The 60,958-nt window shown below is 40.6% G+C and overlaps 4 protein-coding genes across 12 annotated transcripts in view; 2 read left to right on the top strand and 2 right to left on the bottom strand.

Annotated features, from left to right (window-relative positions):
• Positions 1 to 414: 414 nt before the first annotated feature.
• Positions 415 to 14,052, bottom strand: LOC106958002 (bifunctional glutamate/proline--tRNA ligase-like). 3 transcript variants are annotated; one of them, XM_015049646.1, is made up of 22 exons: positions 13,870 to 14,052; positions 12,582 to 12,666; positions 12,027 to 12,126; positions 11,791 to 11,947; positions 11,571 to 11,707; positions 10,972 to 11,066; positions 10,754 to 10,880; positions 10,433 to 10,625; positions 10,179 to 10,350; positions 9,264 to 9,497; positions 9,055 to 9,139; positions 8,205 to 8,264; positions 6,385 to 6,405; positions 4,920 to 5,030; positions 3,995 to 4,131; positions 3,701 to 3,908; positions 3,506 to 3,618; positions 3,302 to 3,419; positions 2,239 to 2,424; positions 1,967 to 2,152; positions 1,472 to 1,711; positions 415 to 684 (listed from the first exon to the last, which is right to left on the bottom strand). In XM_015049646.1, exons 1-22 carry the CDS (start codon positions 13,910 to 13,912, stop codon positions 430 to 432), a joined length of 3,063 nt encoding a protein of 1,020 aa, XP_014905132.1. In that variant the 5' UTR covers positions 13,913 to 14,052; the 3' UTR covers positions 415 to 429. The 3 variants fall into 3 exon arrangements, with proteins under 3 accessions (XP_014905132.1, XP_014905131.1, XP_014905129.1); XM_015049645.1 differs by lacking the exon at positions 1,472 to 1,711 and having other exon boundaries at positions 13,870 to 14,042; XM_015049643.1 differs by lacking the exon at positions 6,385 to 6,405 and having other exon boundaries at positions 13,870 to 14,041.
• Positions 14,053 to 14,734: 682 nt separating this feature from the next.
• Positions 14,735 to 22,871, top strand: tdp1 (tyrosyl-DNA phosphodiesterase 1). 2 transcript variants are annotated; one of them, XM_015049648.1, is made up of 17 exons: positions 14,735 to 14,865; positions 15,504 to 15,530; positions 15,660 to 16,262; positions 16,901 to 16,944; positions 17,081 to 17,136; positions 17,335 to 17,431; positions 17,505 to 17,539; positions 18,227 to 18,319; positions 18,408 to 18,578; positions 18,690 to 18,768; positions 18,928 to 19,104; positions 19,244 to 19,292; positions 19,900 to 19,966; positions 20,784 to 20,891; positions 21,023 to 21,125; positions 21,260 to 21,368; positions 22,491 to 22,871. In XM_015049648.1, the coding sequence occupies exons 3-17, from the start codon at positions 15,662 to 15,664 to the stop codon at positions 22,562 to 22,564; spliced, it is 1,863 nt and encodes a 620-aa protein (XP_014905134.1). In that variant the 5' UTR covers positions 14,735 to 14,865; positions 15,504 to 15,530; positions 15,660 to 15,661; the 3' UTR covers positions 22,565 to 22,871. The 2 variants fall into 2 exon arrangements, with proteins under 2 accessions (XP_014905134.1, XP_014905133.1); XM_015049647.1 differs by lacking the exon at positions 15,504 to 15,530.
• Positions 22,872 to 24,030: 1,159 nt separating this feature from the next.
• Positions 24,031 to 42,815, top strand: LOC106957994 (homeobox-containing protein 1-like). 3 transcript variants are annotated; one of them, XM_015049635.1, is made up of 10 exons: positions 24,031 to 24,201; positions 30,294 to 30,785; positions 31,759 to 31,844; positions 31,944 to 32,054; positions 32,134 to 32,290; positions 33,570 to 33,652; positions 33,775 to 33,870; positions 35,608 to 35,696; positions 35,791 to 35,874; positions 36,489 to 42,815. In XM_015049635.1, the coding sequence occupies exons 2-10, from the start codon at positions 30,295 to 30,297 to the stop codon at positions 36,792 to 36,794; spliced, it is 1,503 nt and encodes a 500-aa protein (XP_014905121.1). In that variant the 5' UTR covers positions 24,031 to 24,201; position 30,294; the 3' UTR covers positions 36,795 to 42,815. The 3 variants fall into 3 exon arrangements, with proteins under 3 accessions (XP_014905121.1, XP_014905120.1, XP_014905118.1); XM_015049634.1 differs by having other exon boundaries at positions 35,605 to 35,696; XM_015049632.1 differs by having other exon boundaries at positions 35,602 to 35,696.
• Positions 42,816 to 45,470: 2,655 nt separating this feature from the next.
• The window catches only part of kif13ba (kinesin family member 13Ba), a 51,410-nt gene continuing 35,922 nt past the window's right edge, over positions 45,471 to 60,958 (bottom strand). The window contains exons 19-39 of one of the 4 annotated variants that reach the window (XM_015049629.1): positions 60,835 to 60,958; positions 60,591 to 60,746; positions 59,783 to 59,932; positions 59,575 to 59,700; positions 59,306 to 59,479; positions 58,196 to 58,353; positions 57,398 to 57,530; positions 57,137 to 57,292; positions 56,931 to 57,030; positions 56,613 to 56,739; positions 55,861 to 55,916; positions 55,657 to 55,781; positions 55,300 to 55,575; positions 55,043 to 55,195; positions 54,869 to 54,946; positions 54,735 to 54,785; positions 53,914 to 54,064; positions 53,095 to 53,225; positions 52,919 to 52,981; positions 51,380 to 51,938; positions 45,471 to 50,581 (exon numbers count right to left, since the gene is read on the bottom strand). The exon at positions 60,835 to 60,958 is cut by the window's right edge and continues 39 nt beyond it. In XM_015049629.1, the coding sequence (XP_014905115.1) occupies positions 50,376 to 50,581; positions 51,380 to 51,938; positions 52,919 to 52,981; positions 53,095 to 53,225; positions 53,914 to 54,064; positions 54,735 to 54,785; positions 54,869 to 54,946; positions 55,043 to 55,195; positions 55,300 to 55,575; positions 55,657 to 55,781; positions 55,861 to 55,916; positions 56,613 to 56,739; positions 56,931 to 57,030; positions 57,137 to 57,292; positions 57,398 to 57,530; positions 58,196 to 58,353; positions 59,306 to 59,479; positions 59,575 to 59,700; positions 59,783 to 59,932; positions 60,591 to 60,746; positions 60,835 to 60,958 (3,253 nt within the window). In that variant the 3' untranslated portion in view covers positions 45,471 to 50,375. The remainder of the gene's footprint in view (positions 50,582 to 51,379; positions 51,939 to 52,918; positions 52,982 to 53,094; positions 53,226 to 53,913; positions 54,065 to 54,734; positions 54,786 to 54,868; positions 54,947 to 55,042; positions 55,196 to 55,299; positions 55,576 to 55,656; positions 55,782 to 55,860; positions 55,917 to 56,612; positions 56,740 to 56,930; positions 57,031 to 57,136; positions 57,293 to 57,397; positions 57,531 to 58,195; positions 58,354 to 59,305; positions 59,480 to 59,574; positions 59,701 to 59,782; positions 59,933 to 60,590; positions 60,747 to 60,834) is intronic. The other 3 variants (XM_015049628.1, XM_015049630.1, XM_015049631.1) reach the window with 3 other exon arrangements.

The raw sequence follows: 60,958 nt of genomic DNA, 5'->3' as shown, positions 1-60,958 counted from the left end.
CAGATGAATCCGTTGCTACAAATGATTAAGCATACACCAATGAAATGCTGCTATTGTATTTTATGCGATATAATTTTTATTTTATTTGTATCTTTTAATGCATTTCTAATATTCTGATAGACGTGAGAATTCTGCAGAATATCTCAGGGGTTTTTTTATCCAATTAATTGATTAATGGTCTTAATTAAGCATTAGTTGCAGCCCTAGACTCAGATAAAATAAGGCAAAAAAAAAAATAAAAAAAAAACTAAACATGCTGCAACTTTATATATGTGTTTCTCAACATTTTTAAAAGCATGCATCGTTTTCCTTCCCTTCTAGTTCCTCATCACTTCATCTTGGTCATTGCTTATCAAATAAAATCTTCACTGATTTAAGTTTGTGGATCCGACGTCAAAAAATGTAAAACAGTTCAAGCATTACTGTCGATTAAAGGAGGGTGAATCTTACTTTGGGGGCTTTTTCAGTCTTCAGCTTCCTGACCAGCTCTCCTTGTTCAGCTACCTTCCCATAGACGCCGGTGGCGGCGGCGGGAGAGGGGCTGGTGCTGTTCTGGGTCAGGGCAGCGGTCTTCTGGGCGGGGCTGGGGGCGGGACCTGCTCCTGGCTTGTAGTCCTGCCCTGTGGCCTGTTTGTACTCTTCTTTCAGGGCGAGCAGCTGCTTCACCGCTGCATCAATCTTGTCCTGCAGCAACGCCAACGAGCAAACTTCAGTTCCACATATTTCTCCGTCTCAAACTGAGTGCCTGGTTCAGGGACATTATTTGGAAACTGATCCTTCATGAGTTATTATCCATTACAATTGAGTTTCTGCAACCAATTCATATCAAATATTGTGATAAGGTACTTTATCAACAGGCATACATATGCACTGGAAGTAATTTACATATGTCGTCCAGCTAACTGGTGATAAATTTGCACTTAGATGCAAAAAGCTAGCTAGAAAGGCCATATCAGCTAGTTAGTGGCAGCTTTAACTGCCTCGAGTCACAGAACGCACTGAAGATGTTCGCACAGGACTCAAACCATCACCTGACAGCAAAGTCCTCCGAGAAAAAACTACTTACATGAGAATCTAAGATTAAATAGTCCTGTCACAACTAAAGTTAGGATCTGTCATTACCGTATTTAAGACCAACTTACATTTCCTTAATGACTTTAAGACACTTTAAGGATGCACCGACTCCCTGTGTTAAACATTTGTATCCATTGGAGCTGGGATTTTAAGATGAAGCAAAAACCTGAACATACTAAAAACAAAGCCGCTTCTCATGAGAAACTGTAATGATAGACATTTATTTTCTCATCCCATCTGAAAAGTTATAGGATCAACTTTTGACAGCATGAACACATGGATTGTTGATTCTGCCTGTAAAAAAGTTATGTTTGTTTTTGTTCCTATGGAAACGTCTCTTAAGCATGCTTTATCCATGTTATTTTGATACAGAATTCAGTACTGTCTCTCTGAATACCTTGGAGGCTTTTTCAGACTTCAGTTTCCTCACAACTTCCCCCTGAAGTGCGACACGCTCATACAGGCCAGTAGAAGAAGAGGAGGATGAAGAGGAGGAAGAAGAAGAGGAGGAGGAAGTCACAGTGGTGGTGGCAGAGGAAGTGGGTGCGCCTATCCCTGGTTTGTAATCCTGACCAGTGATCGCTTTGAACTCCGCCTTGAGAGCCAGGAGCTGCTTCACTGCAGCATCAATCTGGTCCTGGTACCATCAGTAAAGGGATTTAGAGTTATGGCTGTTCATGACTCAACTTCACTCTCATGCAAACGCGACAGAGAGATGAACGGAAGCAGAAGCAATGAGGAATGAGCAGAAAAAGATGAAACCGGTGACTGGACGGCTGAACATGCAACGAGGAAAACGTAGGACAAATCCGTCTGGATGGAATAAATGATCGGTGGTGGGAGCGGTGACCGACAGACAGATGATCGTGGATTAATAATTAACATTTCGTACCTTCGGTGCTTTCTCTGCTTTCAGTTTCCTCACCAGCTCCCCCTGTTGGGAAACACGGGTGTACGGACAGGCGGTGGCCTCTGATGCCGGCGCCGCTGGGGCAGATGCAGCGGGTGTGGCTGGAGCGGAGGTGGGCGGAGCCATGCCTGGCTTGTAGTCTACACCTGTCTGCTGTTTAAACTGAGCCTGCAACAGAGTTGGTTAAAAAGTTGAGATGTAGCCATTTTATCTGACTCCATCACTTCCAGTTCTTTCAGGGAAAGCAGGAATACCTTCAGAGAGAGGAGCTGCTGGACGGCCTTATCGACTTCCTCCTTGGAGGCTTTGGCAGCCTTTAGGTTGCGGACAGCTTCACCTTGAGCTACGACGCTTGAGAAAAGGTCAGTTGCTGAGGCTGAGGCGGAGGTCGGAGAAGGAGCAGAGACGGAGCTGGAAGGAGCTTTGGAAACCTTAGCAGGCTAAGAAACCAAGACAGAAAACAGGAAATTAATTCACCATACTTTTTTCAGAGAAATTATGAGGTTCTGTTTTTTGTATTTGTCCAAATTGGTCAGATGACATGTTTAAAAAAAAAAAAAAAAAGCCTAGCAGAGAAATTAGATTTTTCTGAATTCAAGAAGCCTGATGAATGAATGAATTTAAAAAAAAAATCAGTTTTCTGATTTCAGAGCTTCTGAGTGTCGCCAGTGGCATGAAGTGGAAGTGGGGCTACGTTTTCATCACTGACCGATATGAACAACAATACACAACACTTGTTTGTACACGCCATTTTATCTATATTTATTCATGTACGTCTTTCTGCTTCACTTCTTACTCATTTTAAAATAATATTTCCATTGCTGTTGCACATCTGTTTTTCTGCAGATGTGCAGAAAAACAAAAAGTGAGAAGTCTAATTTTTTTAAATGTTTAATACACATGTACATGTTCAATATGCCTATTTCTAAGTATTTCTTGGTAGAATCTTGTACAGTATACCATAACTGTTGTTACAGTAATCTTGTTCTTTTTTTTATTTTTTTATTTCTTTAGACACTAAGAATTTTTTCTGTGAATTTTTAGGAGACGTTACAGCTGAATTTCCTCTTTGCGGGACAATAAAGGCTGTTTGTTCTTTTCTATTCTACAGTTTCATTTCACAACCTTCACCCAGAGTGACATCAAAGACATGTGAATGACATCTGTAAGCTTCAGCCTTTCCTGCTTATCCAGCCTTGCAAGAACTGGTTGGTCCAGCTTAAAGTTCCTGCTAGTGCCTGGCGATGTTTTTTTCTTCCCTACACATCACGCAGAGTTTAAATGAAAACCTGAAGATTCTTCTCCTAAAACACTCACTGTGTTGCTGGAGGCCTGGCTCTTGCTTTTGTCCTTTGACCCGGCCGTCGGCATCTCCTTGGTGTGTCCATCAGGGATGTAGAAGAGAACACAGGGACTCTCCTTGCAGCTGTTGGGACTTTAAACAGAAACACAGTCATCTCCCCAAAAGAAGAGCAGGATGTCGTAGCAGTGTGGCAAAGCGACTCGGTAACGATCCTTCACCTGATTGGCTCGTACGGCTGATCGCAGATGTAGAAGCCCCGCCTCTGGAGCTGGATGATGTCTCCTTTCTTCAGGCTCTTCAGACACGGATCTCCCAGCATCTTCTCCTCCAGCTGAGAGAGAGAGAGGCAGTCAAGAAGAGGAACTTGCAGAAACGTAAACAGAAACGGGGAACTCCATACAGTGCACACCCACCTTGCTGTTTTTGTTGATGTACTCTTTGAAGTCGTCGTCTTTGGTGATGACGGCTTTAGTGATGAGAGGCTGGTAGTTGACGCAGATGACGGGCAGCAGAGGGGCGCTGCTCGTTTCAGCCAGCCAGGTGATCTTAGTTGTCTTCTTGTAGTCCTTGTTGTCCAGGTCCAGGCGAGCCTCAATGGACGCCACTTTACTGTCCGGCGCTCTGAGTGACGGAAGAGGTGATGAGGACAAGGACACACAGCTTTCGTGTACGGATACGCGGGGTTAATGTGAACCAGCCGGACGTACTTGTTGATCTTCGTGATGATGAGGTTGCCCCAGTTGATGAAAGTGACTGTCTCTCCTTCTGTCAAAGTCTCGGCGTCGGCTCCTTCAATCAGAACGCGAGGTCCGTACCAAACTTCCTTCAAGCCGACCTCTTCGTTCTGTAGGAGGGTTAATATTGAGCTCGGTGAGGTTTGCTGTAAGTCAGTGAACGCTTTAAATAGTCAAGTACTGAACTGAAACTAAGTGGCTAAACGTCCTGTCCAAAAAGGTTAAAAAAAAAAACCCCTAAAAACTACAAATTAGGACTGGGCGATATGGACATAGGATTTTATCAGAGTATTTTGTGATACTGATAAATATGATTATAGAAACTATCTATTGCTTATTTTTTTAGGTAACTGCATGGTGCAGCAAGTACTGATCATGAAAAGTAGTTCCTTTTGAAATGCCACAAAGTGTGACTTATGTCACTCAACTGTACAAAGTAATTACATTTAATCATATTTTCAAATTCACTGATATTTGTTTATGCTCCCAATATATAGTAAAAATAAATAGTAAAAAAATACTGTCAGCTTTGTTTTTTGTTTTAGTTATTAATTAAAGTTTATTGACAACAATAAATCAAAATTCGTTTTATGACGAGACATTTTTCGCAATAATTATAAATGCCTTATACGACTACACATATCAAATAATATTCAAATCTGAATGCAGGTAAATAGGTGGCCACCCATTGCAGTTTTCTGACCGATCAATAATCTTTAAAAAACCAGACCAGCCAGTTCCAACCGATGCAGATTTTTTTGTATGTGTGAAATGTTGCCATATTTTACAACAACATTGCTAAGCAAGACTTTTGCTGATGTAGATAAGATTGGTTTTCATGTATATATTGGTCGATTGCTCATCCCCCAGGAAGATTAAGGACAATAAACCAACTAACCTTGGGATGCTTGGCCACCTCCTTCATCTCCTCCGTTGCCTCTGGGACTGAAACCGGAACCACATAGGAGCTGGACAGAGCTGTGAACCTGGGAGCTACAGGGTCAATAACCTGACATGGCAACACAGAGAAGAGATCCACGGGTCAGTGAGAGCCACATGAACATACTGACATTAAAAAATATCTGACAAACAAAAAGGGCAAAGAAGCAAATAGTGATTTGTAAAATAAACCCAAAGAAAGCCTGCCAAGCTCAGAAAGAAACATATGCAGAGTGTGAGCAACAAAACAGAAAAATAAAGAAAAACTGATTTCATGAGTGGATCATGTTCACCTAAGGGTGAGCTCAAATTTTCCAATTTAGCCAGCTTGTTTACACAAACAGCCAACAATCTAGCTGTAACAATGTGTCAGACACACCACGCGACAAAGAAGCTGAAGCGATCTTAATGAAAAAGACGCTAAAGAAGCAGAATCAGAGTATCACAACTGATTCTTCAACTCTGGTGTTTAAGATTTGACCTACCGAGACCAATTTTAGCCAGTTTCGGCTATTATAGTTTAAGTAATCTTTTATTCAAACTTTTAAGTAAAGAAAACATCATTTAAAGTTGAAAAGTTAATTGCCCTTAGAATCTTGTATTAGCAATTATTAGCAATTAGCACAGTTAGTAATTAGATCTGTTAGCAAATGGCGCAGTTAGCATTTCTAAACCCTTCACTCCATTCAGCCTCCTTTGTAACTCCTGAAGGCTCACTCTCTGTTGTCAAAACAAAGATGGCTATCTCGAAATCTTCAGTCAGTAACAACTTCCACACTGAAGAGGTTCATTGTCAATATAATTTAGGACCATTAGGCTGTAGTGTTTTTTCTCCCCACAGGTCAGGGTCAATCAAAGCAGAAAAATCAATCAAAGACGCCGGCTGTTTTCAGAAAGGACAAACTTCAAACAGGCCATTAAATGAATGTTTCCTCTACATTATCCAACAAAATCATTTAAAAAGTTCTAACTATTTTTTTGCCATTTTCTGTCATAATAAAAAGCTAAAGTATTTCATATCTCAACATTGTTCGTACCTTCATTTCCTTGTAATTTTAATAAATAGCTCAAATATGAGTAATCAGGATCTTAGAATGTAGTAAAATGTGCTTTGCTGCATGATAAATATGTCAAAGGTTGTTTCCAAACATCTGAGAACAAAGGGTGAAAGATGAACAATGGATGGGGAGAACGACAAAGGGATGAATGGGTTGGGAGGCCATTTAGTTTAACTGAGACAAACAATAAACCTGTAAATACTGTTACTATTAATCTCTAGGAGGAGCTCATAACATGGATCTATCGTTTTGCTTGTCGATGCTCCTAAGCGTTGGTTTGGCTGGTGAACGACTGCAGCGCATGACAGAAGCAGGGTGGGTCAGAATGAGGAAGAGGAGGAGGACGAGGACGTGGTGGAGGAGTACCTTCAGACAGCTAACGGGCAGCTTGGAAACAGAAGAGTGAGATGTTTGTTGAATGTCAGGTACAAAGAGGGAGGAACAGAGAAAGGAAAAGAGGCAGACACATTGGCACATAATGTACTTTTCACTTGGTTTTGCGGGTTCCTGTTTTTGTTTCCTGGATTTTGTGCCTTTTACTCCTCTTCAAACATCATTAAAAAAAAAAGAAGAAAAAAGAAAACAGACTGTGATGTTGATGAAGCTTTTCATTTCTCCTCAGCAACACAACAGCAAATTGTCAAAGTAAAATAATTTGAAAAAACCCCCGACAAGAGCAGCCAGAGCGTATGGTAGAAACTGAGAGAGAAAGCGGCTGAGGTGAAGAGTGAAATAATATCAGCTGAGCAACAAAAATCCTAGAGAAACAGACGTACAACTCCAAAAAAACACACCAGCAAGAGGCAGCGGACTGCCATTGGAGTTGAATGATAACAGGAACCCTCAGTGCCACATTATTACAACAGCGATCACAATTATTTCATATTTACCACACGACTCTCTAAAATTTACACATTGGGAAAAAAAAAACCCCAACAAAAAACAGAGTATTCCCTCCCACCGTCACCATGTGCTTGGTTAAGATGAGGGATTCCTGCAGGGTCAGTGATTAAATGAAGTTGGTTGAGTTTTCCCAGGTTTTAATTACATCGCGCTGCATTTTAATGGATCTGAATCTGAAATGACTGGATTATATTGTATGACATGACTTGCATTGGATCTGATGTTCCTGTAAAGTCTTTTGAGATGCAGTTTGTAGCAAATTAACGCTTTAATAAATAACATGAATGGAACTGAAGTGAAAATATGTAGAGTCCCACAGAAAAGCAGATTTCTGAAGGTGTGCTTTGCATTTTGCAACCTTTTGTTTTAGCATCAACCGTCTGGACAGTGCAGAGGTGGAGCATGTGGACCAGACATGATGCGTTTAGCCGGGTGTATGTGTTTATTTTAAGCAATCTATGCTGGAATATAACCGCCATCTTTACAATAAGTAGAGCTTCACGTTTGCGATGTGCGTTCAGAATTTTTACATAATTTTATTAAAACTGAGCTTAAAGTTTATCAGTGTCCTTTTTTTTCTACCCAGTTTTAAGATCTTGCTGCAAGTGCTAACAAAGAGAAGCAACACGGTTAAAAATATTTAAGATGATGTGTGAAGTGAAATGATGCACATAAAAGAGATGAGGAAGAGAACGAGGGGCAGGCAGGGGAAAAAGACATGTAGGTAGCTGAAAGCATGAAACAGAAAAAGCAGCTAGAAGCCATGCTGGTTGTAAAACAAAAGGAGGTGATTTATGGAGAATAAAGGCTGTCAGATCCAGGTACGTTTATGATTTGTGGACAAACCTGACTGAAGGTTTGTCTCCTAAAAATGTTTTTCTTACACGCAGGCTAATAAGTGATGAGCAAACAGGCCGTGTGGTAGTTTCAGTTCAGCCTTTAACATCAGCTTGCTTCATCATAATGCATAAAAGGTTGCCATGTTCACAAAAAGGACAATAATTGAAATTTTATTTAGCTAAATCGTCTAGGTTTCACCATATCAGTAATAAGTTTTACTCAAATATTCCAGCCAATGGCAAACTGAAGGACTGACGGACTGCAACCACAGTGAGCAGCAAACAGTCCATGTGAAACATTAATACATGATCATAATAATGACTGACAGATAACTTTGTTAGTGTAATTATTGGAGTCTATTTTCAGCATTTGTTTGAGGCGATGTGGAAAAGCTGAACTGGCTTCTACACAAACTGAGGTAAGATGGATGTGAATATAAATACCTTCTTATTGAAGGACCAGATCTTGTCCCACTCCATGTTCACCACTGACCTCGATCCGCCCTGAGAGGACAAAAGATGAGGGAAAACATTCTGATTAGTCAATTTATATAACAATGTTAAGTGAATAATATTTCCCTCTGCTCTTTAACATAAGAAGCTACAGCTAGTTTTCAAAAGGCTTCAGTTTTTCCTCTCTCACACAGCAGTGTGACATTACCTATATTAATAATTAATGACCGCTCAAGCAAAACCTAATGCTGATAATATAATATAATATAATATAATATAATATAATATAATATAATATAATATATAGCTGTTATTGACTAATCAAACTTTCTGGTTTTTAAGATTTAATTTTGGGAAAATTTTGATTTTCTTTTCACCAATGCACTCCTCTGGGTTTCTGTAGTTCAGAGTGATGTTAACCCACCACAAGTATGTTTTACAGCTTCTATTTATTTCCACTGTGAATCCAAGTTAACTCACAGAAGGAATGGTGAAAATTAAATCTAATTTTTTAAGATATTCTTTTGTAAGTTGTATTCTGGCTTTCAGACCTTTGCAGAGGTAGATAAGATCAGTGGATAAGATTGGATTTACATGTAAATATTGGCCAATCGCAGCATTTCTAAAAGTAAGGATTTATCAGTGAACCCCTAGATATTATAGTTCAGAAAGAGAACTTGGAACAGGATAAAATTGGTATCTGCAGTTCAAAATTTTACAAACTGGTGGCCGTTAAACCACGATCAATACTTTTAGAAACGCATCAGTAATGTCTTATGATCTGGCCTTCTGTGGTATGATGAAGCAGTCTCTCTCTCCCTTCAGTAACAGCTGGACATACCTGGGCTGCTATGAACTGCTTCAGACCATCCACAGTCATTCCTCTCCTCAACACTCCTCTGACAGTAGGGAAGCGAGGATCGTCCCTGGAAAACAAGATGCTGCAAAGGTCAAAAACAACTACAGAAATAGAGGGAAAGTCCCAAAGCATAAACAACAGTACGGCGTGCGGTATATGAGGTCCTGATATATTAACCAGAATAAGCTTACCACCCGTCCACATATCCCTGGTCGACAAACCAGGTGAGTTTCCGTTTGGACAGCACTGTGTTGTTGAGGTTGAGCCTGGCGTACTCCCAGATGTGGGGCTTCCTGATGCCCAGAGCTTCGATAAACCAGTAGAACTGCTCATCACGGTCGTGGTACTCGGTGGTCCTGAGAGCATGAGTGACCCCCTCCAGACTGTCCACAATTGGGCAGGCAAAGTCATACGTTGGGTAGACTCTGAAAGAAAAGGGAAGCGGGAGTGATGACGGCTTGATGAATACGTTGAAACAAATGCTTAAAGATGCAATATGAGCATCTGGAGTATCTGGAGGCTTCAGCAAGACTTTTTAAGACCTTTTTAATGCCGCCTTCATTCCCAGAATGCACCTCACCTCATATGGGAGGCAACAGATTTGAGCCAGCGGCGAAGATGAACGTCAACAGTCGATAAATTTGCACTTTCCATAAGATGTTTTTGCTAGTGAGATGCAAAAGACGCTAGTTAGCTAGCAAGGGTATATTAGCAGCTAGTTAGCGGAAGCCTCAACCACTTTGTGTTGTAATGATGTCTGTGAGCTGCACAAACTTTTGCCTGACAGACAATTACCACGAGAAAAAAGAGCTACATATGACATTAAGTAGCCCTGCCATGACAAAATTTAAGACCCGTGCTTAGGCCAACTCCAAATTTTTCATGAATTCAAGACATTTTAAGGCCTTGATTTTAGATATGTGACTTTCAGACTTTTCAAGGATGTCCTTTTTTGTTTGTTTTTTTAAAGCCATCTATAAGCTTCTTTTATTTATTTCTGAAGTTTGCTTGTTTATACAACATACATTATTTAGTATTCATGATGTGAATCTGTGCAAAAAGCAGCTAAAAAGTCAAAACCGGTTTCTCAAACGAAAGACACGTACTTGTAGGTCGTTCCGGTGCGCGGGTGGGGGGCATTCTTGCATCGGTACAGGGTGGGGTCTCTCAAGCAGCCGTTGTTGGAGCTCATGTCGATCTTGGCTCTCATGCAGCAGCTCTGACCGTACTCGGTCCCGGCCTTCATCTCGGCCCACATCTTCATGTTCTGCTCCACAGCTGCGAGTGGATGAGCAACATGCCGGTTAGTTTGCGAGCTTTTTGATTTGAAACAACGCAGCGATAGCTCCGCACGCCGTACTGTTGTTTCTGCATCGGGACTCGGTGCGCTGCTCCCTCTCCTGCTTCATCTGCTCAGGAGGGGTGTCGTCGATGTAGGCTTTGCCCTCGGCGAGAAGCTTCTCTGCCATCCGCATGATGACGGGAAAATGGTCGCTGGTGTAGGTGAACTGGTCTGGATGGATCTGGAGCATGGCGACGTCTTCCAGGATAACCTGAGGTGAAGTACCGACACACAGAGCACAGAGGTAAATCCTCCACTTTGCTATGCCAGGTATTGTACACAGTGATTAGAAACAATGTCACTAATTCTCAATCATTTCACATCCTGACAGTACCAGACCTTCTCAAAGTCCTCCTTCTCCTTCTCTGGGTTGGTGTCATCGAAGCGCATGATGAGCTTGCCTTTAAATGTCACCTGGTAGTGCTGGTTCAGCAAGGCCGCTTTGGCGTGGCCGATGTGCAGGTACCTGCTCACAGAGAGACACCGAGGCAGTTCAAGTCAGGAGACATGGAAATCAACCTTCATCAGAACAGAGCAGATGAAAAGTGCAGCCCTACCCGCTGGCCTCAGGAGGGAATCGAACTACCACCTTCCCCATCTCAGCTCCAGGCAAATCCACAAACTTCCCAACATCTGGCTTCTTCTCACCTGACTGGAACATGTTAATTAAAGATAAATTACCCATTAGAACCAGTCAGAACAAATGACATTGTCATGGTTTGCTTTGTTTTTGTGATTCTGTGCAAAAATCACAAAATCTTACCAAGAATTTTTTGTCTGGTTTCTAGTGAAAATATTTTAGTACAGTTTAAATAAAACAGAACTAACCCACAAGTAACGTTTCAGCAAGTTGTAGGATCTTTTTTAAGCTGCACTGGCAGACAACTTCATTTATAACAAGACATTTTCCCCATTTTAAAAGTGAAAACATCTTGTTGTGGAACTAATACTTTTTAAATCAATATTAGGGAAATATTTACTTAAAAGAAACTCCTATTTTACCTTACAATGTTACTTGTAAGTTAGTTTTGTCTTATTTCAACTGTACTAAGACCAAAAATACTTTGTGAGATTTTGTGTTTTTGCAGTGTGTGCAAGGGTAAAACCTGAAAGCATAACCAATGCATGGTTAAGAGGGAACAGAAATAAGTCTTACATTGGAGTTGTTCTTCACAGGTTTCTTGCTGGCGTACATGCTGCCCACAGAAGAGAAGGGAACCTGCGAGTTCAGGAAGAAGAACCAGCGGCTGACGTGAGGGAAAGCTTTGCTCTGACTTGGCCAACTGCTGTGATCTACGGAGAAAAGAAATTCACAAGCTGAGCTGCTGCAGCATACATGTATAACGGGGAAAAGACAAAACCTGGATGTCAGCTACTTTTCAGGGCAGCCCACACAGACAGATCAGCCAGGGTGAGGGCGTGTCCGACCAGGAAGGTCCGCAAAGACAGGACCTTGTCCAGGTCGCCCAGCGCCAGCGTCAGGTCAGGCTGATCGCACACCCGGCGAGCGCTGAACTCCAGCCAATGGTCAACCTGAAGTCACGGATCACATTAAAAGGTCGTCAATCCAGATTGAGTGTGAAACACCTCCACCCAGTCTAAATGTACCGACCTCAGTCTGCTCCATCAGGTTGGCTCCGTAGAGGCCGAGGGCGGGGGCCACCCGGGCCAGGTAGCGGCTGATGGAGTTGGTGTCGCTGAACTGGACTGAACTAGAGAAACAAAGAAAGACATTTTGATTTTGTGGCTTAACAATACAATCTCTGTTTTTTTAAAGGTACAAATGACAGAAAATATCTTGTAAAAAAAAACAACTTATTTCAATAATTCCTGACCTGAAATCAAGGTTGAAATAAAGAGAGGAAATAAAACAAACTTGTCAAACAAGATGGTAATTCTAGGGTAAGTTATCATCACTCTGAAAACCCAAGTAGTGCATTGGTGAAAAAAAAATCCAGATTGTTCAATCTTCAAAAAAAGAAAATTTCATTAGTTGATCAAATCAGTTCGTTGTCCGCTCTGTCAAATCATGCCTGTTCGGATAGAGTGCTTTAAAATTACATCCATACAGTTTAAACTTTACCACAGGGGTAGGAATACTTTTTATGTGTTTGTTACCAAGTTTCCATAAAGAACAATCATATAACAGATCAAACATGTCACTTACTCTGAGATGTGAAGGCTGTTGTCTTTCCCTTCCTCCACAGACACCTGCACAGTGTCCTTCACATGCTCTGCAGTCAAAAGCGCTCCTGTAGAACCAGTATTTTTTTATTATTATTATTTTCTCTCTGCAAAACAAGATTCTCACTTCATAAATGATATCAGAAACAATAATCTAGATCTGGAGTTAAACCTGCAGCTCTTTGGACCTTCTGCAAAATGACAAAGAACCAACTAAACTTTTAAAAACATGGATATAATGGAAAGAACCCATGCATTCATAAGGAGAACCTTAGGTCGGGATTCAAACCTAGAAATCTTCTTGCTGCAAAGAACCAGTGCTACCAACAGTCTAATTATATTTTATCTTTTGCTGTCATCTCTGCATACCAAAGATTTTTTTTGTAACTCGAGACAGCAAGTTTTCCTAGTTCCCAGAAACAGAGATGGCATCAGATAAAACAAAACAAAATCAACGTTTAACAAATATGCACAGACCCATTAAAGTCACACATTTCAGTGTGCTTGCATCAGCCTGCTGAATTCCCTCTGAGGACAAAAGAGGGCGCTGTTTGACCTACTGGCTTGGATAGTGACTACCTTAGATTATCCAAGTGCAACACTGGATTAACCACTGGAATTGCAATATCAAGTAGAATCAAGTACAATGTGACAAAGAAGGCCAACAGATTATCTAAACAGGAAATCACGGCATATACAATAACTATGACTTCAATGCCAGTTCAAGACTCAGAGTGAGATCCGACACTCGGTGTGTGCCACAGTGAAATCTGTGCTTACTGATGTATTACTTTCAAGTTCAAAGAGCTGATTACAGTAAATAACAAAATGGCATGTGGAGCTACAATGACCGTGTGTGTATAATGTGTAACGTTACTATTTTAGTAACGTTACACATTACTAATTACAGGAATCGGCTACATCTGTGGCTGTTTAGAGCGCCACGACTGCAAGATAGCTGCCGTGGCGGAACTCCTGCAGACCAACTAGATGAGCGGAGATGAACAGGATATAACAGGATACATCATGGACCAATTTACACACTTTTTTCTGATATAGTAGGAAACTTTTTGCTGATTTATTTTTATTTTATATTGTACGATTTAAGTAATTTCATGTCGCTCCAAAAATAAGCATAACACGAATATAAATACAGAGAAAAATTAGAGCGGTGTTTTGTTTTGCTAGCTGCTGAGCTGTCACCCGGGGCGCGTGCAGGTTCACGGGCTTATTGAAGCTGGGGTAACAAACAGACCGCAGCTGGAGCTCACCTAGAGGCGGGTTGTTGCTGTTAATAGTCAGGTTTAACGCCATACTGTCGGATCCTTCCTGTGCGCAGCCTGTATTGTCTTCACAGTGATGAACAGAAACCACAGAAGTCAAAAGACATACAGGAGCCTCTCTCCACACGCCACACCAGCCGCTACAGCCCGGAAAAAGAGTGAGAGTTATTCTGTGATGAACAAGATGCAAGTGGAGGCAACACTGCCTCCTGCTGTACTGGAAGATACATAAGTGCCTCCAGTGAATATGACTCCCCTTGCAATGGTTTCTGCTTCATCTCTTTCACAATTTGTTGCAGTTAAGCGAAAGGAAAAATGACAAATACCTTTCAAGACTGAAAGGTATTTGAAAAATGTATCTGAAAAATGTGGCACATACTAATATTCAGACCTCTCAAACAGTGCTTCATAGAATCATTGTAGGTATACTTTTAAAGTATTTTAGAGCATGTCTCTACCAGATTTGCATGGCTGTATAGTTTGAGCTCTGCCAGACTCGACTTTTTGACCTGTTCATGAAGAAACCTTGCTTAAATATCAAAGAAAAGATTAAACTCACAGCATCAGATCGTAACTGTACATAACGACAAAATATGAAGAGTTTTCTTTCCACTTTTGCAAGGTAAAGTCGCAAATTCCTTGTAATCCTACATTAATCAATTAAATTCAAGAGTTTTACTACTGGAACTACTGCAAGAACATTAACAAACAAGTCGATACATAAATAAATAAAACGCGGTTTTTTTATTCACGCCTCCATTGCATCTTCTAGTGTTCACCCCGCGGTGTTAATTTTTAATCTTTAATTTATTTTTCAGTCAAAATTGAGGCGGAACTCAAGACAAACACTTCTGTTTCCGACCGGAGTCGTTTCAATGTACGTCCTGTTTTTCTGCAGAGCTCTTCAGTAAAACAAAGTTTGGCAGAACAGATCGTTTGTGTCCAGCGTGGTGGGCCTGTGCCCGTTCTTATTTTTCTGACTTGGTAAGAAAAACACTAAACTCCGAAGATTAACGTAACATTACTTAAATTTTTGTTGTTTTCCTTTTTTGCTCGTCGTCCATCCCATAGCTTGCATGTAATTTTGTGTTCAAACAAAGCAACATGCAATAATAATGAGACAGAAATTCACAGCCTGAGTTTATGTTATTGTTGGTTCTTCATATACAAGTTGTAATTGTGCAAATAATATTAGTGTTACTTGCCTCAAATGCTTTGTTTATTGCAGGATTTTTTTTAATTTATATTGAACAAATACTTATGATCAATAAACATACAGTAGAGAAAACAGGGACATTACATATAGAAGAAGAGAAAAGAGAATTTCAAGTAGAAATGTTAATGTTAACCTCCATTATATACAAATAAGTCAGGGTAAATAAAAAAAATGTTTAAAAATGCAAGTAATTATTCTTCTGCAAACACTTTAGATATATATTGTAATAATATAAATAGGCCTTGTTCACAAGCATCAACCATTTTAAAAATAAATACAAAATTAAGGAATTAACAAAAAAATTCCTCTTTCTTCTGTGTTACTATTACCACCACTAGTAGATTATTATTGTTATTTTACTGTTAATATCATTATTTCTTATATTTTTCTTATTATTTATTTGCAGCTATATGACACAGATTATGAAAAAGTGGTAAGCTTATTATTTTGTTCCTGGTTCTGTATGCACATGTTTTCTCTTGTCCTACTGGTTACTTGTTTTTAAAAACCAGAAATAAAATAAACAGATAAAATGTTTCTCCTCCTCACTGTGTCTCTTCAGGGATGTCTCAGGCCAGTCTGCATGGAAAGTGGACCATCTCCAGCAGTGACGACGACGATGAAGTTCTTCCTCCTTCAGGAACCGCAACACCAAAGTCCCGTCGACCGGCCGAGTCCAGTCGCGTCTCTAGCGGGTCTCCCTCTCCGGTACCAGAACCAGCTCCCCCGGAGGTGAAAGCAGAACCGGACAGCGCCCCTGTGTTCGCTCTCTCTGTTGGTTCTGAGGCCAGACAGTCGGCAGCGAGGAACCAGAGGAACCCAGTCAAGTTCGAAACCAGCCCGTCGCTGAGCGGGAAGCGGAAGAAAGAGCCCTCGGACGGCTCCGGCTGGGCTCTCTCAGACAGTGACGATGAAGACGACACAGAAGGGAAAAGGAGCAGCCAGAGTAAGCTGCCGAACCGGGAGGCGCCAAACGGCGAGGCAAAAAAGCCGAAGGTGGAGAGCGAGCGTCCGCCAAGTCCCCACGGCCGACTCTACTACAAAGACGAGCCGGACGACTTCTTTGAGACGTCCTTTCCCTGCCTTAATGACACCTACAGATTCTACCTGAACAAAGTCACAGGGCTAGACAGGAAGTTCAATAGCGGAGCGCTGCACATCAGAGGTGAGGCTGCTGAGAGCAAATCTGACAGGAAGGAGTCCACTCATCGTTCCTCTAGCTGCATCATAGTGTGGCTGCTGGTTGGACTGAAACAGAGTTAGAAAAGTAAAACTTATAACCTTGTTTCTATTCTGTTCCTTCCGTCAAACTTTTTCTCTCCAGTTTCAGTCGCATCTCTGAACGATATGGGTGAAAATCTTAACGTGAAATCGGCATTTCATATCAGTCGATATCGATAATTATTGATTTGGTTTTATGTTTGAAATATCTGAAATACTGCCAAACCGGTGGCGCGACTTTTCTGTTTTATTAGTTGAGTAAAGAGCATATATGGATTAAGCAGGATTAACTAAGTTTATACTTCTGCCTACCTCTTTTTCAAACAAATATAAAATTTATATTAAGCTATTTTAATTGTGAATGTGAATACGTTTGAAACTAAACGAATAATCCAAACTACATAATGTAGAAAACCATGTAATGTTTTCCATCTACTTTTATGTGCTGTTTTCTGTTGGCCAGTCACATAAAATCACAAAAAAATAATCTGGTCGTAACATGGGAAAACTTTAAGGGTCTGAATATTTCTCCAATATATACAGTCCCTCATTTATCTAACAAATATAACATCTTTTCTGCAGACATCCTGTCCCCATTATTCGGGACCCTGAAAGAGTCTGTGCAGGTGAGCAACTTATTTCTTTATGATGAAATTTAACCTCTTTTTTTTTTAATAAAAATTTGGTTTACTTAATTCACCAAAGCTTCTTCTTTTAATAAATTTCCGGGCTTTAACATGCCTCTGCTCTTGTCTTTTGTAGTTTAACTACTGTTTCGATATTCCCTGGATGGTGAAGCAGTTCCCATCAGAGTTCAGGTAACTTCCACTTCTTAGTCTCATCAACATATTCATGTTTTATTCTTTTGTTAGAGCGTTTCATAAAGCCCACATTCTGCTTAGGATAGGATTAATGAGCAAATACAAACTCTTGGTTGAAAAATTTTTTTTTTTTTTGGCAAAAAAAGTGACATGATATGTGCAGCTGTGATTTTACGGCTCTGCCTTGGTTTTCAGACATTGTCCGGTTCTGATTGTCCATGGAGACAAGCGGGAGGCCAAGGCACGGCTCCTCCAACAGGGTCAGCCTTTCCCACACGTTCGTTTCTGCCAGGTACGAACCCCGCAGCGACGCCGCAGCCGTAGAGACAGATTTCTGAGTAACGTGAAAACTGTTCATGTTTCAGGCTAAACTGGACATTGCTTTTGGAACTCACCACACGTAAGAATCTCTCTCTTCCTGCATGTTTTTTTTTTTTTTTTTTAATAGATCCAGTCCAATTCTCTCTAAACTTTTTTTGCAAACTTGGCCCAAAAACAGAGTTGAAGACCAATTTAAAAAAAAATTAAAATAGGACATTTTGTTTTATTATTTTTTTGTGTGTGTTATTTTTACCCACTCCACCATAAACTTAGCTCAGTTAAATACAAAAATACTCTACTAATTCTATAGGGAATTAAAAGTTTCAGTTTCTTGGTCATGGCTGTGAGCAGAATTTATCTCCTGCTGTGGCTTGTGCTGTAAAATGGGGCAGCAGATTCAACACATGGAAAAAACATTATAATTTACAGCATTTTCAACAACAAGTTAAGGAATATGGGTCACTTTTCAGATGTTTTTTTTCTCAAAATCCTGGGATGTTTGTGGTTATACTTGCTGTAAAATTAAAGGCAAAATAACCAGGTTAAAAAAGGAGGCATGCTAGGTGTTTCACCCACGATATGAGAGAATTTTAATCTTATGTGTGAATATCTCGCCCTGAAAAATGAAATGAAAACTTTTCCATCTGTATCAACTCCCTCAGCTGTCGGAGCAAATCATTGCCGTTGCTGTTTGGACTCCACTGGTCTGGTGTTGGTTGAGATTTGAAATGAAACTTTTGTAAACTTCCATGTTTTTATCGTGCAGGAAGATGATGCTTCTGTGGTATGAGGAAGGCTTCAGAGTCATCATCCTCACCTCCAACCTCATCAGAGCGGACTGGTATCAGAAGACGCAAGGGTAGGTGTTTCAGGGAAGAAAAGATCTTGGTTAACATTTATTAAATTTGCTGCTAAATCTGTTTTTTGTTTTTTTGGGGGGGCCTTAGGATGTGGATGAGTCCTCTGTTTCCACGGTTACCAGAGGGGAGCAGCGAGAGTTCAGGGGAGTCGCCCACCTTCTTCAAGCGGGACCTGCTGGAGTACCTGGCGTCGTACCGCACCCCAGAACTGGACGAGTGGATCCAGCGGATCAAAGAGCACGACCTGTCAGAGACCAGGTGAAGCCGAGCGGAGGGATGAAGGTTCTGATCCACAGCTGGGCTTTTACTGTAAGACGATGCTGTGGTCGAAGGCAGGGCAGAAACGCTTCTCTCTCGTTCTGTTTTCAGAGTTTATTTGGTCGCCTCAACGCCCGGGAGATACGTCGGCGCAGACATGGAGCGCTGGGGCCACCTGAGGCTCAGGAAGGTGGAGATTGTCCTCCCTTTCTTCTGCTACATCCCACTAACCTCCTCTCACACCCCACACTACTGTGATTTACTGTATCTTTTTTTAGCTGTTTACTCCCACATTTTTTCACCCAACGACTCTCTGGTTTCCTCTGTGCTTCTCCCCCCCCCCCATTAGCTGCTGTATGATCACACAAATCCAATTCCGGACGAGGAACGGTGGCCTGTGATTGGCCAGTTCTCCAGCATCGGCTCCATGGGGATGGATAAGACCAAATGGCTGGCGGGGGAATTTCAGCGCACACTGACCACACTCGGAAAATCCTCCTTCCGATCAGACCCTGCCATTCATTTGGTTCGTTCCAGAAGTGTTAACTCTTCTGTTTAATGTTAAAAAGACTCTTCTTTTTTTTTTAAGTTTATCTGATCCTTCATGCATGAAGGTCAGCTTTAAATTTTTTTGAGGAATAATTCAATGTGATGCCACTTTGCAGCTCTATCCGTCAGTAGAAGATGTGAGGACGAGTTTGGAAGGTTACCCAGGTGAGTCCTTTCCTGTGAAATGTTGAGACATTGATGTGATGCTTAAATGGAGTTGAGATTCATTCTTAAAAAGAAATGTGCATTTTGTGTAAAATGAGAAAATAAAATGCATGAATGTTCAGCTCCCACTTTGAAGTTCTGGATATTTTTCATTTTATTTCCTTCCATGGTACAGATTAATGTCAGATTTCTTGATTAGTCATAAATTATGTCACTACAGTAAGCTTGTTCCAATAAGCAATGACTCAATTAGCTGCACGATAAATTCAAATGAGCTCAATAATTTCCATTTTTCATGATTAATATTTTTGAAAGACAGTTTTGTTTATGGAGAAGTCATGAATATATTGTTTTTGGTTGCTGTGCTTTATTTTGGATATTCAATATATATTTCAGCTCCAGCATTAAGAATAATAAAGTTTATTGGTCTTTAATAACTTGCATTGTTATTATGCCTTTATCAATATTTTACTTGAAAGTGGTCTCAAAGCAACAATATTATTGTTGGTCGCCATAATTAAAAGGGCAGTAGTATAAAATAGTATTGTTTCAGTGTCTATGTTTGACGTGGGTTTCTGACGGATGGATCCTCCTGTTTTGTGTCCAGCTGGAGGCTCTCTTCCTTACAGCATCCAGACGGCTCAGAAACAGATCTGGCTCCATTCGTACTTCCAGTAAGTCGACTTCTCCTGGCAGCTCATGGCTGTCAGTCATTTCTGATAAACTAATATGGATTTCACTCATTTTAGATTTTTATTCTCCGTTTTTGGTGATCACAACAACAATCTCACGTCAGACTAAGGGTGTTTTCACACCTGATAAGGCCAGTAGACTCGGTTCGATTGGGAACCAAAATGACGACATTTGACACAGTTGGGGTGTGAAAGCGAACCGGAGCAGCTGAAAATGTAACAAACAATTTAAACTAATTGAAAAACTTGCTCACCTCCTCGCCTGTGGTGGCGCTGCACCAAGAACGACAAAAGGAAACGAAACGACACAAAAACCTCAAAAGCAGACCAGCGCATCTTCCTTCACAAAATGTAAACAGAAATGGAGAAGCATCAGGTTTTACCGGTTGTACGATTTCTCTTTGGTAAAAGACCATGAGTCATTTCTTCTTGTTACTTAAGACTCATGCATTTGTTTTGGCTCCATTTACCCAGAATGCTTTGCTCTACCGTCCACTTCCTGCTTTTGGAGTGCTCTCTGGTCTGCTTCGTGTCCACATATACATTTAAACCGCGCCAGAGTTCACTTCAACCGAACCGAAAACAGAGTTTGTTTGCGCATTCACACCTCCCTAAATGAACCGGACCTTCTAGACAAACAAACTACATTTCAATTAAAGTTCAAGTAAATAAACAAATGAAACAAAATATTCTTTTTGTGTTTTAAAAAGCTCAGATTTCTGGTAACAAGCTGTGCACCTTTCTTTTCTCTGATTCCAACATTGAAATCTTATAATTCCGTGTGTGTGTTTTTCTGTAGCCGCTGGAAGGCGAGGAGGACGGGGAGGACTCACGCCATGCCACACATCAAGACGTACATGAGGGTTTCGCCGGATTCCACTCAGCTCGCCTGGTTCCTCGTCACCAGGTGCGTGTGCAGATCTGCAGGCTCACGCCGTTGCTGCTGCTCGTTTTCATTACCTCTGATCAGATACGCATGGATCCACGTTTTGCATCAATCTGTCCCCTCTTGTGTGACCATGTGGACGTATGCTTCAGTGCCAACCTGTCCAAGGCGGCATGGGGAGCCCTGGAGAAGAACAACACCCAGATAATGGTGCGCTCCTATGAGCTGGGGGTCCTCTATGTCCCGTCAGCCTTTGTAAGTGGGACAAACCAAACAAATGAATGAAGAACAGCTTTAATCCACCATGATAACCCTGCTGTGCAAATGGTAAATAGAGTGCAGAAAAGCTACGTGTTACACGGAGTTAACTCCAGGTTGTGTTTTTACAGAGCCTGAAGACATTCCCCATCGATACCAATCCATTTCCTGCCTCCTCCTCCTCTACGTTTGGATTCCCGGTGCCCTTTGACCTCCCGCCTACCAGCTACTCGCCAACAGGTACAGATATTTGCTCTGGCTGTATTAATTCATTTTTTGTAACTGCATGCGTAAAAGTGTTTTGAACAGACATACTCTCTCTTATTCTAACATTAGTGGGTTTTGATATCAGTCATATTTCACTCAGGGTGGCAGAGTCAGTGGGGCGCAAGAATGGTAAAAAAAAAAAAAAAAAAATCATGTGGTCCCTGAAGGACTTTTCTGTTGCTTTTTTCCATATCCAGTCAGCTGGAGTGGGCGCCCCCATGTGGTGAACAAACCTTATGTCAAAGGTCTGATTTGAAATGCATGATTTAGTTCTACATTAATGGACTACTTCTATTTAAAGAGTCTGGGCTGAATTTGACCTTTTATTGGTTAAGTTAAATTTATCAAAACACAATTTAAGATTTGTGAATCATTTAATTTTATAAACATGTATTGTAGGGGTGCAGCAATATATCAGCCCCAATTTCCTTCATTTTTTGAGATGGCGATTGGCTGATACTTCTGTGAGAAACCGATCTTATTCACTGATCGTATCTACATGTGCAAAGGTCTGAAAATCATTCACTGTTCGTTTTTTGCTCTGCCATGAGAGAGAGCTCACCTACTGGTCCGCCCACCAGGTGACATCTGCATATCCGTGGTTAACAATAGTCACCCCACTGTTGTCAAAGTAACCACTTTTCAGATAAAACAATCTGTATTTTTTTTAAAGATCGGTGATTGGACAGAAAACTGCAATCGGTGCACCCCTAAAGCAGCGATTTATTCATGAAAACACACAAAAACATTTTTGAGTGGTTTCTTTAGATAAACTTTAAACTAGTCAAACACAGTCCAAACTCTGTAGTCATTACAATTGTTTTCAAACTCTCTGTTAAATTTATATGCATACACCTGAGAGGAGATGTCTAATAAAAGCAGGAATTGCTGCGCTCTTTAGTTTTCTCACTGGAGTGAATGTTATCTCCATTGCCATTCTAGACAGCAGCATACAATTAAACTAGTATGTGAGCATATTAAAAACGATCTAAGACAAACAGTGTAACTTGGGATCATTTTTGGTTTTATAAGTCAAAGTTGTTGTTTCACAACATGACAGATGTTCTCATCTGTTTTTCCCTCTGTTCTCCACAGACCAGCCATGGATCTGGAACATCCCATACAGCCAGGAACCGGACACTCACGGCAACGTCTGGGTCCCCTCTTAGAAACTGCTAGCCGACTCTGCAGCCATTAGTGAAATTAAGCTATTTTTATACTGTACTGTAGACAATTTTCAATAAATAAATTACACTGCTCTCACTGCCTAATTATGTTGTTAAATGTTGTGATGAGGTTTATGTTTGAAAGGATGTAAGTAATGATTTTATATCAATTTAATATTGTATTTCATTACTTAAATAAAAATAAGGGAATCCAGTTAAGGTGAAGCTGAATCCAAGTGAATTTCATTGTACGAATGTTCATGTTTTTGCTTCTGAAGGTTTTATGTTACATAAAGCATTGTTTTCCATTTGTAGAAGCCACATCTCATGCATTCTCCGGGTTTTATGATCATTTCTTTTGACCATGTAATGTTCCCTGAAATTAATGCTGTTCTTCTTAGTTGTTGTTTTCCGGCCTCTTTAGTGCCATTCTGGAGTTAAAAACAGCTGCCACAACAGAAGACACAGAGGAGTTCAGCTCCCTTTTTCACGAGAGTCCCAGTCAAAACGGGTAACCACCCAGTTAAGGAGACGGTAATGAAACGCAGACAGATCATCTGACTTTATTGCAATAATTAGAATGCCAGACAAACTGGGCAATGGAGTTGGCAGATGGTTCTGTCGGTGAGGTTTCACGCTCTACATCCATTGTATCCTTTCCTGCAGCGAGTCGATTTTAAATGTGCTAGGTTCCTTTAAAAACAAACGATTAACAAATCTGTGCTGAATTACTTTCAAATTACACAATTTCCTGTGTAGTTACTCTTTTTGTCATTAAGTTGATTTTGAAGGAAGAGTATTGAGATCTTTTGTACGGCCATGTTACCACACACAAAAAAAAAACGTATTCAGTTTTTGTATGTCTTACAAAAAAGACATACACTACATTGTCACAATATAGACATACACTATATTGTGTGACACAGTATAGTGTTTTGCAATATACTGCAACACACTATATTGCAGTCAGTGCTTCTAATATCATTGATGCAGTAGATTGTTATTTTTGAAGTGTGATGTATTGATACTTGCTTCATGCCAAAAATATATCAGCTGGATGGATTTGATGTAAGGGCAATTAAATAATTTATTAACTTGCAAATGGTGGGACATTGAATAAAAAGATAATTAGAGAAGACACAGACAGATCATCTTACTTTATTGCAATAAAGTATGTCTGTCAAGACATAACTGAGATATTAATTGTAATATCTCAGTTATGTGTTTTCCAAATACTATGCAGGTGTAGCTTTACTGAAGTTAACTGATAACTTGGTGAAATATATTTACTTTGCATATTTTACTTCTTGAGGGGAAAAAAACAGGAGATATCTATACTGAATATCAAAAAATATATATATATATATTTTGTGGTACTGATCACCTTGCCCATAATACACTACCCGTCTTGTACAGTAAACCCTTTGAACTACCACTCCCGTCGGCCCTCGCGTCACAGTGTCAATATGGCGTCTGTCTGCCGGACAAAAGGCGAATCTGTCTGACGGCGGATTGAAACCCAATTAGAAGCAGGGGGGAGACATTTTGGGAAAACTGTGACAGTCCCCGAGTCTCTGCGCTCCGAGGCGGCAGATATATGATCAAACTAACATCTGTGGAGGCTCTCGGACTGGAATAAGGTGAGTGTTTCAGCTCTAACAACTGCTGTCTTCAAACGCTCCAGCTGCGGCTGCTAGCCCCGATGTATTTCCCCTTTTTTTCTCTCTCCCAGTAAGGTGATAACTGCAAACTCCTTAAAAAATCCCCAGAGCCGCGGGGTTTTCCTCGGCTGGTTAGTTTCACGCCTCCTATACGGTTTCAGCTGAATAAAACGGGACATTTTGACTTATTATCGGTATATATACAGTTTGTCGGTAGCCTAACGCAAAGTCAACTTTTTCTAACCATTGGTAAATGCTAATTACATCGTTCAGACGCGTGTTTTATGTGTAATTAAACAAAAATATATGTGCGAGGACATTTTTTTTTTTTTTTTGCGCAGACGTTTATGGTTAAGCAAGGCTTACGGAGTGTAACCCAGTGTACTTTTACGTAATTGGTCATGAAATTGATCATAATAAACCCCGCAACTTCTAGAGACACCCACAGTGTAACCTCTGGCCACTTTAAGCAGCGGTTGGTGTTTTTCTTGATGCGGTTTCAGCTGCGAGTCCGGTCGTAAAGACGATCTTTGCTTCCACATGTGTGCAGCAGAACACGCTCCCCATGCCACGTCTGGGTAAGAAGCCTGGACGGCCAGTTCACTGGGTTCAGCCCCTGCTGTACAGTTATTGTTTAACAAGTTTATGCTCTTCTTTTGGAGGAGAGATCGAGTTCAGCGGGCATCGAGTTATTTTTGGAGAAAAGCACACAGGATCCAAATGTCCCACACAGTCTCCGGGAAACTCTGGAAGATGAAGATTTAAATGTTTTCCAGGGCTTATTAAGGATGGTAAAATATAGTATGGGATGGTAAATATTTGTTTTCTATCCCGTTTGTTTAAAAGTTCTATTTTATCCATCGTTCCACGCAGCGGTGAGCATTTCATATCATGATGGGAATTTCGATTTATCCTAGATATATCGAAATTAACGATGTCTAAAAAAAACACCCCAAATCTGACAGTATTGTCAGAAATGTTGTTTATTATTTTATCCACTGTCTGTTTTAAATGAGCATAAATAAATATCAATATATTTAAAAATGTGATTAAAAGTAGTCACGCAATTTAAATCACACTTCTTTCACTTAGTGGATTTCTGAAGAAACCTATTCAAAAAAAATAATTGTGGCGCTATTGCAGTCACAGCCATATAGCTGTCTAAAAAATTAATAGTTTTTTAATGATCATTTTTATTCTTACAATAATATCACAAAATATTGTGATAAAATTCTAAGTCCCTATTGCCCACCCCAATTCCACCCATCATCTATTTATCCACCCACTTATGTTAAAATGGACTAAAAAGGAAAGCACGCTGGTAAATTGAGTCTGGAAAAGTACTTACTTTTGAGAGGAAAAGTGTGTAGAAAGCCTGAGGTCGGAATAGTGTGAAAGATTTGTGTGTGTGTGTGTGTGTGTGTGTAGGACTGAGGACTTATCAGACAGTGCTACAAAGTTATTTATTTTATTTTTATTTTAGTCTTGATTATTGTGTAATCCTCAGACAGAGGTCAACCTCATTAACTCGAATCACGACTAAAGCTTCGTCTCCCGAGCATCTCGCTTGTCGTTTTGAAATGCAGAGTTTTGAGCCGCTGGGTCAAAATATTCTGGCAGTGCGTGCACTTTCATGTAATCCCCACGCTGCTTTGGAGACACTTTATAAGAAGCTACCAGCGTCTTGTCAGCATTATAGGATTGACCCCGTCGTTGTCCGCACGCTTTGGCATCTGAGCCTCCCAGTCGGTTTCAGGCCGTCGTCTTGAGGAGTTTCTGAGGCTCAGACTAGTGCAGCCTGGAAACATCTGCACAAAGGAAGATGACTAAACATGTTCCTCACACTCTCTCTCAATGTCAGATCTACATCGGTCAAGCCACAAAGCCACACGTGGTTTTTGAAAAATCAATCTCAGATGAGCTGTAAATACGGTAGAATAAACCAGAGAAAAGAGATTATAATTAGAAAATATCAGCTTTCCAGTGTTGCAGAATTTTTCAAAAATATTTGTACTCCTTTAACTTGTCACATGTCAACCACAATGTGTTTTATTTGAGTCCTTTGCCATAGACAAACACAAAGTAGTGCATACTTGTGAAGGGTAAGAAAAGGAATACATGATTTTATTTTATTTTTTTTACATGTTAAAGTCTGTAAAGTGTGGCATGCATTTTCATCTGTTTAATCATGCAGAATAATAATCTGTAAAACCACCTTTTCCAGATTAGGTTGAATATGAATTTTCATGTCTTGTCAGATTCACACTTGGATTTAAGTTTGGACTTTGACATGACCATGTCTAATGCATGTATATAATTTGATCTAAACCACTCCATTGTAACTTTGTATGTTCCGACTCGCTGTCCTAGTTAAAGTTTAACATTCTCCCTGCAGTCTGAACTCTTTTTCACCCCGACACAGGATTCTCCTGTCTTTAGCTCCGTTAGCTCCTCTTTTCATCAACTTTTACTAGCATCCCCACAGCATAATGCTGCCACCACCTTGTTACTCCATGGCACTGTTTCATGATAGTTTTTACATGTTGGCTAAGACAATCTGTTTTCTACCGTGTTTCTTATATGTCTTGTGGCAAACTGTGAACTGTACTTATTTCAGTAATGGTTTCCTTCTTATCACTCTTACATAACGGCCATATTGGTTTGTTTTGTAAAATGAAATAATAAAAAAAAAAAGTTTGAAAATAACATTTTTCCATCCACCTCACAGTTATGCACTGTGAGGTGGATTGTGTCAGTCTGGCACATAAAAACCCAATAAAATCTGTAAAAGTTTGTCCATTGTACTGAGACACAATGCGAAGAGGTTCTAAGGTCTCAGTTCTTTTGCACGGCGTTGCAGCTGCTATTTTTAGTGCATATCTGTTGAGCCGTATCACCTTTTAAATCAGACCTGGAAGTAATTTAATGCAGATTGACAACGCGCATATTCCCTCATAAATAATTTACCAACACAAGCCCATTTTGCTGTAATTCTGCAGCTCTCTGTTATTTGTTTCAGTCTGATTTGATATACCATGAGTCATCCTCTGCAGCAGGAAGAGAAACTATGTAGCTTGGCTGCCAGAGATGTAAAATTTTCTTGGCATTTTTCCTAAGACATACACACACGCACACGCACTCACACACACACACACCCTCTATCTCCATTTCTTTTTATATGCGTCGATCTGCCTGCTGACTTTAATTTTCTTCTGTTGCCTGTTTCTTGTCTCTCTCTTTGCTCCAGAAAGAAACGCATTAAGACGGATGCGTTATCTCTTATTTCTGTTTATCTTACTCGGCTCCCTCCCCCTCCTGCCCCACCTCTAGCACAGACTGGCTTTGTTGTTATTATCAGGGCAGCTTTTCTTTTTTTCCCCCCCAGTTTAATTCAGTGACTGTATGCTTTAAGAGTCGAGGCACAACAAAAATACAACCAATGATTAGAATTTACATTTTTCAGGCTGAAGCTGCATCGAACTCGGGGTTCATTTTGCTTTTGAAATCATGGAACACAACACAGTAAGCACATACAGAACTGGGGCCATTTGCATAACGTTATATGATTACTGGGGTTGAAAACGTCTGCTCAGATAAAAGCCTGATTGAATCTGGAGGAATGCACTTCATATCTGGATAGCAGCTGCAGAGCGCTGTTCAAGAGGCTGCTCTGTGTGTGTGTGTGTGTGTTTTAGTTTGTAATGCTGCAGTTAAGAAGCTGACATGTAAATTTAAAGCAGTCATTCTTTGGTTTGTTTTATTAATGCGCAGTCTTCACTCCTCAAATCGTTATTGAGATTGTTTTTAATCGTTACATGCTGTATATTATGTTTCAGTCAGGTCGAACAGAGGGAGTGGACTATACTTTAAAGTTTTACTAAAGATTGACTTTGACTCTTCCATTGTAAGTCATGAATAGATCTAAGCCGGTCCACTACAGCTGTGGCTGTATGTTTAGGGTTGGTAGATGTAAACCCTTGGCTGAGTCTTGCGGGCTGGTTTTCAACCATTTAACATATCTCCTTCTAGTATTGTCCTGTGTTTTGTTCCATCAATTTTTTTACATAAACTCTGACCATCTACTTTGTCCCAGCTTGACAGAAGTATCCCCATATCATAGTGGGGATCATTTCTTCTCCTCTGACCCAATAAAGGAATACCTTGATATGTACCTACTTGTATGTTGTTAGTTGAAGCTTTTCAGCTTAGAATAATACATCTTTAGTCTCCTGGGTTTATTTGGATTTAATGGTTGACTGGTATAAACCAACACACCGACATACCTGGTGTTAGGCTTGTAGATTTAACTGATTGCTCCAAATTGCCTAAGAAGTTAGCGGTCGTCTCAACATTATGCTGCTGGAGGTGGCCATGAGAAGATGGGGAGCACTGATCAGCTTCGACTTGTTTTACTATAATATGGAGGCGGATCTTAATTCTTTTTTTTTCCTTTTACCTCGGGGTGCACCATTTGATCTGTCGGCCAGTCGATCGACCCCGATTTTCATACTTTTGGATGATCAGCGATCGGCGGATGCTTGAATGTGAGACCGGTTTTATTCACCGATCTTATGTACATTTAAATGGCTACAAAGCTGCTGCACTTAGCTACTTTTGTTTTGCACTACAAGAAAACCTAAAACTTAGGAAACTATATTAATGTCTTAAGCCAGAGGTTCCCAAACTGTGGGGCGCGCCCCCTAGGGGGGCCGCCATGTCTTTGCGGGGGGGCGCGGGAAGCCGTCTGGATGAAAAAAACAAAACAAAACATGAACACTGTATGTGCTGGGTTTTTACCTTAGAATGGCCAACTCGCTGTTATTCCTATGTCAATTTGATACAGTAGAGGCTTCCACACTTCCCATATCTGTGACCTCTGTCACTTTTATCAGCAGTTAAAACTGTTTAATCCATTGTTAACATGTTGTAACCTGTTTTTCCGAGCCGCCTTTAAACGCAACATGAGCGCTACGACGCTCGCGCTGGGTTTCCACCCGTGAAGGAGACCTGCTGCTGCTGGGCGGAGCTACGTAGGTTTGTGTTAGAATCACGGCAGCAAACCAGCAAAACGCAAATAAGTTTTCACAGTTTTCCCCCAAACTAACAGACTGAGTTGAGTAAAGCTGTTGGATGCAGGGGCGCAGAAGAAAAAGTTTGGGAACCACTGGCTTAAGCTATTTTGTAAAAGCTTGTGAGTTTGTGAAAGCAAAATACTTCTGTGCATTTTATTTTTGGTAAGAGACCCTAAAAAGGTCTGTAGTTAATTTATTGAGCAAGTTTTCTTTTTCAAGGAATTTATTTTATTTATTTATTTTTTTCCAGTTTAGCTAATTAGTAGTTTGGACAGAAATACTCTAAACGTTTCATGTACATTTGAGAGCATTGCCTCATGCACAATGCGCAGTTAAAATAAGTTTTTATTGTTTCATGGCACATTGAAAGTCTATATTGACTTGGGATGCACCAATGGGCGACCATGGCTCTGTGGGTAGAGTAGTTGTCTTGCAATCAGAAGGTTGTAGGTTCGATTCCAGCTTCCTCCTGCCACATGTCAATGTGCGTATCGGTGTATAAATGTGTGTGCAGATGAATGTGACTCTAGCGTAAAGGGCTTTGAGTGGTCAAAATGACTAGAAAAGTGCTGTACAAGTTCAGTCATTAATCAATATGAAAATTTGAGCCAGTATCGATATCCAATAATACTAATTTTATGACCCATAACCAATATATATATATTTATCTATATCGCATATATTTCCTCACCATTTTGACACCTTTGGAAAAAAACAACTCAAAGTAACAGCAACAAAATGGAAATAAACATGGGTTGTTGATACCTGCAGTTTTTTTTTCCAACATATCGGCAGATACCGATATGTTGAAATTACTCATATAGGCAGATACTGATGTTACTAGCAATATATCCCTAATTGTGACCTTATAGCATATGACAGGTTGTTAAAAAAATATCTGAATTGGTCGGTCAAGCTTTTTAAACGTTGGTGATTGGACAGAATACTGCAAATGGTGCGCTCCAACTTTGAACTCTTTCTAATCTTTATGTTTTCCAGGATGTTCCAGCAGAGTGAGGAGCCTCGCTTCACCATCGAACAGATCGATCTCCTCCAGAGGCTCCGACGGACCGGCATTACTCAGGTGGAAGTCCTCCACGCCCTTGACACTCTTGATCACCTGGACCGACAGAATGGCCACAAGCAGGCCCGCAAAGCTTCCTACCTGCCGCCCTCGTCTTCCTTGTCTTCCTCCAACTCTGTCTCTGCCTCTTCGTCCACCACTTCCGCCTCCACTCAGACGGTTTTTCCGGACAACCGACTCTCCCTGTCACCTGGCAACAATTTGGACACCGCCTCCCCGCCTCTGCCGGTCCCGACAGCCTCGCCGGTTGTTGTCCAGAATGGACTTGGCGCCGTCGCCAATGGGAAGCTTTCTCCGCCGCGGTTTCCTCTGGCGGTGGTCGGAGGCAGCGTGACTGCACCGGGTTTTGGGTTTGAGGCCAGTGAGGAAGACTTGGACCTGGATGATAAAGTGGAGTTCTTGATGAGGTAAGATGTGACCGGACTTAGGAGAAGACGAACCAATATCAAAAGAGAGCCAGATCAAAAGAAAACCAAATGTAGTCGTCTACATGGTATTGTTCTAAGAAGGACCAAATCCAAAAGTCTTTGATAAAAATAAAGTTTAAAAATGCAGTCTGAAAGAGATGAACAGTTCTAAAAGTATAGAACTGTTCATATTAAGTATATGGGTGATAAATCGATTTTATCGATTTTTATTGAATTTTTGATTGTTGAAGATTTCATTTTTAGAAAATCTGGATTTTTTTACCCCCACTAATTTACTCCTTCAGTTTCCATAATTCAGGCGGCCATCTTGTTTGTCAGATTCTATTTATTTGTTGGACTTTGAATTTAGGTCAACTTTTCAGACATTTTTACTTGTATAATTGTGTCCTTAATCTGCTAATATCATATAACTAATAATTAAACAAAAATATCCAGAGCCTAACCCTGGTACTCCGTCGTAGCATTGCTTTCTGATACTTACAGAAAGCAGTGATTGAAATAAAATCCACTTCTTGAATTTATATATATATATATATATATAGAGAGAGAGAGAGAGAGAGAGAGAGAGAGAGAGAGAGAGAGAGAGAGAGAGAGAGAGAGAGAGAGAATAAGCCACATCGCCCAGCCCTGATGGATAAAGCCGCATTCAGTCAGAGGCTCATATCAGTCTGAATCACAAACACACACATGCACACACACACACGGGTACTCTGATGCGTCTCATCTGCAGTCTGCAGCTGGGCCGCAGCATCTCGGTAGTATTGATTTGAAAATCTGTGAAGATGAATTCAAACTAGAGGCAGAGCAAACAACATTACTTTCAGACATTCACACACCCACACACGTTTTTACACACTGTTTCTGCTACCTGCATGCTATAAGTGTGAACTAATGTTCTCCTCTGATGTTGTAGATTTAGATAGGTTTTGTACTTTGTGGCTGTGTATTATAGGAGGGACAGCAGCGTGATCAAAGAGGAGATCAAGTCCTTCCTGGCGAACAGACGGATCTCCCAGGCCGTGGTTGCTCAGGTAACAGGTGAGTGTTGGTCCGACGAAACACTAGAGTTAAAAAACAAGCAAAAAACAAAAGTACTTGACGAGCCCTACCGAGTGACACGAAGTCGTCATCCTCCAGGGATCAGTCAGAGTCGGATCTCCCACTGGCTCCTACAGCAGGGGTCGGACCTCAGCGAGCAGAAGAAACGGGCCTTCTTTCGCTGGTACCAGCTGGAGAAGACGAACCCCGGTAACCATGTGTGAATAAGAACCTCCTTAATGTGGGTTTGGGTTAAACTTCTGCAAGCTAACAGTCTGCGTAACAACAGGCGCCACTCTGGCCATGCGGGCGGCCCCGCTGGCTCTGGAGGATATGATGGACTGGCACCAGACCCCGCCCCCGTTCGCCTCGGCCCCCGGGGGCTTCCGGCTGAGACGGGGCAGCAGATTCACCTGGAGGAAGGAGTGTCTGGCTGTCATGGAGAGGTGGGCAACAAAAGCAAGATTTTACATTAGCTTGTGCTTCCTGTTGGAAGCCATGTAAACGTCCATATAAACGTACAGCCGTATTCAATAAATTAGAATATACGACCCAGTGAAGCTCATTTATCAGATTGAAAATGGTCAAGTTCAGCAGGTATTAAACTTAATTTTCATTAAGGTTACAGTTCTGTACTGAAACTGTTTTTTGGTAATGTTCTAATTTTAAAGTCTTGTCTTTATTAAATGTAAGCAAAAAATCATTATAATTAACAGAAATAAATCAAACTCCATCTGTGTGTAATTACTCTGTAATGTGTTTCACTGAGTGATAAAGTTCCTACAATAAATTAACTTTTCAATAATATTCAATGGATAAAAAAACTGCGAGCCACCATTGACTACCGTTGGTTTCAGCTGTCAAGTTGTCAGCATAATGCGCTTAATATTAATGTACGGCTGATGTATAAAAGAAAAAAGGATGCAGTGCTTTGCTACTAATTACCAACATATCAACAACTAGATAACAAGGACCAAGGGTATCACATTTCACAGGTCAGAGAAAACTTTTAATAAAAAAAATGACTTGGGTGAGAGAAGTAGATCAGCTATGCTAGCTTGACTTTGACAACTTTAACACATAGATGTGCTGCGGGACTCGGTTTGTTTTGGTTCAGTAAAATAAAAAAAGGCGACCCTCACACCGACTCTGTGACAGACCATCAGGTGTTTAAATTAGCTAATATCAGCCACCGCGGTGTTCATACGATCACTTCTATAATCGCAAAATAAACATCGAGCCTATAATATAATGGACTGGATGATTTTTGTGTGGGAAACGTTTGCGTGTTTTTTAGTGTTGAATCCTGTGGAGGTATTGTCAGTCAGTCGCTATGGCAACAGGTCTGTGTGTAGCATAGCCGACACAGAGAGCGTGAAATACAAAGAATAGGAGTGATTTTGAGTGGTTCAAGGGTTTTTCTGCGTTTTTTTTTTCCTTTGCTGAGGCATACTTCACTGAATTAATAATACCTACATCTCCAGGTTTCATTTTGTTAACAGCATTGATCGACCACAGCAGTCCGGCTGTGGATGGCATGTTAAAGAATCGTCTTTGTGCCATTCAGCGTTGTGCGCAAGCGCCAAATTTGCCACTATAAACTTTAACATGCAACATGTCTATATATTCAAGTCTGTGGCTGTGCTGTGACATGTGAGAAAGTTTACTGATTACAGGTGCAGTTAAAGGAATTTGCCTGTAATGAATGTGATTATGTATAAACAGCTACTTCAGTGATAACCAGTATCCCGACGAAGCCAAGAGGGAGGAGATTGCCACTGCCTGCAATGCTGTCATTCAAAAACCAGGTATTATTTTCCCCACTTTTATTTACCACAAACGGTTCGACTGCATCATACTTTGTATTGTAATCGTGGAGACAATGAAGCAGGCAGTTCACAGGTCACATGTCTCTGTGTGTGTGTGGCAGGAAAGAAGCTGTCTGATTTGGAGAGAGTTACGTCTCTCAAGGTCTACAACTGGTTCGCCAACCGCCGTAAAGACATCAAGAGGCGTGCCAACATAGGTAATGTTTACTTCTGTGTTTGTATTAGATGCTCATGCATTTATACTAGAGTACACTACATTTTAGATGTTATCTAGTTTTCAAACTGTTGAGATTTTACTATTTTTATTTAAAAAAATTTATAATATTACTAATCATTTTATTGAAATGTATTTATTTATTTTACAGACAGTGCATTTTAATAACATTTAGCAGAGTTAGCCAGAAGGCTATTTTTCACCGACAGTCCTCAAACAGTTGGTAAAAGTCACCATAAAGAAATAAAAGTAAAGCTTCAAAATCACATAAATAAAATAACAACGACAATGCACTTAGTAAAAATACTAAAAACTACAATGCACATAAAAAACACATAGACGAATGGCCAGGCAAGATGACAGCAGAGGGGAGCAAGAGCAGTTCTAAATGTAAGTTAATCAAAATTATACAATATTATATTATTATTATATCATATAATATTATATATATTTTTAATTTCTATCACACTTTACATGTAAATTTTAAAGTGCTAAAATGACATTAAAATATGTGAAATCTTATGTTTAATAATCCCCTCATCCATTTTAAAATAGCAATCTGTGAACAAATGTATACATCAGTTCAAAAATATCATTTGATTAAATATTGACATAACTCATCATCTAAGGATATTCAATTTGTCATTGTGGATGGTGATGCTGTGGGCAGGAAGGGTTTCTGGTAGCAGTCAGTCTTTCATCAAATCTGAAGAAGCCTCTGACTGAAGACTGTATGGCAGCCTCATGACCATCATGATATCCTAACAGCTCAATTTCAGGGCAGCAGAGACAATATTCCACAGTATCATGTTCTGGATGAAACATCTAGCTCTGCTAACCCGCCTCATTTGCTTTTGCCACTCCTGTTGAAACCTGTGTCTGGCTGTTTGGTTAGAAAGCTGAGCATTTCTTTGGCCCTGCTCTGCATCCATGCAGCCTGATTTTCAATTCGTCTGAGTTCTGGGGTCATAGTTCAGGTATTATTTAAGCTTTTTAGAAGCTAATCATCATCTCCCAGTTGTAAAAAAAAAATAAATAAAAATTATCCCCTTTGGTTTTCCAGCTGCACAGCATCCAAACCAGAGGAGATAATTGTCCAAACCTGCAATGACTTACACTAACACCAGCGCAATTCTAGAAAAACCTCAAGTTTAAAAATCTTAACTCCACGTGTCAAAAAGTCTTAAATATGTCCAGCTTTATTTTTGTACCCTGTCTTAAATCAGGTTTAGATATGATTTAGAGCTGTGCTGAATATTTTGGGCATTACATTAATACACTGTGACCAAACGCCAAAGCAATTAGCCCCCTCAAACATTCCTCCTTCCCCACAGACCTGTGAAATAATTCTGCCCCCTTATAAAATGTGAATGTAAGCAATTAAATCCAATAGTTGTTTAAAACATGCCATTAACATCTAAAGCTCGCTATATACTGAAGGGAGGTGTTGAAAGCTAGAAAAACACTCGAGTCACAAGCCAGAGCTGGAAAACCTCAGTTTAGGTTGTATTTAACTTAATTCCACTATAAAGTTAGGAAAATATCACCTATTGTGTAACTCACATGCATGTGTAACATTTGAGAAGCTGACTGAACATTCTCGAAACCCTGGTTGGTCTTTTAGAGCCGGCGCTCCCCTCGCCTGCACGCCCGCCGTTTACTTTTGCCGCTCGTTCAGCTTTGATATGCTATGATAAGGTTTGTGTTTTTGAAGAAGCAGCCATCTTAGAGAGCCATGGCATCGAGGTCGAAAGTCCAGGAGGCCAGTCCAACGGCGACGAGGTGGACGGCAACGACTTCCCTGACCAGGTGAGCTGGACCTGCACAGCGAGTTAACTTCACGCACAATCCATGGCACCGCCATGTTTAATGCAGCGTGTTATTAACCTGTTGCGTGTTGCAGGGTTGCGACGTGTCCCTGTTTGACAAGAGAGCTTCAGCCAGGCAGTTTGCTTTCAGTCGAGCTGACCTGTCCTCTCCCACCCAGGTAACTATTGGGGAATTCACTAGAATATAAAGACTCTTTAAAAAGAAAAGATGAGCAATTTGTTATAAGAATAACACACAGAGCAGTAACTAACCCAAAACGGTACAAAAATATGCATATTTTGCATTCAAGATAAAAACAGAAATATTTGTAAATATGTTCCACCTTGAACTCGAGTGGCACAGTTTGAGCTTCGCCTGATTCAAATTCTGTAAAAAAGACAAATAAAATTGAGCACATTTTGCAGTTATTAAAAACATAAAGAGAGCAACACTACACTGTATCAGTGTTAAGTTGAGCTTTTCATGTTAATGTAACAAGTATTTTTGTAGCTGCAGATGCATCCCTTGCTACAAATGATCTATTGTTCACCGAAGGAATGCGGTGTTATAGTTTAGGCAATAAAATGTTTTTCTTATTTAAAAAAAAAGAGTTGTTGTTTTCTTATTTGCATCTTCTAACATTGTAAAGTGGCTAAGCAGAAAAATCTGCAGAACATGCCTTTTTGTTTGATAGGATTAATTGATTTAGTAAACGAATCATTAGTTACTGTCCTGGTAAACAAACAATCCCGACGTCTGCTGACCGTCTTCCTAACGTTTCCCCTTCATCAGGTTCCGCCGCAGCTGCCCAGCTGGTTTTCCGCCCTGGCCAGGGGAGGCCAGCGGGGCGCCTCGCTGATCGGCCGCTCCCTCCTGTCGGGGGCGGGCTCTCAGGCAGAAGGATCCAGAATGACGGGCGCGTCCTGGTCCCCCCCGTCCCCGTCCCTCCAGGACGACCCCGGCCTCCACGTCGTGCTCTCCGAACCGCAGGACCCGGCGACGTCGGAGAAGACGGCGGCCGGCCGCGGCAGCCCGGCCTCGGCCAATCAGGTGGACGCAGGGAATCAGATCAAGACGGAAAGCGTGGATGACGACTGACGGAGGGGAAAACCGTCAGACGCTGGAGCTGTCAAAACAGGTGTCCATTATATGCAAGCAGATTTTATAGGAATGTTATAAGTGAACAAAAAGACCAAACGTTGTGTAAAACTCCAACCCTGAGATACCTCCCAACCCTACCTCCAACCACCAACCTACTCTGCTACACTCGTTAATAGTGCTGTTAATAGTGTAATATGATGATAACGACGAACCTTTATACGTTAGCCGTCTCTGGCGAGATTCAAACCTGCGTCTCAAATCAGATCCTGCAAAGGAAAGTCGGCTTTTCGGAAAACCTCCGGCTCCGACGCTCCCAGGGAAACGGCCCTAATGTTCCCGGGCGATTTCTTTGCTGGGTTGTTTTTGATTGGAGATCGGTTTAAATCTTCCCCAGATGGCCGTCCAGCGGGACATGAAGCCTCGTGTGCGGGCTTCCGTAGAAGACCGCATCGCTCACAGCAGGGCTACGCTGTATTTGGCTTGGGAATCAAATGCTTTCAGGGGTCTTGCACTGTGATTTCAACTGAACAGCCTCAGTGTATAGGAATATAAAAATGAGCTTCATGTTTTTCTTTTCTTTTTTTTTTTTCTTTTCTTATTTTTACTGAATCTTTTATGGTGATCATCGTCGCATTTCCACGCCAGATTTCTGGCAGATGAATCCGTGTAGGCACAGAACAAGCTTGAGGTTGCAGCAGTTTTTATGATAATGAAAAGTAATTATCTTCAGAGAGGCAGAAGCAGAATAAACCCCTCAACCCCACAGAGTAAGCTTAATATATAATGGCTAAAATGGCTATAAAATATAGACACATTTAAAGAGCATCTTGGTTTGCTATGTCTTTGCAATATATTCACAACCCTTGAAGCTTTTCATGTTTTGTCAGATTACAACCACTATATTTAATGTTTTTTTATTGGGGTTTTAATGCACCGATTTAAAAATTTGGGCCAATATTGATGTCTGATATTAATAATGCTGCTGTGGCCGATAAACGATATTAGCCAATATTTATATGTCAGGCTTACTGAGCTCAGGGCGCTTAGCAAGTCATGCTATCCCACCACGTTTTTGAGGTAAAACATGTTTATAATTGACAAGAAATTTGAAAATATAACTTGATAGTTATGCGTTATTGGAAGACTGGAAAATTAATACCTAAACACCAACTATAAGGTCTTTTAAAAAAGGCAATCATTAAAAAAATATAAATAAATTAATTAACAATGTTACTCCTGGTGGGGGCATAAGTAAAGCCTGGTGGCCCGCCAGGCTTATGGTACACTGAGGGAAACCCTGTATTTCATGACGTCGCTCTGAGTCCAGAGCATAGATTGGACTGAGTAGGTCTACCCTTATGGATGAGGCACATCATCACAGATATCCTGATTTTTTTTTTTTTTTTTTTTTCCCCCAATACCAGAACAGGGTAGTGGCAGTGTCGTGCTCTGGTTTTGTTTGTTTGTTTTTTCTCTCCAGGAACAGGGAAGTCGATCAGAGTTGCTCATTACACTACATAAGATACCCCATAAATATTCTGCTATTTGTCAACCAACACAGTGTAAAACAAAAAGATCATGGGATGTGAATACTTTTGCAAGGCAACGCATAAAATGTAACGCTAAATATAGTTTGAACATTTTTTCACTGACTTTAAAGAAAGAAAAACCGCTTTCCTATTTTAGAGTCTAACTTCAGATTCAGTGCTTTATGATTTTTTTTATTTTCTTCAGCTGATCTGAGAGACTTTTTTTAATGCACTGCTTCCACATGCCCATCAGAAACTAAATAGGAATTTAAGCTGCTTCAAAAACAGCTGCTCAGAGCATTTTAAGGTTATAAATTTAAGCGATATTTATGAACGTGGTATTCAGTAGATATAAAAAAAAAAACACTTCAGTATTCACTTCTTAGATTTTATTGCGACTCAAAGAAAGCCAAAACTACAAACGTTTGTATATAATATAGCCATGTAAAGCGACTTTTCAAGTTCGATCGGTTATTATTTATTCATTTTGTATCCGAGAATGATTGATCACTGTGAGATCTGCCTTCGACGTAGACGAGTCGGTCGGGATGGACTCAGCCCGTTTTAGAAGCTACAAATGAAAAGCGAGCTGAAAACGTACACAAACCGTGTAAGTAGGTGTGCGCGCACACACCCATATGGTATACTTTATGTAACAATATATAGACATATAAGCATCTATCGAGAGGAACTATCAGCCTGAGTGAGTGTTGTCGGTGAAAGGTGCGTGGAACATTAGCCAAAGTATTGAGTTTTATTATCGGTGTATTTTTGACGTGTGTTATAGTTACGGATGGCTCTAAACAACCGAGACATACTAATCAAAACGGCACATCAGATGTGTCAAATAATCATGTGAATTACGTCATCTTCCTATTTTTGTTTAACTTTAATTTTTCTTTTTTTGGTATATCTGTGCTTCCTCTGGGTATGCCATGTGTTTTAAACACATACTGCCACAAATTAGTTGTATTATTTTTTTTGTTTTGTTTTAGTGACACTTTATTAAATACGATGGTGCTTCGAGTCCCAGCTGTTTGTAACTTTTAGTGGTCACTTTGAGTGAACGATAGAGCAGCAGCAGGAAGAGAAAAGTAATGGTTGCTAACCTCCCTCAGTTTCTCTCTCCGGTTTACTCCACCGATGAATGCCATCAAATCAACGACACTGAGAAGCGCTCTTCAGCTCTTCAAAACGTATATTGAAAAAATAAAGTTTAATATAATATCTGAACGTACAGCCATTGTGGAAGTCTGTCATATTTTTAGCTTCTTGTCTAACATTGAGTCCACTCTTACTGAATATGCAGCTTACCAGTTAGTTTAAAACCCTGCATTTTTTTAATGACCACCAGAGGGCAGATGTGGGTGAAGCGACGCCCAAAACAAGGTGGAAACATTTTATTATGGTGTCATTGTAACAAATGATGAGGAGTGAGCTCATTATGAAAAAGTGCAACACTATGAAGAACAAAAATACATAATAATACTGTTAACAGAGTTGCTTTTTCCTTCCGAAATAGATATTCATTAGAAATATTATACGTCTGAAGCTGTCTGGCCGGGGAAGTTATGGTCACTGGTTGGTTGTTAACATCAAGTCAAGATGTTTTAGCAAGTTATTAACCGTTAACAAAACTACAAACAAAACCAGCAGAGACAAACAACAGTGTTACTGGTTTAAAGTCACTGCTACATAACTAGATCCTCATAACTTTAAAAAAGAGAAGTTTTTTTTTTTTTTTAATAATTGAGTCTTGTTGCCAATAAGAACGGAAATTTCAAGCTCCAGTTGCAATGAAAACAGAGCTCATTTTTGCTTTAATGACCCGGTTGCTACAGGGGACCATTTTATGATTCTTTCCAAACACCCAAACACTGCTATAGCTCACAGATGTATGCTCACTTAGGTTGTTTTTGTGACTGGAGCGCTTTGTGGTGGTTGGTAAACAACTCGGCGCTTGACCTAACAGAGCAAAGTAGTAGTGAAGGGGAAGCCCACCCAGCTGTGCGCCGATCATTTGGCAGTCGGCTAAAAAAGGCATGAAAAGGTCAGAATACTAAATGTGGGCTAGACTTCTACTTGGCTCCTATTTTTATTTTTATGGGAGCTCCAAATTGTTCCTGACCTTTTTAAAAAGTCCTACATCCACCACCGCCGGGATAAAACATTTGGTTTGGGTTAAAGTGCGATACAGCTGGCCTGAATCATTATCGTCTCTGCACCAAGGGATTCATAAGTGAAAGTAAACTGGGTTTTACCAACGGCAACTTGAGCAAGAAAACAGATGTAAAATGCTAGGTGGTTCTGCAATGAGTTAGAAGTTATACGAATATAGTCCTAGTTTATAACTGAAGTGGTGACTTACTTTAAATAATGAGCTAAGAACTTTAACGATTTAATAATAGACTGGGAGGTAAGCCAGTTTGGGTTGGAAAAAAGTAGCAAATTTTACTGGAAATGCACCGATTATTCAGCCAGAGATCAAATCGGCTGATCCAATAGGAAAAAAAACCAAACTTTTTATTTCCCCCCTAATCATCAATAAAACACGTCAAAAATAAAAACTCCCATCATTAAAACTCCCAGATGGACTTTTTGTGTTTAGCTAAAAGTAGACAAATATTAGAAGCTAACAATTTTAAGAAATAATGGATAGTTTTAGAATTACTTTACTTTGTTGAATCAAAATGATGACCACTGTCAAAGAATCTTCAATACATTTTTATTAGATAAAAATGTTTAAAAAATCCAAATAAATTCAAATCAGAATCAGCAGGTAAAGTGGAAATCGCTTCATTTCTAGTTTTAGCAAGTCTTAGTTTTTGTATTTTGATTATTATCTGTTTTATTATGTTTTTGAGCAAACAGGCTTCTATAATGGCTGTACATTCAAAGCAGTTCATTGTTTTTCAGTGATGTAAAGGCTAACTTCTTATTTTAGAGTTAAACATTGACACGGATACCTCAGACACTCCCCGTCAGCTAGAAGCTACTCCTCAAACGTTACTCTGCTGCTGCTGCTTCCACTTTTTTCAGACTTTTAAAAGAAAACCAGATCAGAGAACGGTCTTGCTGTCGGAAAGCTGTGATGAAGTTCTTTAAAAAAAAAAAAAAAAATGATATGTGATGTTAGGGGAAACCGCTTCTCCAAGTAGGTTCAATAAATATAAAACTGATCGTAAAGGGAAGTTCTACTCCAGTCAATGAGTTGTTCAAATCCTTCCTAATTTGGGAGATTTTAGCACGAATCTTCAGTGTTTTTGGTGACGGATTGTTGGATTGTTTCCATTTTTATGACAGCAGAGCTGTCTGTCTTTGCTTTAAGCGTTAGTGGCATTATCAGTTATGTAGTTCTCTGTCATCTTTTGTTTATTATTATTTACACCAAAAACCCTTTTTTGTGTTTAAATCTGCTTAGCAGAAACCTTTGTGAAAGGAAGCTAGTCGTTAGTTTAGGATAAAATCTGCTGTCATGAGATTATTTGAATCATTTCATTCGCTGCCTATGTGGCAGACTTACTGGGTCTGGTGTTGCCATTTTGAAATTATTCAAACTAAAGTTGTAAAGGACATGTACTGTATCTGTTGTAAACAGGAGAGGACGACATGAAAGGGATCTGAGGAAACTGGTTTTAGGTTAAAGGATCTTTCCTCATCGTGTTAAAAAAAACAAACGAGTGGATTGTTCATTCAGAACACATTGTGTTGCAGAAATAGACAAATTACTGATTTGTTTGCCAGTATTTAAAATAAGCTATCCCCCCCTTGTCCTTCCCCATCGGTTTCCTATTTTCAGCCTCAATCTGTTTTCATTGTGTTGATTTAGGTTCTGTGTCCTGATGACCGTTTTGTGCCAGAACGTGATGTAATCACTGAGTTGTTGTGAAAAGAAAACCCACTTCCAGAGGTTTTTGCTCTTCCAGTTCTGTCTGATCTGTATTGATGTTTGTCGAGTCTCCTTTTTTTTTTTTTTCCCTCATTTGTACAAATGCAGGTCAACATCTGCCTTCAATCATGTTTGTTTCTGAATATTCTTCAGATGAAAACAGTTTTCTACATGTACATCTTTCATGCGGTTGTCATTTACTGTGTACTCTCCAGCCTTAAATCTTCTCATCCCATTAGCCAGGGACTGGAAACGCTACACTTCTTCTAGCAGTTTTAGAAAATAACGATGGTGATCTCCATCGGTCTGGCAATAAGCTCTTTCAACACATCTCTGTAAAACAAAAATATCAAACCTCAACTGGATGGATGTTGGATCAGTTTTTTTTTATTTTTATTTTTTTAAATCCCCTTGTTCATTTCTATTTCAAGATTTAGTGCCTTTTTTGGACGAGTAGACTGTTGTGTAATTGCTATGTAGAAAATCTACATATGCCTTTTGTTACTTTTTCATCTGTTCAATAAACCTTGATTTGTTATTTTTAAGGTGTGTTTTTATCGATATTCTATTTACAAGGGAATAAAAGCTGATCAGACTCGATGCTCTGTGTCTCTGCATTTCTTACTTGGTACGTAGAATAGCTGTAGCTAAAGTCAGCTGGACGGAGAGCAGCCGTGAAATAACATTCTTGATTTTGACCAGGTCATTTCAACACATACACAAGCTTCGATCTGAAACCATTCCATTTTAGCTGTGGGCCTGGCAGAGTCTTCACCTCAGTCTCAATTTTGTCATCACTTGTGAAATTGACCCTGATGAAGAAACGCCTCCACAGCCGTTCACTGTGGGGAAGTGCAATGTTAGTTTACCTGTAGATCTCAAATAGGAAATTTGACTGTTTTTGCATACAATAGAAAGAATGCATTAATGTTGAAGCTATTAAATACTGTCAATGGTAAATGTATATTCCTTTAAGCCACTTTTAGACTTCTCGTCACTAAGTTGCTTTAAATCTTCGTTCCTGCAGCAGAAGATGGTCATATCTGGACCACATTGCTGCCATCTAGTGGTCGGAGTGTGAATAACACACATTTTGTTGGAAGTTCTGTTTTTTAAAAGATTTTTTCCGACTATAGTGGCCTTTTGACCTCCATCTGTGGCTGCCGCATCGAGGACTGAGGCCTCCATACTTGGGTCGTGACTCTGCCCCTGCGCCACGTTCACCCAGCCGAAATCAAACATGCGCCCTTTCCTAAGCTTAATGGACAGTATGGATCTAGTGGTTCAGTGCCAGTCATGATGTGGGGCTGTTTAAGCGGTTATACCATTAATAAAGTAACTCATATGCTAGAGACTAGAAAATGACTTGAAACACATTATGCTAATTTTTCTCACACCTATCAATCTCTACCTGATTTATCCTCTGCTTAAAAGCAAAATAGGTACATTTTTATATATCATTTTAAATTCAGGGAGTGAGGGTTAAACCAACAAGATAAGGAAGCAGATGTCTTCCCTCCCCTCTAATTTGATAACATTTGTCAAGCTAGTACTTCAATATGTTAAAGTTAACAATTAAGCTTACCGTTTCTACAGACTGGGAGAAAAAAAAAAGTGGCCTCGACTTAACTCAGTGGAAACGTAAGAAGTCTTGGCCATTAATTTTTTTCCCCCATATTTGAAGCCTATAGAGTCCAGACGGCTTCAAACGTTTCTTCAGAGATGTTTTTCCCACCTTGGAGGATTCCTGCCAACATGCTTTTGAGCCCCTTGTATTGCGTCTTATTGACCAGCAGGTGGCAGTAATTGTCCCAAATTGGAACCCAAGCTTTAGCTACTTCAGTGCAGAAAAAAGTAAAAGTTACATTACACACACATCAAACAAGAAAATCCTCATACATTTTTTTATTCTTAATCTATCTACTGTTCAGATGATTAAAAATGAAAATAAATGTATTATAATACATGTTTATTCTTTGGATTGCAGCATAAAAGTTATTACATAAAACAATTAAATTAATCAAAACCCAAACTTGTGCTCAGATTTATCTCCTTTATAAGTCTTAATATGCGCATATGTACACACACACACACACACACACACACACACACACACACATCCAGAGAACAAACACAGAAATGACACAGGCAGACATTCCTGCTCCACACAATCAACAGCAGCAGTGACTGATCATGATTTCTTAAAGATAATCGTAATACTGTTGACCGGGCCAAGGCCACATTAAAACCAAACAGCTGAGCATTACAGTTCATCCTCAGCTACATGAGGGGAAAGTAACCTTCACACTCTTATGAGCCATCATCGTTATGTAGCCCAGGTAAATATGGTTGGAGTAACATGGAGGAGAAAATAACCCAAACAGGAGACGAAGCTGAAATTTATTGAAATGGTTGGACGCTGCACCTGGCAGCTCTGTATTGCTTGTTTTTGTGGTTCTTTTTGATGGTGGAGAACACACTGAAGCCGGTAGGAACACACTGGAGCAAGGACTGAGGTAGTTCAAAGGTTAAAATAAACTTCCAATTCTGTTTTAGCCAAAAAAATAAATTAAAAAAAAAAAAATCCTGAAACTAGATTTTATCTGATATGATCCTGGGTAGTTGTGACTCCCAATTTTTTTTTTCCTGTAATTTTTTTTTCTGATTGCAGTTAAAACTCCCAGCATGGAAGACAAACCGCTCCATTTTCTGGCTAAGGTGTTCAAAGCAGCCACTAGGGGGCGAATCTAGGCAAACTCCTTCAATGGGAAACGGGCAGTGATAAACCTGACAGCTCCTGAGACCAAAAGACTTTACTTTACGACAGGAAACCAAAGTGGGCTCTTATTTTGTAAACAGCCCGCAAAGATAGACGGTTTGCTGAAAGTTTAATGTAATAAACCACACCTCTAGAGAGAGAAAGAGAGAGAGAGAAAACTGAGACTGCTCAGTTGGAAATTGCTCTGCATCCAGGCTGAAGGCCACATTAGAGGCAGGGGGCTGCACTCAGAACAGCACGATAAACAAAAAAAGGAAACAGTGTGAAGGTCTGAAGGCTCATAAAGACTCAAGATCCAAATGGGAATAAAAATAGAAAAAAGTGCCTCTAATGGCTGATACAGATCCATAAATAACGCTGGCTTGGCACCAGTGTAAAAACAATCGTTTTATTGTGTTCAAATGTCTTTTTGTTGCTCTAAATCCACCCAGAGGTCAGAGTTCATCCATACTTTGGGATCCTACAAGCCTTGTTTATACAGAGGACTGTTTGTTGTAGCTGAGCTTAGCTCTGCTTTTAGGTAAAACAAGAACATGAAGTGTAAAGTGTTCTTTTTTTTTTTACTTAAATAGAGGAGCTCGTAGCTCGAGAACACTGAACAGAAAAACAAAAATCCCAAACAGGTGTGTCGTTTCCATCCAAGAGCTGCACATTTTTCTCCCCTCTGTGCAAAGTGTAGTCAATATAACACGACCTGTGAAAGAAACGTGGTTTCTGAGGCACAGCAACAAAAACAAACAACCAGAAGTCTGAAGTGATCTCAGCCCCTCCCCCCACCAGCCCCTTTTCCGTCCCCACGGCAACCATCTCTGAGGCCGGACTGGAAAAGGAAGGACCAGCAGCCTCGCAGGAAGCAGCTGGTGATCGTTTTCCATCAGAGCGGAGCTACACAACATTCCTTCACACACTACACACACACACACACACACACACACATCAGAAAACTTACTGCCTTTCCTTCAGAACCACCTGTTAGAACCAGAAAGTTACAAAACAGTCAAATCTCCCGACCAATCAGAGAACTCCAATACATCAGGCTAAACAACAGCTGCTTTAGTCATGGGCCTGTCCACAGTCTTGTGTGATACAGTTAGAAATAAAAGTGTGCCATATTGTGGTATTAACATTAAAAAAAACTTCAAAGCACTAGTTACAACAGTAGTACTGTTAGTTGTAACTTATTATTTTTGACAGAGTTAAAACTAGCTAGTAGTTTTTCAAATGCTTGTTGTGCAGAATATTATTGCTTTTCTATCACTTTAGTCCAAAGTAATACTTGGAGTATATATAGTTCAGACAAGTCTGAACTGGAAGGGATCTGCACCACTGAACCGCCATCTTGGTAGCCAAGCATTGATTAACCATGGCTTTGAGCCCAACAAAAGAAAGTCTATGGAGAAAAAATGTATGGCTTAATAGTTGTATTGTACTTATAGTGTTTATAAGTTAGATAGGAATGAGGTGAGAGCTAGTTCTAGGCTTGTGGCTTGTTTATTGTTGCCATAGCAACTCCATAGCACCTGTTATGACAGTTAGCTATGCATACCTACCAAGATGGCTGTCAGTTACAAAGTTCCCGAAAGTGTGATGTCACATGAGAACTATTTATTAGAAGCTAAAGGTAATATTAGCCTTTTTAGTTGGGCTATCTGCTAAGGCAGCTGCTGGTAGCTTGCTAACTGTAGTCTTAAAGTGTTTCATAAATAAAAGTGATAAGTATTACTTCTTCAGGCTCCACACGATTATCCACATTTGTTATAACCATCTTTCCAAACAGCTTAACGTTTGCATGAGGGATGAACAATATATCGACATCAACATTGGTGTTGGCCAATGTTAGTCCTTTTTTAACAGATAAAATAAGTAAAACTGGGTTGATATTAACAAGCGATGTCTATTTTCATCTTGTTCCTGTTTGTGTACGGTGTTCAGGGCTCTGATATTACTCATAAGTGATATAGGGAGAAAGTGGAGAAGCGTAGTTATGCGTTAATCAAAAACTCCAGTAGTTATTGCCCGTTCATTTTCCAGTATCTCACTAGGAGGACATTAAACCAAACAGAAAAACACCCGATTCGCTCTCAAAACCATAAGTGTTCAAAACATTTCTGTACCTCGTTAATGGTAACTGGCTCACGACTAAAATGCACACATAATAAACTCAAGTCTGGTGGCAAACTAGATTCCAACATTGTTGCAGATTCAACATTAAAAATGTCTCTTTCCTTATAAGGACACAGGTGTGCTGGTCCTCACCACCTTCACTTCCCTGCTCACAAGACAAAGTGCCTCAACATTACCTAAAGAATACGAACCACCCAAAGCACCACCCCTTAGCTTTTTCAAAACAATTAAAATCCACTTAAGCGCACAGCAAGGAGAAAAACAAAAATCAATTGATTCATTTACAAGTCTATTTACAAAGCTCATAGCAGCAATTCTCATTAAATCATTGTGCAATAATCATTCCAATAAAACAACTTCATCAGCTCCCATGTGATAAAAGCAAGTGTACAAGCAACCCCGATATAAATACTTATTGCTTACCTCTCAAGTAAAGAACACGCAATTATAAAACAGATGAAACCCCAATGGACTCCTGAGGGACAGGGGTCTATACACACACAGTATAACTGATAACTTACAAAACATCTGCACACCATCAATGTCAGAGATTCTTAGAGTCCTGAGTGTGCAGAGCTAGTCACATATTTACATGCACTATTCATCAGCATGGAGATCATTTTGAACTGAGGGGTTTAATGATGCATTTACATGTTTTGCATCAATGATGTAAAACACAGTTGAATGATGATGCTGGATGGTTGATACGTAGACTACGCAGAATATCAAACTTCTGGAATGGCCCCAAATGTCAATGCTAGAGAAACTTCTTAACTGCATAACTTAAACAAATTAGTTCTATTATTTCTGATAAACAGCAGTGATGAAATATCCAGCTGGAATTAAATCAAATAATAGTTATGGTTTCACAAGCATAAGATTCCAAGAAAATCCTGCTCATTGACGATGGCTACCATTGGTTTTAGCTGTCAAGTTCTCAACGTACCGCGCTAAATCTTAAATGTACAAATGACACAAAAGAAAAATGGATGCAATGTTTTGATGCCAATTGTCAACAGTACGACAACTAGATAAAGTATCATATCTTAAAGGTCAGAAAAAGGTTTTAATTGAAAGGTCAGTTATGCTAGCTTGACTTTGACAACCTTTACATGTAGATGGGCTGCAGAATTTGGTGTGTTTCGCTCAGTTAAAGAAAAAAGGGGGATGTGATGATCTCAGACAGGTCATCACATCATTACAGCAGGTGTTTAAATTAGCTAGTCAACCATCTCTGTTTTCAGACGATTTCCTATTAATAATCACAAAATAAATATCAAACTTGGAAACATAAAACTGTACTAACAGACTTAAGGTTCTGTTCTTTGTGTGGGAAATGTTTGCATGTTTTTTTGGGGTTGAATCCTCATAAATCATAGAGCGAGGAAAAAAGAATACAAGTGGTTTTGGGTTATAGTTCAACATTTTTTCTGCATCATTTTTCCTTTAGTTGTGTCACACTGCACCAAATTAATCATAGGTTTTATTTTGTACATGAAACTGCTCTACATCATAAAGAGCATCTTTTGGATTCCTTATGGATGCCATAGAGAATCATCTTTTTGCCCTCCAGCATCGGGCGCATGCTCAAAATTTCTGGAGGTAAACAATAACACGAGGTACGATGTTTGTCTACAAATGGGGCCAAATTCATTGAAGTTGTTCTGCCATGGAAAAATAATTAAATGCTTCACTTCAAGTCCAGCATAAAATGAAATTTGCACTGATGAAGTGTGTATATAAAACTCTGACTGGCAGTGATCACCACAGGAACAGACAGTGAGAATATACTACGCGTCCAGAATCGTAACCCCAGCCGTCATCAGCAGGAACATAGCCGGCAGCTGTAGTAACAAAACGTCCCAGGACAGATAAAACATTCCTCTTCCATCTTTATATCAACTCATCCCATCAGCCCCCTCTTGGTGACAACAACGCTCCAATGCTTTATGTGTTGCCCTCTGACCTCAGTAGAGAAGAAACGCTTGGTTTAAAGGGAGTTGCTCTTTATCTAGCTGCACAGCAAATGGATGCCATCTAGTAGAGTCCTAAAAAATATCTTGGAAACATCTCTATAGGTCAATGTTCAGGTTAAAATGCCTCTGGAATGTTTCATGAAATCATAAAAACTAATTTAAAACCTCCCAACATTGAGTTTTCTTCACCAGGTGTGTCTGGAATGTAAAAACATGCAGACGCTCTCCCAAATACTCTCATTTTCCCATTTGTGTTCGATTTTTTTTAAAATCACATGCATAGAATAAAATCAGCTTTTTCTCAAGCAGAAACTCTCCCAACTCGTACTAAACACATCCTCTTTTGTCTTTCCGTCGACACGTGCTTTAAAACGACAGTAGCCATCATGGGAAATCTCCGACACTCTCCATGCTCACGTACAGAAGCTTTTCCCTCCAACGTGTCCAGTGCAAAAGAAAAAAAAATCAACCTCTAGTGGCTTTTTCCACACGGCTTCATCTTTTGACACAATATATTTTACGTACACTACGTTTCACAAACACACACACATACACACACAAAGGCCCACCCCCTCTTCAGTCCCTGAGATCACCTCACACTTTGCACAAGGCTTTCTCGCCAACACATGACACGGCAAACGGAACGCAAGTAAGACAAAACACAGAAAGCAAACACAAACCAGACCATGGCGAAAGGCACGTTCTGGATACTTTAAAGAAGAAAAAAAAAAGTCCAGGAAGGGAGCGACGAGGCTCAGTTCAGGAGGGCGGCAGTCGTGGTCGTGGTGTGTTCGGGAACTCCGGAGGGAAGTCGATATGCAGGGACGCAAACATTTCTCGTCAAAAATCTTTCAAAGTGTTTTTTCATCCATTTCCTTATTTATATATAAAACAAACCAAAATAATCCTATAAGTTCCATCTTTTTCAGTATGGATCTGATTATTTTTTACACAGTGTTTTAAAAAGAAGTGACGAGTTTGCACTGCTGCGTATCGACTCATAGGATCTCTGAATGGACACTTCGGCTCCCGTTGGCTCTCAGCGTACTAGCCACCAGCTTCCCACAGAAGGCATCATTTCTCCTGTGTGGTAACTTCATTGGACTGAATAGTCATTCTCCTACACAGGCTCTTCACTCTCTGATCTGGTTTTTTCTTTGACTTGAAGTTGCATATGTGGAGCTTCCAGCAACGTGTTACCAGGAAGTAGACAGAGCCTGATGTGTTTTTAGGAGTCAAGGAAGAGCAGATGCACTGTGGGGAGTTTGTCTCTCTCCCATCTCAGTTGCTCCAGGACTTGCGGTTCTCTCCTCTGCGAGCTACAGTGGCTTCCCCTCGCAGGACGGGGACGTGGGCCGGCAGAGCGAAGTCCGTGGTTCGCCGAGCGGCTCGGTCGCAGCGCGACAGCCGGTCTGGGCGGACCAGCACCCCATAGCCTGGTTTGCAGAGGAAGTATCGGTGGCCTCCGACTGACCCGTCATTCTTACCTGCAGGAAGGAAAACAATCCAGGTCATCAGGGTTCGTAGATTTTCCCCCACAGTGAAATTCAAGCACTTTTCAAGGTAAGTTTTCAAACGTTTCCAGTGCCACAAGCTGGAGTTAAAATTTTATCTATATTACTACTGTTAAAGTCTTGTTCTAGTAATCTACATTCTGTAGTAGGGCGAGGTAAATTAAAATATAACAAAATTTAAAGTTTTGAAATGTTTCTCACACATTTTATACACCTGAACGAGAACAAAATACTGATTTAACAAAATAATCCCCCAATTTTAATAACTTATCAATAAGTTGTTGAGCCATTAGGAATAATAAATATTCATTACACTGAAACTATTCAAACAAATCGTGTTAATATTCAAATTAAAAGCTTGAACACAATATATGAAGAGAGTGGCAAAAAAATCTGTACAAAAATGTCCTCGTTTAGGTTTCTTGACATTTAGCAAATAGAAATAATTTTGGAAACTCTAATTAACCTAAAACAAGAAAAATTTGGTCTGATTTAACTTCAGACAGCAAGAAAAAGAATGGATGCGTCTTTTTGTAAGATGTATGAAAATATCTGGTGTGAACTGTAAATGACATTTTCCAAGTTTATGCTTTTAATCAAACGATAAATTGCACTTTATTACAAAACTGTGCAGTTTGAATGTCGGACACTTTCCAAACCTTAAAAACACCTAATTGAAACTGAAGGATTTTCAAGGATTTCAAGAACCCGCACAAACCCTGGAAAGCGTCGGCATTTTGAGCAATCTGGCCCTTTAAATCTCACACTTACCTACTGGGGTGTCCAGCTCCACGCCCACCCACACTCCGTCTGCGAACTGCGTCGTCCCCACGTAGCGCACAGTTCCGGCCTTGTTGCTTCCTACGGTGACGTACTCGCCCTCCGTCAGCCAGTCAGGCGGCATGTCGTCATGACCGCGGCCGTCGCCGTCGTCCACAAAGATCTCCAGCCGCTCAAAGCCTTCAACTAGCTTCTGGTCGGAGAAGGAGAGCTCTGTCGGGACGCTGTTGTTGTGATTGGACGCTACGACAGTCATCTTGGCGCCACACTGGGGGGGAGAGGTCACAACATCGTTCCTGTCAGCGCCCTGCTGCTGCTGCTGGGGGTTTGAGGGTGACGCCACGTCGGCGCCCAGGAGGGACGAAGACGAGGAGGAGGGTTGGAGGACGTCGGACAGGGTAACCGTGGAAACACTAGCGGAGAAATAGCCGCTCGACGATTGGCTGAGGGGGCTTAAAGGGGTGGTGTCATGCGGGTCATGCACAGGAAGAGGAGGGACGTCCGGAAACTCGGCCCTTCGGTCTTTGGCAGCAAGTCGTGGGGCAGCAGCCTGCAGGGGCCCCAACGGTTGCCGTGGCAACAGAGGGACAGGCGACAGCATGCGGAGAACAAAAAGTAAAAAAAAAACAAAAAAAAAAAACACCAAGGATAAAAATCAGCAATCTCAAAACTCTTCATTGTGAGTCAACAGGATGTAAAATTTAGTTCATGAATCCAGACAAATGTTTAATCTAATAAAATACAGAATATGGCTGTCAGTGCTGTTGGTTCTGCAGAAACTCCCATTCAGCAACCGTTGCTACAAATACAGCAGATGGTAGTTTGATAATGTCACCATCCTAAAGTAATGACCTAAAAGTCATTGGTTAAAAAAAAAAAAAAAAAAGAAAATCAATATTTGCAAAAAAATGACTTGTCTGTTATATTAGGAAGGTGAGGATATACAACATTTCATTGAAAAAACTATGTTGGAAGTAAAATAAAACTAGCTCCTGAAGTTTACATCTCTCTTCCTCCTAAACTCAGCAACTGACACCTTCTCACATTATTAACAGATTCATTTTGTGCCTCTATAAACAATACATTCAGATTATTTAATCCAAACACATTTCAATTTGAACAAGGAATTCTGCAAATGTAAACATGCAAAAATTTTTGTATGTTAAAAAAATCTAAACTAATCAAAAATGTCTCTGGCAATCTCCAAAGAAATCTCACCCAATTAGATGAACTAAGAAAATCTGCTGGTCACCGGAATCGACTGATTTTACATTCAATCTGCATTTGGATAGTTAGAAATAAAGTCGGCGGGCGCGTAAAAGCTGCAAGAAGTTTTTAGAACAGTGATTGATTTTCTGCAGACAGGCCAGCTGTCCCCTCTGCAGCAGAGGGTTGGATGTGAATACATTTTGCAGTGCTGCTCCGATCGCCTTTTTCCTAACAGGCCTCCCAAATCTGATTTTGACTGATTTTTTTTTGTCTGAAAAGTAGCTAAGTTGGTTACATTACCACTTCATATGGATCTCTCACCGTCTCAGGCTTGCCTCTGCTGTCGTCCCCTCCCGTTGACGCAACGATGCGAGGCACATGCTGCTGAGTGACAGACAAAAGTTTGATCACACCTTTTAATTGCTCATTATGCAGTCGTTTTTTTTTCTTTTTCTTTTTCTTTTTTCGCTGCGTCAGCCGTTTCTGTTTCCGCTGACCTGCTGGCCGTGTGGCGAAGGTCTGAGCTCCTTCTTGTCGTCCCGAGCAGGAAACAGAGACTTGAGCAGTTTGGGCATCTGAGGAACCAGGGCCTTAACTGAAAGATAAGAGGCAGCAAGTCCTAAACGACCTGGGGGAGGGAGAAAAGGGGAAGAGGCAGCGAGGTGGAGGCAGAGAAGAGGAAGGAAATGAGAAAACAAGAGGAGGTCCGGGAGGTGGAGGAAGTGTGAAAGATTAAGACGAGAAGTTGAAAGCAAGTCCAGAAAATGGCAAAAAAAAAAAAAAAAAAAAAAAAAAAAACACCAACATAGTGACAGATTGACAGAGGAAGCGTCTAATAAAACAACACAGAGGTGATTTATCTATCAGCTAAGATATGAGGCTCTAAATTACTGCGACAGAAATTCATTGAGATCATTAATTCTGTTCATTTCTGAAACAAAATTAACTTGATGTCACACTGAAATGGGAAAGAAATCACAGTTAAACCAGCTAGCCATCAGAAATATTCACAATGAAATCATCAGACATGGCACAGCACTGATCAGCAACGACGTTGGCAAGGTTAGGAAAGCAGAATGGGTGTAAAAAGCTGAAAAAACAACTTAAGAAAATGAGTTCACACATTTTATCAAAGCTGAGGGATGTTTAACAGTGGGAAACATGGAATAAAGTGATAAATGTCTTTGAATCATCACACAGGAGAGGAAAACGATAAAAACAAAGAAGAGGCAGAAACAAAGAGACGGAGGTAGTGGAGAATGGCTAGAAAAGTAAAGATGGTGGGGCAGAGAGGCCATAAAAGGCAGGATGTTTACCTTGCTCTGGTTCCTGGTTCTGTGGGGGGGTCATATTGAAGGGCATGGAGGATGAAGAGGGGGAGGTAGAGTAGGTAGACGGGGATGAAGCCGGGCGAGGGAGGGTGCGGTAAGAGGGCATGAAGATATCCTGCTGACTTTCCCATCGACCCTGAGGAGCAAAGACAGGATTAGTTTTGAAATGAAGGAAGTTTTCAGCAGCGGCGACTGCAAGAGGGGGGCAAAGGGGGCCATGGGACCCTCTTAAAAAATACTGGCCACCCCACTGAATCACGTTCAGGTTATTGAAAGGTATACAGAGCCATCTTCTTCGATCAAGACATGAATGCAGAACCCAACAAACAAATAAATACATTCATGAAGTTATATATATTAAAAGAACAATTCAAACTTGAACAAACTGTCAAAGATGTGCTTGGCACCATCAACACTTAGTGTTCCCCGGTGAAAGCAGCGAGGTATGTTTTATTTCGTTTGTGTGTTGTAAGTTTATTTTTATATTCTAATATTTGTATATCTGTTTAGTTTTCACGGTGACTACGATGATTACGGTGACTGAGGTAATCAAGGTGATTGAGATGACTGATGGTCCACATCAAAGAAAATAAATCTTGAAAATGACCCGTCGAGACCGCGCAAATTAATTCAAGTGCTGGGGAGCTGCTACAAAGGTAAAATAAAAACAAATAAATAAGAATAGGTGGAACGTCTCATTATGACGCATCATTGGATCAGCTACTGCCATATACAAAAATAAAAATTTAATAAATGTCTCCAGAGTTTAAAACCAAGCAGCAGGTTGGTAAAGGAATCTGCGCTACCTTATCATCCAACAGGCAAGACGTGGACAGGTCCTGCCTACTTCCAGAGAGCTGAAACGTGAGACAGACGGAAACATTAGGAAAATATTTCTCTGTTTCTGTATCGCATGGAAGAATATGATTATTTATTTTACCCTGTGAACAGACGGAGAGCTCAGACTCCTCCTGCTACTCCTCCCCTTGCCAGTCAGCTGCTCCTTCACTGCTACTTCCTTTAACAAGTTCAAACAAATCAGAAACGTTTAGCATTCCTGATGATCAGTCTTTGCAATCAGTCAGATTGCAGTGCTGGGAGGTTCTCCTTCTACCTGTCTGAGTCTGTCCAGGGTCAGGATGTTCTCCAGGCTCATCACGCTGCGGAGGTATTTCTCAATGGCGGCCTCGTCATCTCCCGATTGGCTGTTGTGTGCGCTCGCTGCCATCCGGGCTAGCATCTCCCTGTCCTCTGAACCTGGAGCATCCTGAAAAAAGGAAAAAAAAAGAAACAATTTCAGGTACTGGCAGGAATACTTTTGTGAGGCACTTTCAGCCAAACTAAACGCCGGCGTCCTGTTCCTCGTCTTACCCCAGGAATGTTGGAAACCACCTCGAAGGTGACGCCGCAGCCAGGTATGGTGCTGCGGGTCGACATCCTCCTGAGGAAATTGTGGGCGAAACCCTGGCGACCCGGGTTGACATTGACGCAGATCCTCTTCCTCAGCACCAGCTGCATGTCGGCGGGGTGGCTGAGCTGGACCACCGCCCGCACCGTCAGGTAGACGCGCTGCTCCGGCCACGACCCGCCGCGACTCAGCTGGGGACACTCATGGACGGTGGAGTCCCACGACGCCTCAGCTTTCACCTGGCGGTCATTGAGGGTCATCACTGCAGCATGAGCAGAAAGGCAGCCAGAAAAAGAAGGAGAGAGAGAGTAGATGCTCACCTCTCCATCGTAATGTTTGACAATCTGCAGGTCGAAGAAGTCGTCCTCGTCTTCTCCGGTCAACATGGCGTCCCAGCCTCCGGCTTCAGGCACTTCAAATTGCTCGTGGGAGCTGAGGTCGTCGGCTGGGGGAAACGAGAAAACTTTTGATGAGAAACTGAGGTGACGTTAGGGCAACCTGCTCTAGTTAACAAAACTGATTACGTTTAAGGTCCAAGAAGAGGACTGGAATGTGCGTTTCCATCCCTGGTAGAGGCGCCCTGCGAACAGAAAAACAGTATTTTACAGGCACTATGGATGTGGGGTTTTTATGCTTGGGTGATAAATTGATTTTATTGACCAACTGAATTTGTGATTTGTTTTTAATTTTCTCCATAGATTTTCATAGTTCGGAGTGATGTCAGCCATCTTGCTTCACAAGAGTGATTTACAGGTTTTACTTATTTGGACTTTGAATTCAGGCCAACTCTACGACAAAATATAAGTCAGGCTAAGATTTTTTTTGTGAGAATAAAGACATAATGTTATAAAAATACACTTGAAATAATATGAGAATTAAGTCCTAATGTTACCAGAATAAGGTCGGAGAATGAAGTAGTAATTTTATGAAAACTAACAAAAAATAAAAAATTACTTATCCAGGATTTTCTCCTTAATCAAAACGACTTTTTCCTTGTATTCTTCTAGCAAAGTTGCGTCTTTATTCTGCTAATATTATGACTATATTCCTGTAATTAAACAAAAAGTCTCAAGGCCTGGCCCTAATACTTTGTTGTACAACTTACAAAAAGGGGAAGATTGAAAAATAAATCACTTTTTGAAAATATTTCCTATAATTTGTCATTTCTTTAACAGAAAAGAAAATGACAAAAAAAAAAAAAAAAAATCTAAGATTTTATTTTTAACCCAAAGCGCCCAGCCCTACAACAATCTGCTGAACGTATCTGGTGACATACCACTCTGCAGGAGCGCCAGGAATGCCGCTGCCAGCAGAGGGCACCATGACGGCGTTTCTCTCCTCAGTGAGAGTCAACCTCCACTCCAGCAGCTGCGCCTCCCTCTCCATGTCATCCTCTGTCTTTTCTGGAAGCAAACATGGTAACATTTAAACATGACAGAGACAAAGTGAACACTTTCCATTTTTTTTCAAATCTGTTCCTGGGGTTTAAATTAAACAGCATCAGCCAATCATTTTACAACCGTTTCTCCTGAACGCCTGTTAAAAAAAAAAAAAACATTGTGTAATTTCATGTGTGAACATCTGTAAATGTTACCTGCTTTGCTAACCAGGCTCTGCAGGTGTTGGTCCAGGTATTCCTGTCTCTTGGTGAGCGCAGCCAACCACTGCCGCCGCAAACGTTCCAGATCTCTATCCTGTCCATCAAGGGCTCAGTTAATGCGTTCTGTCCTTTATAGACGCAACTTCACCTAGAGCATTCTGAAGCAGAAACGTGGAGCGAGTCGTGTCGGTTTGGCATACCTGGTAGCTGTCCATCTCGTCCCCTTCCTGGTTCGCTGTGCTGGTCCTGATCTCCACGCAGCCCACCGACACGGCCAGCACGATCTCTGCTATCAGCGGCATCGTGCCCGAGTCCTGAACCGAGCGCACGTCCACCTGGATTCGCCTCGACTGGCCCTGGGGTCGACGTGAACCCAAACAGCAGTTTGAACATTATAAATCAGCTTTTCGTCCTCCTCTGGAGTCATGCCGTCTGGGACTGTGTAGGTTTTACATCCCTACCTGTCGAAGCTGGAAGATTCCCCCTGTGCTCACGTCTCTGGCTGGAACTACTTCCACTGGAACAAAGTCCCCATTTTCGTTTATTTCCAGGATCTGAATCCACAGTTCCAGGCGACGTGTGACCTCGCTCCACCTACCATCAGTTTTTTTTAGTGTTTTTTTACAAATCAAAATCTTAAAAAGTGTGAGAAAGTTATGAAGAAATTCCCGAGTCACAAGTGGCTCTTTGAATTTTCCACAATGGTTCTTTATAACTCGAGCTGAGATTATTAAAAAAAAAAAAAACAGAACTAGTGTTTCTAAATATGAATACAACCAAAACAAAATGTATTTGCTAAAGCATGATATTTTTGTCATTAGGTTTTTTAAACTCCACCTTTTTTTTGTACAAATGTCTTCAGTTGTTTTTCAATTTTATTTTAAAACCTAAAAACAGAAATAAAAGGCGAGGTCTTAAAAAAAAAAAGACATTTCCTACAGTACATGTCCATCAAAAATTAATATGCCATGTAACAAACTATGCAAATTTGAACTCCATGGTAGCACGTCTAGGAGATATTTTTGAAAGAAAGATGTTTGAAGTTGTCCAGAACACATGGAAGACACAGCAAACACCAGAAAGAAGGAGCTCTGGTCAGATTAGAACAAAGCTGAACTTTTTAACCCACATGCAAAAGTTCACATGGTGAAACATGGCGGTGTGGTAGCCAGACTTCAAGGAAAGATAAAGGAGCTGAACGCAGAGCGGTCCTGTCAGAGTCTGTCTGCAGGAAGATAAGCGAGTGTGTGAGCGTCTACCTGTCTCGTAGCGTCCGAGTTTTGGCCTGGATGATGCTGAGGTCCCACAGGGCCGGGTTTCTTCCTGCATCAGACTGCTTGTGTCCAAACACCTCGATGGCAACAGCTCCTTCAGTCAGATACTCGATGAAATCCTCTGTTACCGACACCGCCACCTCCTACAGCGTCAACAGAGAATCACATCTGTTAATCGCCAAATAATAAATAGATTTATCAGCAATAAATAAATAGATGTGATTCTATTTACATGAAATGATTAATCCAATTAATGCCAATGAATTGATTACTGAAATAATGGTGAACCAATGTAACAGATTAATCGTTAACTCAAAAAAAAAAACATTTGTTCATGCTTGAAAATAACAAATTCAGAGCAGTAATAAAACCAAAACTGTGTAAAATATATACATTATGCATTAAAGGTAAGGAAAAAAATTGGTCTCTCTAAATTGTCCCTAGGTGAGTGTGTGTGTGTGCATGGTTGTGTGTCTCTGTGTTGCCCTGCGACAGACTGGCGACATGTCCAGGGTGCCCCCGCCTATCGCCTGGAACGTTAGCTGGAGAGGCACCAGCACCTCCTGACCCCAATAAGGGACAAGGGTGTAAGAAATGAATGAATGAATGAATGAATGAATGAATGAATGAATGAATGAATGAATGAATGGATGGATGGATGGAAAGGAATAAAAAAAACTCTCTCTCTGTAAATAAGTTCTACCTAAAATTCTTAAAGTGCCACAATTTTGCTATCCATTTATGAATATGTTAATCAAAAGAACAAAAAATAAACATGTTGTTCCGACACAATATTGATGTTAAGTCAGACAGAACAGGCTGACATTTTGAGAATATTTTTAGCTGCAGATGCGAATTTTGCTACAAATGATCCAGTGTTTATTTCCTTTTTTAAGGAATACAGTTTTATTTGCATTTTTTAATGTATTTACAATATTACATTAAAACAATTTAAATAAGAATATCTGTAGAATGTGCTGATCGTTTTTATCCAATTAATTGTTGGAATAATCAACAGATTAATCGATGGCTAAAGTTATGGTCAGTTGCATCCCTAAAGTAATTGTGCATAAAAATAAAAATATTGACATTCACCTTGCAGCTGTCAAACACAACCATGCAGTGCGGGTCCTTTGAGTTGGGCGATGAGGAAGACGGGTCAACCTCAGGGGCCACGATGGTGGGCTCAGCCTGATCCCAGAACGAATACTGACAGAAGACGAAGTTGGACAGGTGCTGCGGCAGACCGGTGGCTTGCAGGATCTTTATCTGCAGTTACACCCAAGTCAACGTCAGAGTCAGAATTTGAGTAAACGCCCGCAGCGTCGAAAACGGCTCCAACGACGAGCATCGGCGTTGCTTACCGAGCAGACCAGTTTGCGATCCTCAAATTCAGAGTCCTGGTTGTTGTCAGGTTCATCTCCTCCTGCCATGTTGTCCTCCAAGCCCCCTCCCACTCTCATGACCTCCACATGCAAGCGTCCTGCGACCTTACAAAGGAAAACAGAAGGGAAAAAAAGGTTAAGTTTCCATTATTGCACTTGAAAAGAAGCTGAGGAGCTCGGGTTGTACCTCTCCCTTTTGGTTGATGATGGGAACGGCGTACTGCAGCTTCACGTCGTAGAACAGACAGGAAAGGAAAACGTTGGCGACGCCGATCAGACTGTGATTCTCCTGCTCATCGAAGAACGGGTCGGCTCGGCGGAAGTATGAACGCATTACCTGGAGGAGGAGAGGAAAAAGTAAGCTCTACAGGGGTTTCTGAAGTTAAATGACATACTCAAATCTAATTTACTTTTTCTCAGCATTTACAAATTCTACTTCAGTAATATTGGTATCAAAAATAAGCTAATACTTTTAAGACTCAATCAGAAGTGTAAGTAGTGAAATCGCTGCTGTAGTTTAAGAGAAAATGAGGATGGAACCTAAAATAATTTGGCAGTTTTTGTTCCTCACCAGAAATTATTTTTTGCCTTATACAGCATTTAAACCTTTTACAAATATTTTTTGGAAACCATAGATCCACCTGTACCTGTGCAAAGATTGGTGCAGTTGAGGTAAACAGAAGGAAATGAACACAGGTTTTAGACCTTTTGCCTTTGGAACCATCTGCAAAACTTACTGAACTTAACGTATTTTTAAATGTCTAAAATAGTTCATTTTTCATCTTTTTAGAAACACCCCTATTTATCTTTTAACAAATTATTATAAAACAACCAGTAATCGCTAAATTTTACTCCAACTAATGTGTATTTCTGGAAATTCAGTGTAAAAGAAAAGAAAAAAAATTTAGGCAAGCTACCAAAAAAATATACTCAATTTTTTTGGCACTACCAGAGCTGATGAAGGTTTTTTATAGCAGGCTGTAGGGAGAACTCACTGGGTCGTCTTGGTGATGGACATGATAGTCCTGCCACTCCTGGTAGAGCTCCCTCATGTCCACCAGACGGTTCTCCATCTTCTCCAAACTCCAGATCTGTTTGCCTCGGCACCGCCGTCGCACCTGAATGGCCGGTTCGCTGAGCACTGCGTCCCGCTGCAACGCAAACATGCCGAGGTTAACGAGCTGCAGGCGGACGCACGTCGGCGCGGTCCCGTCAGAGGTTCACTGTGAGGCGCGAGACCTTGCGGTTTGCGTTGAGGTTGTCTGATGGGATTTGCAGGGTGACTCTGTACTCGGTGTGGCGCTCCAGCTCGTCGGAGATGAAACACGCTTCCTGCACCAGGAGGTTTGCTCTCACTATTTGC

This window comes from Poecilia latipinna, unplaced genomic scaffold, assembly GCF_001443285.1.
Source record: "Poecilia latipinna isolate Pla-1442-1.1 unplaced genomic scaffold, P_latipinna-1.0 Scaffold954, whole genome shotgun sequence".
Taxonomy (NCBI): domain Eukaryota; kingdom Metazoa; phylum Chordata; class Actinopteri; order Cyprinodontiformes; family Poeciliidae; genus Poecilia; species Poecilia latipinna.
This window is presented reverse-complemented; position numbering and strand designations above follow the sequence as displayed.

Coding starts and splice junctions, on each gene's coding strand:
- LOC106958002 (XM_015049646.1), bottom strand. CDS start 13,912: ATGGCGTTAAACCTGACTATTAACAGCAACAACCCGCCTCTAG. Junction 8,265..9,054: donor AGCAGTTCATAGCAGCCCAG/GTATGTCCAGCT, acceptor TTGTCCTCTCAG/GGCGGATCGAGGTCAGTGGT. Junction 3,420..3,505: donor CAGCCGTACGAGCCAATCAG/GTGAAGGATCGT, acceptor TTCTGTTTAAAG/TCCCAACAGCTGCAAGGAGA.
- tdp1 (XM_015049647.1), top strand. CDS start 15,662: ATGTCTCAGGCCAGTCTGCATGGAAAGTGGACCATCTCCAGCAGTGAC. Junction 18,579..18,689: donor CACGACCTGTCAGAGACCAG/GTGAAGCCGAGC, acceptor TTCTGTTTTCAG/AGTTTATTTGGTCGCCTCAA. Junction 21,126..21,259: donor TCTATGTCCCGTCAGCCTTT/GTAAGTGGGACA, acceptor GTGTTTTTACAG/AGCCTGAAGACATTCCCCAT.
- LOC106957994 (XM_015049632.1), top strand. CDS start 30,295: ATGTTCCAGCAGAGTGAGGAGCCTCGCTTCACCATCGAACAGATCGAT. Junction 32,055..32,133: donor GCTGGAGAAGACGAACCCCG/GTAACCATGTGT, acceptor GCGTAACAACAG/GCGCCACTCTGGCCATGCGG. Junction 35,875..36,488: donor ACCTGTCCTCTCCCACCCAG/GTAACTATTGGG, acceptor CCCCTTCATCAG/GTTCCGCCGCAGCTGCCCAG.